Source organism: Phyllobates terribilis, unplaced genomic scaffold (genome assembly GCF_046119375.1).
Source record: "Phyllobates terribilis strain yellow unplaced genomic scaffold, ASM4611937v1 Scaffold_4100__1_contigs__length_65060, whole genome shotgun sequence".
NCBI classification, from domain to species: domain Eukaryota; kingdom Metazoa; phylum Chordata; class Amphibia; order Anura; family Dendrobatidae; genus Phyllobates; species Phyllobates terribilis.
In genome coordinates, this window is record NW_027366852.1 from 1 (window position 1) to 65,061 (window position 65,061).

Sequence of the window (65,061 nt, forward strand, 5' to 3'; positions counted from 1 at the left end):
TTCCCTCCTTCAATTCATATTCAATTGACTTGTTTGATGCGTGTTTTTTGTTTGCGGGTGAAGAGGAATCTGGCTGGAACTCTCTGTACGAGCGGCTGAAGAAGACCACAATGAGGTATAATTTCTGTTTTTTTGCCTCATTATGGGCGATCCTTAAGTAATTATATAGTTTCTGATTTTTCTGTTGACATAGGATGCTATCATATCACATCTCTTGCAAGTGGAGAAGTTGATGCCATTGCAACACAGTGTAGCAATGTCAGCACAGAAAATACAACACTGCAATTTAGACCAAAAACGCTGAGTCACTATCCTATTAGTGTGCCAACAGCAGTGCAATCAAGATCCAAGAAGAATACCATGAAGAAGTAGCCTTTGTCTAGTTTATTGATGCAAACATTAGGTATCATTTTGTGGCTTTGTATGTTGTCTTTGTTGCAACTTAAAGGTTGTCTTTGTGCAACCATTTTGAGAAATGCTGCAAACATTAGCAATGTGTAATGTTCTAGGTTGCAGGATCTATGTTGTGTTTGTGAAATGTTGCAGTGTGTAATGTTGGTGTAATGTTAGCATTGTGTAATGTTGCAATGTGTAATATAAGATGTGTGTTTCTGGTATTCAAATCTTGTGTTTGTGAAAGTATTTTGTCTATGTTGCATTTTTGCTGAACATTTGTGCATTTCCCCAAAGCTTCAAAGATGCTCTTTTTAGTCAAAAAGTGACCCACTTTCTACAAGCCCCTTCAATCACTTATGCATTCACCTACCGCATTGTGGACCATACATACACATGCATTTTTCACGGTTTTACTGCACAATTTCTCCACATACATGCACCATACATGCACAAATGATTTTTTCCAAGTACTTTTACTCCCATATATGCATTGCTCAACGACACATCTTCCTCCTCTTTTACAAATATATTTACTCCCTAACTCCATCATTAAAAGGACACATCTTCCTCCTCTTTTCCATCCATTTCACTCATTCATTTTTCTCCCTTTTTACCAACCCTCTCCCAAAATGCAGTCTGGTCAAAAGACAAGCCTTGTTTACCTGATTTCCAGCTCCTCGTCTTCATCCTCATCATCACTGCCAAACGAGGAGTACACCACAGATGATGAAAGCCCCACCACACAAGCTCCTAATATCAACATCATTGAGCTTGACAAACAACCAAATCCTAAGCGAGCTCTACAAAGAGCTGAAAACTGCATCACAATGCCAGAAATCAGCTTTGTTACATCCATGAAGAGAAGTTTTGTCCTCGATGACTGTCGCTTGGTATTGTCTTGTTATTTCACATGTTATTTCATTCTACATGTTTGTCTACTAACTTGTGTCTCCCATGCAGCCTCTTCCACTTGAACATTGTGAGCAGTTTCTCCACAACTTCAAGAATCAAACGGTTATGCTCTTGTGTGGCAATCAACAATGGGCTTGTCTTCTCAAATTCAGCAACAACCAGTACAGGTTGGGAAGTGGTTGGAGAGATTTTGTTAAAGACACATGATTGGTCAAGCATGATGCAGTGATGTTTCAAAGAGACGATGGACATGGTGGAGGTTCCTCATACAAAGTTCGCATCTTCAAAGCTTGATGGACGGAAGAAGTACCAATCTGTTGCTTTTTATGTGTGTTTTTAGGAGTGGGCTTTTTTTGTGTTTTTATGATTGTTGAATCAACATGTTTGAACTCTTTTGGTTGTGTTATGAATCAACATGTTTTAATTACGGAAACCTTATTTTATTGCTTGTATGAATTAATTAAAGCACATACTAATTTGCTGAGAAAATATTTTATTAGACCACATACTAATCACCAACAAAGTAACACAAATCGATGGAAAATTTGCTGAGAAATACTAATTTATTAGACCACACAAATTCCATTACAATAGGTCGTCATTACAAAAGCATAAACCTGAAAATCAGAGAACTAAAGCATGATCAATATAACACCTAAGCCAACAGAATCTTCACCGCCACAATAACAAAAACAAAACCAACAACAATAACTATGTCTATCCGATGCCCACTGGATTTTCTTGCAAGCTCCAACTCCTTAGCACTCAAAGATTCTTCAAGTTTGATCACAATCTCCTCCAACTCCTTCTTCTACTTCACCAATTTGTATATGACATTAGCTGGTTGTGGCTCAAACGGATCATCAACCCAAGCAAAAAAATTGCATCCTTTGTTTGACCTGAAGTTAGCACATCCAAAGAATCTCCTTCCATAGTTTGGAGTAGTGTGTGCAATACTCATTTTTGCCTTAACTTTACAAAAACACATAATTGCCACATTACTGTTATATGAATTAGAGGATCCTGATCTAGACGACATCACCTTCTTCAATCAATTTGTCCATAAATCATTGATTCAGAGCATAACTAAAAAGCACATACTGAATTACATGAATAAACTGAAAGCACATATTGAATTACATGTCCATAAATCTGTCCATAAATCATTGATCTTATTCCATAGGCAGAAATTACATGAACAAACTGAAAAGCACATAGTGAATTCCAAAAATTCATCAAAAATTCACAACAATCTCATTTAAACACCACATCCCGCAAACTGTTAATCCCTCAAGCACATCCACATAAACCACAAAATAAAGCTTCATCATACCAAAATTATACTAACCAAGCAAAAACCTGGGAGAAAACTACCTCAAACCCCCACATATACCTCTTGTTCCAGCCGCTCTTACCGAGAGTTCCAGCCAGATTCCTCTTCACCTGCAAACAAAAAACACGCATCAAACAAGTCAGTTGAAGATGGATTGAGGGAGGGAAATTGATCGAAGGAGAAGATTAAAGAAAACCCCTAAAAAATGCTTACCAATTGACGCTGAATTGGAGCTGAATCGAAGGAATTTGTTGAAGAGCCCTAAAAATCGAAATCGAAATGGAAAACTATTGGAGCTGGGGGTGTTTTTAACGGGTTGCATGAAATTACAACCTGATAAGAAATATAATAACAAAAAAATATATAAGAGGTGGTTTAAAATAATTGATAATATACATGGTAGTTTTTTTTTAAAAAGTCATTATAATGTTAAAACTATTAACACACATGTGCATTCTGCTATTTGTTTTGGCTTGGCCGGGAACGGCAACTCCCAATTGTCATCCGTGTCCCCGCGAGTTTCTCTTGGCCGAAGAAACAATGGCGGGGTTTCTATCATCTCATGGATTTTCTCTTTTCTGCCATCATTTCTCAACACACCCTCTCTGCAGACGAAGCGAAGGAGAGGGAGAAACAGAAAGAAGACATACGTTTTCTTTCTTTTCTTTCCTTCCTTCCTTCTCGTCATATTCTTCTGGGTTCAACTACAACGCCCGCCCTGCTGTGCTCATCCCCTGCATCACCCTTCCGGATTATGACCCTCCAGTCCTGGTGAGCATGATCCATCTAAAATCGTCTTTTTTCTGTTACAATTTATGAAATCACTGTGCTAATCCTGAAATTTCACTATTACAGAAAGCAAAATCATTTTTGTTTTTTTTTTGTGTGTTTTGCAGATGATTAATTTGTGAAGGTTTGTTGCTAGAGGGTGATTTTACGGTCACTATTCATTGTAGGGTCATTTTGGACTTTGAGTTGTAGGTACACTTGTAAAGATAGGAGGTCATTCAATTGTAAAGTTTGATGAGGTGCGGTTCCGTGGAGGAATCCATGGAAGCGGCAGCGAAAATTTTCGTTTCAGTTAGAATTCGGCCTTTAAATGAAAAGGAGACTGCAAGGAATGAGGAAGTTGAATGGGAATGCAGTAATGACAAAAACATCATGCACAAGAACAATGCATTTAGTCCTGATAGATCAATGTATCCTTCTTCCTACTCATTTGGTAAGAAATCATCATTTGCCATGATTGAACTGAAAATGTTGAGTTGAGGTCTTTTTGACAATTTGACTGCAACTTGAACTGGATTTGGTATCAGATAAGGTCTTTGGGCCTAATTGCTCAACCAGGCAGGTTTATCAGGAAGGAGCTAAAGAAATTGCCCTTTCAGTTGTTGGTGGTGTTAACTGTAAGTGTGTATATCATCACTGCTACAGATATCATATTCCGGTTAATACCAAGTATAGAAAATCACTATGAAATTAAAATGAGTGAAGAGCAGTTTATTCTTTTTGAACCATTTATGAAGGATTTTGGAGTTTTATTCCTGATCATGTTCTTGACAGCAAGTGTTTTTGCATATGGACAAACAAGTAGTGGAAAGACATACACCATGACAGGAATCATGGAGTATGCAATGGCTGATATTTTTGACCATGTACATAAGGTAAAGACTGCAGAGGCTGTTCTTCGTATCTTCCTTCACTAAAATGGCTGGAATATAGTGGGTTTGCTGAATTTTACTGTACAAAGATTTATGCATTCCTTGCAGCATACTGAAAGAGAGTTTGTTATGAGGTTTTCTGCTATGGAGATCTATAATGAATCGGTGAGAGATCTACTTTCTGTGGATGCCACTCCTCTGAGGCTTCTTGATGATCCTGAGGTAATGTCTTAATTTCGTAATCAACAACAATCTTAAGGTTTTTGTTTACCCTGATATTAATGTTTGCCTTTTCGGTTTAATTTTCAGAGGGGAACGGTTGTTGATAAACTCACGGAAGAGGTTGTAAAGGACTGGAATCATCTAGCTAAGCTTCTTTCTGTATGTAAAGGTAAGAACTTTATTGTGATCAGATGAGACGCAAGCTTGCGTAACTTTTTTGAAGTAAGTTCGAATAAATTTTCCAGCCCAACGGCAGATTGCGGAGACATTACAGAATGAATCTAGCTCCAGATCTCATCAAATTATAAAACTAGTAAGACTTTTCCTTACCAAAGTACTCAGTATTCTACTCTCTGAAGCAATAATTTTAGAGATATTCAAGAATCTAGGCCTTTTTAACAAATCCATAGTAAGAGGAAGTTTCTGCTGAAATTAGACCTTAAAATGCGAAAACTTCGCAGCCGAACCTTGCTATCCAAATCATGAACAATGAGTATTGAATTGTGAACCTAGAGTATGAATTTGTGAACCTAGTACAAAGACAAAGTGATGCATTGGATATTTTGTAAATAACTCAAAATTTCCTTTCCCTTTTTTTAGTAGGTTCACAAATTTATAGTCTATATTCATGATTTGATACGCTATGTTCATTATTTGAATAGCGAGGTTCGGGTGTAATTTTTTTCGCATTTTAACCTAATTCTCCATGGTAACACTAATAAAGGCAATAAAAAAGGTACATATCTTCTTGTCTGATGATTTGAATCTGCTCTTAGACAGTTGAAAGCCATGCACGTGAGGTATCTGGCAAGGATAGATTGAATGCCCTTTTTGCCTCTGTGGTAAGAATCTTATTAATATGAAACAACCTGGATGGTACACTATACAAATTTTAATATTCAGACCCTTTCGGCTGTAGAATTTCATTGATCTTGGAGGAAGTGAGCGTGCGTCACACGGCTGCAGCTTGAAGGAAGCTTTGCATATTAACCACAGCCTAATAACCTTCGAAGCCGTTATTTATAAGCTAAGGTGTTAAATACTTTTATTTTGCTTGTGTTGAAGTATATCCTATTCGTGCGAATTCATCGATTACAATGCATAAATTATTTGCTCTGCATGATCTTGTTTATCTTTGTGCAGCAAACGAAGAAATGAGGTTATTCCGTACAGAGAATCTAAGCTTACACGCATACTGCAACCTTTTTTAGGCAGCAACAGTAGAACAGCAATCATTTGCACCATAATCCCTGCACGAAGCTATACCGAGCAGTCAAGAAACACCCTACTTTTTGCTACGTCTGCTAAACAAGTCAAAACTAGTGCAAAAATTAATGTCCAGCTCCCTGAGAAAGCATCAGCAAAACTTGAAAATGAGCTTACAAATGCAGAATCTGCTCTCAGGACTGATTCTGTTACCCCTGAGAAAGAGAAAGAGCTTCTGATACACAAGGTACGTACATATCAGAACGAGAGGAGTTTATTGAAATACCGTGCATTTAGGAAGAGAGAATTTGTAATTGCATTATAAAGATAATTTAACATTATTTTGAAAAAATATAAAACTCGACTTTGGAATTTCTGTATAAAAAGCCTACCTAAGAGCATCCACAATGGTGATCTTCTGAAGATCTTAACATATAAAATAAAAGGAGAAGTGTTTTTTTGTAGAAAAAATCAGATAAGAATTTATCTTTATTTCATTTAGTCTAGTAAAAAGAATAGAAAAAGTTTTTAAGAAAATCTAGGTTGTTAGAACAATTCTTAATTTCTTATGGTATGTGGAAGAAAGAAAAAACAATAAAAATAGTACAAGAATTTAAGAGAGAAGATCAGCATTGTGGATGCTCTAACAATGTCTGTGAGAAACGGGACTTAATTTAAATATCATGCATAAAGCCAAACATGCTATTTTATGTAACTAACTTATAGATCAAACAGACCCTCAGTTGTTTCAAAATGGATAATAAGTATACTTATTTATCCGATTTCTCGTTCTTTTAATGCTGTAGTTAGAGAGACAAATTATGGAACTCACGTTACAGCGAGATCTCGCCCTTTCACGTATTAAAGATGGGCAAATGGAGGCAGAGGGGGAAAAATCGTCAGTCCAAGTAATCAACAGATGACCGTTATAATCCTTTTTCCATCACATTTTTTTTTTTATGTAATTTGTATTGATGTATATCAACAGGAACCTGGAAATCTTCCTTACCCTAAATTGCTTGTCAGACGACAATCATGGGCAAGTAGTCAAACTAATTCACAGGGGTCTCCTGCTGCAAAACTTCATTCTGTTAGTTCTGATCCTGCTCCACTAAGAACAACATCTCATTGCTGTTGCTGTGGCGAAAACTCCGCATCCTCTGACTTTGAGTTCTCATATGATGAGTCACCGCGTTTATTCATCCGAAGCCTTGTGGATCAAGAAAACGAAGAATTCGGTATTGAAGAAAATAGGCCATTAAAGGCTGCTGATGAAAACTCTGGTAAGAGTATGATAAAGGAAGCCACTGAAGTTCCATCCACAAAGGAAAATGCTGTCATTTTGGTGTGTATTTTTGGGCATTCAATCTATGTATGATGAGTAGAGCAGCTGCTCAAGGAATCTGTTTTTTATTTTGACAGTACAAGAACTCAATGAAGAAAATGAAGCATTTTGGGGTGCAGTATGATTTGATTGGCCAACAACGGCCATCAGATTTCGATAGGCTTCGGAGGGACGTTATCAGCCTTTGGGACTCTTGTAATGTTTCATTGCTGTACAGAACTTCGTTCTTCCTGCTGTTTGCTGGAGACGCGGAAGACGCCATCTACATGGAGGTGGAACGTCGAAGACTGTCGTTTGTGAAGGACGCTTTTGCTTGGGGTAAGGAGACTGTCTTGGATGGCCAGATCATCTCCCCCAGTTTGAGGTACAGTCTGTGTTATTCAGTTGATTAATTAGATAAGATTAAGATCATGATGGTGTGAAAAGCGAATAGACTTTGACTCTGAACCTTACTATATTATATGTGAACCTGGACTACTTTGTGCACGTAGAGTTATCATTACCGTGAAAACCGTTGCACCATTGCAATATACCTCATGTAGCAGTTTAGTTTTACGAATTAGTACTCTATGTTTGCATATAAAATAGTAAAGTTCACACTTATTGTAAGGTATACTTTTACTAGAAACTTCCTCTAGGACTATGATCGGGTAAAAATATATCTAAGATCGGGTAAAAATATATCTTGTGAACAGGCCTTAACTGTGAATATTACTGTTGTATTAGGTCTGAAAACCATTACAATATACGTAATGCAGCAGTTTAGGTCACAAATTGGTATTATACATTCGCATATAAAATAGTAAATTTCACACACTTGAAGTTTGTTTATATTTCATATTGTAAAGTAAGTTTTTACTGGAAACTTCCTCTAGGATATCTTACGGTATGAAATGCCACTTTAACTGCGAACATTACTATGAACATAGACTGATCACTGCAGGTGTAAACCGCTGCATTAGGTCTAAAAGTAGTTGCAATATACCTAATGCATCTGTTTAGGGTCACAAAATTAGTATATGTTCGCATACAAAATAATAAGTTGACACTTAATAAAATTTGCTCATATTTCGTACCATAAGGTATATTTTTACCGGAAACTCTGGGTGGGTGTACAGCAATAAACATATGCAGCAGGAGAGGCAGATGCTGAGCAAGCTGATGAAGAGCAGGATCTCGAAAGACGAAAGGGAGATTCTGTACATAAAATGGGGAATCGATCTGGACTCGAAGAAGAGAAGATCGCAGCTGATAGGCCACGTTTGGACGAAGCCTAAAGACATGGATCACGTTCAGGAGAGCGCGGCGGTTGTCTCTATGCTGATCAGATTCGATAAAAGCCGAGTTCGGAAGGAGATGTTCGGGATCAACCTCATGCCCGCCCTTAAGGGGATCGCCTCCCACGACTGGTTGCACACCGCCTCCGTTCGTTTCTCACCCTAACTCAGTAAGGCTTCTGGGGGATTATAGGGGTTTTGGTAGTATTGCTATTAGGAAGCTCACTCATTGCTAAGTTCATTTTATTAACTTTCTTGAAAGCTTATACTCCCTCTTATCTTTTACTAAGAAAGTGTTATTACTTAAGCTTATCATTCTTCTTTCTTGAATGAGGAAGAAGAATGCTATATTTTGTTGATTTACTAGAGACTTTGAATACTAACATGGAAAGATGAGAGCTTGAAAAAGAGAAAAATCCGAAAGTCATGTAGATTGGCTTTTGAAACGCTCTCTTATGTTCAAAAGTCTTCCTCCTCCGCGTGACTCTTCTTCCTGTTTGTGGGAGGGGCGTTTGCTCCTCCCCGCCGTCGTTTCCATGAACCTCCCCCCAGATCTTGAGAAAATCAAAGTCCTAGAAACCTATAATCCCCCTAATTGCCTTAATTAGAACCTTTTAGCCCCTAATTTTCCCTCCCCCTTTCCATAATCCTAGACATGCAAAACCCTAGATCCGCTTTGGTTCCATCAATGACATCCACTGGGGTTCCTCCAAGGTGGACTCCTTAGATCGGTGTTGGAAGCTTTGCTGGCGTGGCAAGTGGCCTTTGGTGCTTTCCCGTCGATTGATCTTCCTTCGTCCCGCTCCTCTCCAGGTCAGTTTTCGTAATCCGATGACTCGTACTCGATTATTATCTCTGTTGAGTTGTAAGCCTAGGGTTCGGTCTCGATTTATGGGTGGAAACCCAGATTTTTGCTCATGGAACCTATTAGCCCTGGTTTCTGGGTTTTCCCCTCTTAATCTGAATCATCGAGCCACCCTAATCTTGCCTTCTGTTTTATTCGGCGATAGCCAAATGTTCTCCGGCGAAAGCCAAATGACTCCACCAACTCAAAGTAACACATTAACTAATCTCAATTTCTTCTTTAATCTCTATGATAACTCAGCATTTAATTTCAAGCTTAATAAATTTAATCATTACCTTCTTAAATGGGATTGTATTTCCGTTAGCTATTGGCTTTGCAGAATATCATATCATGACTTGCCTAAGACCTTTCATGTGATCATACCCAGTAAGATTTCCCAGTTTAACATTCTAAAACACATAAACAAACATATAAAAACTATCAACATTCTCTACATAATAGTAAGGACGAGTTTTTGTTACAAAATAAACACTACAAATAATTCAAAAATATATTCTCAAAATTCCTACTCCCTCCGTCCCCTTTTAAAGATCTCATGTAAAAACACAACACTATTCATAGTTTATGGTTCTCATCCCGATTACTCTCAATGTATAAGAAATAACGTAGTCATATGTGGTATAGTTTTATTCGTCTCAATAAGCATTTTAATAATATTAAAATCTTATAATTTTTGGAGTTGTATTATTAGAGATATTAACGATAAAAACACGTCTCGGCGAGTGTATCGGGTTGAAATGAGACCTTTATTTAGGGACAGAGGGAGTATAAGCTAAACTCTCAAGATTTGAATCACACTAAATTCTCTAAGTTTCCCTCTACTAGCTTAGCCCTCTTGATCTCTATATATAGAACCCCTCTAAGATCATCTAGTTCACTCATTCATCCCATCAAACACATTCCACTTCCACTGCAAACCACCCATTCTGGCAACTTCCAAGCACAAGTTTCCCTCATGCCTGAACTCATCTATGCAGAAGCGGTCATGAATTTCAATCTACGAACCACCCTCGCTCCACCCTACAATTGACCCCATGAATCTAGCTGAACCCACTGAACCACTTCCCAACATTATCTCCTCCTCTGATGAACCACTTCCCCAAATTCCTCCCATCTTCAACACCACCTAACTGAGCAGGACCTTGAACTTTTCTCGTCTGAAGATCCTTCCTTTCCCACATAGTTGTCATCGCAACTAGCCCTAGTAACCGATCAAATGGTTCCCATCCCCAATCATCCGTACCACAACCCTTATGAACTCCCAGAAGTCAAGAAAAGATGAATCACTTGCAGCAATTATTGCTCCTCACTCGAATGGTGGACTCTGAACCCTCAATTTTTGCTGCTACAACCATTACGAAGCTCAAAGACACTTGGAAAGGCATCAAAGGAGACGTGAAGGTGGACGAGCTTGGGAACAATTGGCTGCTCTTCTCTTTTGCAAACAAAGAAGCCCGCGATTTTGTGTGGGAGAACCGCCCTTATCACGTGCAAAGTAAGCTTATGCTCGTCATCCCCTACTCTCATGACTTTCATCCTATTTCTTCCCACATAACGGTTGTACACATATGGGTTCGTCTCCTTCTCCTTCCCTTTGAACTCCAGAATGACAAGGCTCTAGAGCTCATATTAAATGGTAATAAGGCTGGTTCTTTCATCAGAAATGAAGAAAGCTACAACATAAAAAACAAAAGAAAATTTGTGAGATTATGTGCTAATATGTACATATTGTAGGTATCAAAGGTCAACTTCTCAACTTCAAAATGTGGTATGAGGGCTATTTCCCGGGTTGTGGTTGTTGTGGGAAGGTGGATCACCTTTTCGATGTCTGTTTTCTCAACAACCTGCCGGCGATCATCCACGCCTTCAAACCTCATGAAACTGAAGAACAGGCTGAATAAAGTAAGAAAACTGTCGATTTCTTCATTGGCCCATTATTACAAAGACTTTGCCCTAATATGCAAGTTCAGCACAGGCCCAAAGGCCCAAACTTCATAACCAAAAATGCGTCATCCTTTAGCCCAAAAACTGAAGCTTCATCCCTTGATCCCTCTGAAGTGGCTCGGTCTAAATCTAAGGGGAAATCTATCCTTGTGGTTGATCCTGCTCCTGTCACAACAGCCCAAGTCCCACAACCCACTAACCATATAACCTACCAGCTCTCTACCTATCCAATGCAGAACTACGACCCTGCTTTGTTCGGGCGTCAGTAGTTTACACATGTACCCCAAGTCCCAGTAATGATGAACCCGCTCTTCCGCCCTCAGAACATGCATTTCCCTGTGTCGCAGTCTCGCCCGGGGGTTCGTTTTCAGCATCAACCGTTCTATTACCACCCGCAGTTTCATATGGCTCCTCCGGTCTCTCCGGTGGCTCAACTGGTGGCATTGGGGCAGCCATCCGAACCGGCTGGTTCACCCAAAATCTCTGACAATTCAAACAATTCCATTGTGCAGAAAATTCATAACATTAATATTGCGGATAAAGAGAAACCATCCAGATCCGAGGGCGATTCGAAGAGAAAGGATTTCGACGATGACGCCACCACCCAGTAACAGAGTAATAAAAAGCCTCAAAAGAGCAGGGCCCGGAACAAATCCCAACCAGATCAGTGATGTTGAGCTGCGCAGTTGATTATGGTCTTGTCCTCTTCTCTACGCTTAAATTTTCAGTCATTTTCACTTCCAATGAAACAAACCTTGACACAACACTAGACAAGTTCAGTTTCTTCTTGAGCAGTTATTATGTTATTAGAACTGAATATCAATGTATTTTTTCTGTTAATTTTGAATGGAAAGTTGGCATTGTTTTCTGCTATTTTCTTTGGCTGCTCTTTTTGGTTTGGGTTGTGCCTTTGTGGGTTCTATGTCAAACCCATGAGCTCGGTTATCTTCTTGTCAGTCTTGCCGGTGTCTCTTTTGTTTCCAGGGGTGGCGCTGGTGCCCTTTTCTAGTATTTTTATGTTGTTTTTCTTTGCAGTGGTGGCGTTGTGGCCCTATTGTAGTGTTTTATTTATGCATTAATTTCCTGTTATGACACAAACCTTGACAATAAAGTATACAATCTAACTTTTTGATTGAATTATAACCGGGACTGTGGTGGTTCGTCGGATTGTGGTGGTTCGTCTTAGCTTTCCTCAGTCAATTTCCTTTTTTTTGGGTTGCTGAGATCTTTTCACTAGCTTCTCATCCTGTCAAATATGAATTGATAATCAGAGAATTAGGGACTCTTGCTGAGTTCCTTTGGCATTGGCTATATTCATGTTTTCTATTGCTTTGGACTTGTAGTAGGTCCTTGTCAATGTTTTCATAAATCTTGCCTATTGGAATTCTCGAAATATTCATAGATCAAACTTTATAACAGAAATTAATTTTCTCCAAAAAACTAACCACTTTGATATTCTTTGTATTGCAAAAACAAAAGCGGACTCCATGCCTCCGCAATCCAAAATTAAAAGAATGGGATTTGACTCGCTTTTTTGATGTTCGGCGGTCTCCACTAGGGGTGGCCTCTGGATCCTTCACAAGAAAGATTTCAATACAAAAACATTCAAACTTTTATTAGTAATCTGTTATATGCCAAAGACGAAAGAATTCTACTTATCTTTATTTACGTCCCGTCGAAAGAAGAAGAAAAGGATAATTTTTGGAACAACATAGAAAGAAACATCATCTGTTTGAACCTCCTATGTATCTTAATTGGTGACTTAAATGATATAATCTCCCCGTAGGATAAATTGGGTGGAGTTGACCCTTCCCTAGAAGGTTCCTTCGACTCAACAACTTAATAAATAATTTAGGTCTCATTGACTCAAAATTCTCGGGATTTCCCTTTACATTGCGCAAAAACAATACTCAAAGCAATAACATTCTAGAAAGAATAGATCGAGTGCTCATTCATAACTCCTTACACAACATCATTTCAAGTTCAATCACTAAGCACTTCCCATTCACTGCTTCTGATCATTGTCTCATACCAAAAACTAGTTTCCAAAGTCTGAAGATACAAAATGAATGGTTCATACATGTTCAAATCTTCAAACAAACTTAAAACCCTTAAACTATATTCAAAGGATTGGGGTAGAAAAAATACTAATCACAATTTTGAACAACTTAAAAAAACTGAAACCCAATTCGAGGGGTTATATGAAAACCTTCTTCACAACCCTCATAATGTCCGCTATAAAACCCTTCTTGAGAATCACTACAGGAAATTTAACCGTCTTCTCTCCTACCAGACCAAGTTATTGAAAAATAAGGCAAAGATTAATTATTTCAATCAGGCCGACAACAACACTAGCTATTACCACTCTATAGCTAAATCCGCTCATTTCATCAAGCTATTATGAGATTCCAATCTTCTGGCGGTGATTTCCTCTCTTCTCAAGGTGAAATTTCGAACCGTATCATGAAGGAAATGTTGAAACATTTTACTAATGGGTACCTCCGTCCACCTTCAAATCAAGAATTGAGTATAATCCCGACTATCATTTCGGATTTGACAACTTCTGTTTACTTAAGGCCCCAAACATAGAAGAAATAAAGAATGCAGTGTTTGAACAACCACCAGACAAAACACCGGGCCCAGATAGCTTCCCGATAGACTTCTATAAAAGATTTGACACATTCTTCGACCGTACCTTTTTGAGGTTGTCAAAGAATTTTTCCATTCCAAGAGAATTCTCTCCCACTGGAACCATGCTTTCATTGTTTTAATACCTAAAATCGAAAATCCTACCAATATCAATCATATTTGCCCCACTAGTCTTTGTAATTCTTCCTACAAAATACTATCGAAACTGCTGCTAAACAGAATAGAACCACTTATGACAAAACTCATTTCTAAATTTCAAAGTGCATTAGTAAAAGGAAGACTAATTCATGATAACATCCTTGCAGCTCATGAAATATTCCACTCTTTCTAACAACAACTTTAAAACAACAAAATGGATGGTGATTAAAATAGACACGGAAAAAGCTTATGATAAACTAGATTGGAATTTCCTCATTTCAGTGCTTCGTGCCTTTTGTTTCTCCCAAGACTGGATCACTATCATTCAACAACTCATATCTACCTCCAGACTATTTGTACTTACAAACAATCAGCCAGGCCCTGAATTCTCTCCCACCTGTGGAATCAGACAAGGTGACTCTATTGCCCCATTTCTGTTTATCCTCGCAATGGACTTTTTTGCTAGATCACTACATCTCCGTTTCTTAGCTTTGCGGACGACACCCTTATCTTTGATGATGCAAATTCCACAAATATAAATTATATAAACTCATTCCTCCAGAATTTCTCGAACATTAGTGGTCTAAAAATTAACTATAGCAAAAGCTCTATTCAATTCTCAAAAAATGTGTCAAAATGATCTACTAAAAACTTGGCTAGTATAATGAATATCCTTATTACCACCAAACTAGAAAAGTACCTGGGAATCCCTATCGTTAATGGGAGGATCAACAAACAAAATTTTGAGTCTTATAAGAACAACTTAACGAAACAATTATCCTGCTGGAAGGTCAACTCCCTTTCTCAAATAGGAAGGGCAGTCCTGATCAAATCTAATTTATCTACTAAAATGAACCATGTAATGCAATGCTTTCTGTTACAAAAAAGGCCTCTACGAAGAATTTGATGAAATCCATAAACGATTTTTTGGAATAACTACAACATGAACTTTCATCCTTTTGTCTCTTGGGACAAGATCTGTAAACCAAAAAGTGAAGGAGGGTTGGATATCTAATTGTCCTTTGAACACAACAAAGCTCTTCAAATGAAACTTTTGTGGCGTATCCTCTCGAATCCTGACTCCTTATGGTGCTCGATTATTTATGAAAAATACATTAAAACTAACCGGCTTGAGGATATTCAGAAATCTCACAAATTTTCTTGGCAATTCAGTAGACTCCTATCAATCTAATCGGAATTTTTTCCAATGTTCTGTAGTCTGCTGGAGATGGTCTTCGCATCTCTTTCTGGAATGACCACTGGATTCCCCACATTGACATCAAGGAACACTTTACTCCTGCCCTAGCTCATATCAAATAGTTGGTTTCATTAATAACTCTAGATAGTGGGACATTGTGTCTCTCAGACATTTTCTTCCTGAAAATATTGTATCAAGTATTGCAAAAATTTATACCCCTTACACTCCGGTTGCTAACTCAGTAATCTGGTATCCCAATCAATCAGGAATATTCTCCTCAAAATTAGCTTTCAACTCAGTACGCATGCGCACTAACATAAATTTCGATGATATATTGTGGCAACCGGATATTCCACCAAAATAAAACCGTTCCTCTGGAAAGCTTTTTCGGATAACCTCCCAACTACTTACCATCTTAACCATTTTTTCCATAAGGTACCTTACACCTGCCCGTTATGCAACCAAACAAACGAAAACACTACCCACCTATTTTTCCAGTGCAATTTCACAATCACCACATTCAATATCTTAGCAGATCAACTTGGAACTCATTATACTATCCCAACTGAAAACGACTTTCTTCAGGCACTATATATCTTTCAGACGACTAATACGAATTGTAATGTTTCACTCTTCTTGTGGTGTAACATCTGGTTTTCCTGTAACAACTTTGTGTTTCGCAATGAAGAGTGTAAATATCTGACAACCCATGAAAAAATAAAAGCGAGAGCACTCTCTCAGTTGAAAATGTGGACGCCTAGAAAACAAAACACGAGTAAAAACAGAGTAGTACGAACTTGTGCATCCTCCCAGCCTAGGTCTGATGGATCTTCCCGTGGTAAGGGATGGTCCCCCCCTCCTATTGATTGGATTAAGCTCAACTTTGATGGAGCATTTTTCTCTTCCGGCAGCACTATTGGATACATCATTAGAAATCCACAGGGAAACATCATCTCTGCTCACCAAAATAATATTAATGTTTCGTCCCCTCTCCAAGCTGAAGCCCTTGCTGCCCTGGCTGGCGTAAGGGAGGCCCAAGTCTTGGGGTTTCAGAAGGTTGTTGTTGAAGGAGATAACGCTACAGTCATTCAATCCTTGCACCGAACATGGAAGGTCCCTTGGAATATCACTCATATAGTCAAAGACATTAAAGAGAACCTTTTGAGTTTTCGGGAGTTTAAGATCTCCCTCATCTACAGAGAAGTCAATGCAGCTGCAAACTTCATAGCCAAAAGTTCTTGGAATGATGAAGATATCAATGTAATCATAAAGTTATAGAAAAGTAGATTTGATTCTACTAGATTCCTGACATTACACTTAAAGCTGAGAAGGGTGCTGGATTTTGTTAAGATCATCCGTTTTGATGATTTAAGAATTCCGGTTTAGGAAGTCCTTTGTATCATTTGTTAAACATATATATAGATTGATCCGGAAATTGGGTGATCCAAACTCGATCCGGATAGTTAGTTTTACATGTATTTTGTGATCATCGCTACCATAAAGGTTATTACATATTTTATATAAAAATGATATAATATTACTATTTTATTATTGAAAATTTATTTTTCCTTGAAAAAAGTTTTAAAATCATTAAAAAGAACAATCTTGATCAGTATTGTCAACCCGAGTCCGACACGACCTAAAGTTTTATCGACCCAGTTGACCTGAATCTGGACAACTGGAACTCGAAGCTGACCCACTCGATCAATTTGCTACGTCTAGAACCAAAATTAAACATGATAAAATGAAAAGTAATAAAGATCAACTATGAGAATTTTATACAACATTGAAGACCAAGTTTAGAGGATCAAGAAATTCAAGGACCAAAGAAATGAAGATTTAAAGACCGGAGAGATTAGAAGACCAAGATCAACAAGAATTGAAGACGAAGTTGTTGATTTGCTGAAGATGTGGGTAGCGCCTGTGGCCACCTAGGAGCACCCGCTGCCCTGAAGAGTTGACAATAATAAAGTCATATTAAAGGCAATGACCACTTGCTCTAATAGCAGCACTCACCACCCAAGTTGAATCCCATTTCGATATATTCTGAACTTGTATTCTATCTTTATTTGTTTTAATTGTTTCAATTAGTTTTGTTTTATATTTTTAACAGTTAATTAATTTAGGATTTTTAGGTTACTTCGAGTTGGAGAAAACATTATTGAGAACATCTTTCTCTGGCTCCTCTCTAGACCTAGTTGCATTTGAGATTTCCATGAAGAATTAATCCTACTTTGTTTAGTTAGGCTAGTGAAGCTTTCATTTAATTGAGTTGTGAGATTCTTATTCTTTATCTATTCCTTGGATTTTATCTTCTCTTGTGCTAATTAAATATGATTGATTGTTATAGTTTCTAGTTTGATGAACTAGTTATTGTCGCTTATCCATCTATTGCTAGGTTTAATTCTTGTTGGTTGAGCATATCTATTCTGTAGTGGCGATTGCATCTTACTAGTATATGGTTGTCCTAGTCTATTCTAGAAGAGAATCGATTTATAAACTAACAAACTATCTAGTTGTTTTATGCTAGTTTATATCCTACTAAATTCCCACGCTTAATGTTGCTATTGAACTGAATCAGTGATAGTTTCATGGTTATTTAGTTATCTAGTTTTAATAGTATCCGGTTGTGCTATTAGTTAATATAGAACAAGAATAGGAACTTCCACTGCATGAAAGATATAGAATAATTATCTAAGATCGACTTTCCATTTAAAAGCGGATACTCATCTAGCTAAGTCACCTCTAATCATAAGACATTCTTAATCCTTCGTTTTTAGTTAATTGTATGTCAGATAGAAACAAACGAACAAAAACCTCTTGTTACTTTGACTGACACAATTGCATTGCACAAGATATCTTTACCTTCTTCCGGATCTCGACCCTTACTTCCTAGGATTTCTTGTTAATTGTTTTAGTTCGTTAGGACATTTGCATAACGTGAATGACTAGCGACGCTTTTCAAACATTATAAGATTATATCGTGTTTATATTAGAAAGTGGTCGCTCACCTTCACCTTCTTCTTGCTTCCGAGCTCATGCTCGTTCTTTTTTATGCATGTATGTTTCAAGAATTTGGCATACTGAGGCATAGATTTGAGTAGATTAAATAGAGGGACGTTTACCTCGACGTCTCGGAACATCTCAATTATGTCCTTCTCTTGCACCAGTGGTTTGGTGCGCTTTAGTGAAGACGATAATAGTGCAACGGGTTTATACTCGGCCAGATTGCTCCTAAGCCTGAAAAGTTATTATATAAACTGCTCCTAAGCCTGAAAAGTTATTGTAAGGCCAATCTGGAATGAGTATAAACTCGTCACACCATTCCCGTCTACACTAAAAAGTGCACCAAACCACTGGATCAAGAGAAGGACATAGTTGAGATGTTTCGAGGTGTCGAGGAAAACGTCCCTCTCTCTAATCTACTCAAATTTATGCTCTGACATGCCAAATTGTTGAAACATAAACAAAGAAGGAGCATGAGCTCGGAAGCAAGAATAAGGTGAAGGTGAGCGAGCAGAATTCTACTATCTTTCAGAAACAATTATCGAAGAAGTGCTAATAACCGGGTTTCTTCTCCTTCTTATTATTATAGGAAATATTATGTTCGATAAAGCCATGCTTAATTTGAGTGCTTCGATTAATGTGATACTGTCTTATTTGTATGAATCGTTGAAGCTAAGACTTGTGTATAACACTAATATAGTTATTCAATTAGCTATTAGGTAATGTGTGTCCTTTAGGGATGCTTGATGATGTTCTAGTTAGGGTCGGTGATATTACCCTAACTCCTAATTTCTTCGTGCTACAAATGGAACATGATATGAATGCATCCACCATTTTGTTAAGGGGAGCTTTTGTAAAAAACACAAATTCTAAGGTAGATGTTATCACATGCTCTTTTTTTTAATATAAGAAAAAATTAGATGGCCTAAAAGGGCAGACAACCTAGAGCATCCTTTCGGATGAGAGCAACGAGCTCTAGGTCGTCCTTCTACCTCGAACCCCCACCCGGAAGTTCCAGCTTGGCCACTCGATCAACCACCTGGTTATCATCCCTGAATACATGAGAGAAACGAAAAGCAGGATAAATCATCAAATTCAAACAAATGTCATTAACAGATTGATTAATCTCTCAAGGGCAGCGCCAAATGCCATTCAGAACGTTTATAAGGCATAAGTTGTCTCCCTCAATTTTCACAATAGACAAATTCAGTTCTTTAACACGCTTTGAAGCAAGCCGAACAGCTAAAGCTTCAACTTGCAAAACCGAAAGGTTAACCCCGGATTCTTTTTCCATTTAAATGATCGCCCCAGTATAATCTCTCATAACATATCCCCATCCCGCATTCCCATTCTTGTCAACTGCCCCATCAAAATTAATTTTAATAATATCTCTATTTGGCTTACGCCACTTACCTTTCTTATTTCTTCCTTTCTTGTATTTCCTCTTATTTCCGGAACTAGAAAACAGCCTTTCAGTCCCATCCTTGTTTACTAATTTAGTTTTCTTCCAATTTAGTCTCAAAATGTTGATGAATTCTTTTAGATTTTTAATTTTTGTATCATCAGTGGAAAATGCGTTGATTTCTAAACATCCAAACAACCCACCATACCGTCGCAAGGGTCACCCCTTGCTCCACATAAAGTTTCCCAAAAATATTTCCTATGATTTCTTTGAGTGATAGATTTGTCATTTATATATCCCGAATTTCCCGTAAGATCGATTTATCTTGGTAAAAAATATGCAATTTTGTGAATGGGCATTCAAAGAACAAATGGACGGCATCTTCCGAGGAATGCTTACAATTTACACAATTTCATGGTAATATTATATTTTTTTTCAACAAATTCCTTTTAGTAGGAAGGCCTTTATCACAGCCTCTTTGACAATGGAGTTTGATGGCCAAACGATGAATTATGATATCTATTATCAGTAGATGCATATGTTTTATGATTAAATGTACTTGAACAATTAGTATATAATCTTCCTAGTCATATTTGTATCATTTACTATATATGTGTAAGGTTTTCTTACTATTTGTGCATGTAAATTTTAATATATGTGAAATTTTGAGATGTTGTCCTTAGAAAAGTAATGCAAAATTTCTATAGTTTTGTTGCACTTACACATTTCAAATCATTGCACATTTTAAGCAAAAAATTTTACACATTTAAGAACAAGGTAGAAATTGTGTTTAAAAAATACATACAATATGTGCAATTTCTAGCACATTCAAGTATAAAACGCTCAAAATAAAAAATGTTGCAATACATGTCGTGGGAATGAAAAAAATCCACCCGAAAAATATTTTTTTGGGTAAAATAAAAAATGTGTATTCAAAGTCAACATTGATCAATTGCGGTCAACACCTGGTCAACGTCGGTCAACGAACGATCAATGATCTGATCAATATTGTTGACTTAGTCGACCCATGTAGAAAATGCGATTTAATCATATCCCTTTAAGAAAACCCAAAGCCTAGGATTCTCTCATTTCTCACAGCATTATTTGTTTCTCACATGAAACTTTTCCTAACCGTAAATGTGGTTTTGATATTTTCCAAAATTCATGGTTTCAGATGAAAAACATATATGTTCATGTTTAATTTTATGCCTTTTCAGTTCGCCAAAGTTGCTACATGTTGTTGTTGGTGCTAGTGTTGGTACTTTTATTGAATGTTGTTGTTGGTACTTTTATGTGTAAATATATATTCAGGAAAAAATGCTTAAATTTTTGAAATTATAAAAATGTTTAAATTACCCTTAATAATACCCATCTAAATTAATCCCTTCTTCCTCCACCCTTTCTCATTGTGTTCTTGACAGATCAAAACTAGACCCTGACGATCACCTTCAACACCAGCAAAGGGCTGAGGCCACATGAGAAGAGTCAACATTGACGATTAAATCCAAATCTGGCCTTCTTCAACCATCTTCTTCTCCATGAGTGAGTCCGAATCTGGCCTGCTCTTCTCCATCAGTGGCGTCGACTATTAAATCCAGAGACAATGTCGATGATTACATCTAGATCTAGCCTGCTCATATCCAGTCCGAATCTGATCGGTGATGGTCGGAGTGTCCGAATCTGATCAAGGATGTGAGGAAGATGGTCGGGGGTTTGAAAATGGGGCATGCCATTGCCACTCGGATGTGAGGACGACGGTGGTTGGTGTTGGTGAAGACGAAGAAACTCCTTGGAGGTGAGGACAATGGAAATATTTGGAGGTTAGGATCACAATGGTGGTGCGTAAATACATGTTCCGTAAACAATGCTTACATTTTTTAAAAGTATAACAAAATATCCAAATTACCCTTAATAATGCCCATCTAAACCTATCCCCTTCTTGCTCCACCCCCTTCTCGTTGTCTTCCTGGCAGATTAAATCCAGACCACCGACAAGCACCTTTAACACCGAGAATTCACCAGTGTTAAAGGTGAATTTAACCTCCTCCTTCTCCATTGGTGAGTCCGAATCTCGCTTGCTCTTCTCCATCAGTGACGTAGATGATTAAATTCATATCTAGCTTGCTTAGATCCAGTCTGAATCTGGTCAGGGAGTCTGAATCTCATCGAGAATGTGGAAGACGACCGGGGTTTCAAAATAGGACACATCATTGCAAATCGGAGATGAGGATGATGGTGGTGATGTTGGTGAAGACGACGAAACTCTCCAGAGGTGAGAATACATGGTTGAAGATGAAGAGGGTGGGGAAGAACATAACCATCGGGGAGAGAGAATTGTGAGATTAGGTGGAAATGTGGGGAATTTCTGCAAATAAGTACTTTCTGTTATGTATTATTAAAATTACCTAATGCAATTATTTGGCTTGCAAGAAGTAGATTAAAACATTTAGAAGATCATGTTCAAAGTTTGAAAATGAAGATGTATAATTAAGGTAAATAGTGTGTGAATTATTCACCTTCTTAACTCTTCTTCACTTTACATTTAAGATGATGTAAATTAGTCAATAATTAGGTGATCTTCTCCATTGAAATTTTCACACACAAAAACAAGAGCAAGAATACCTCTTTAAGATTCTTGATCTCTCTTCCTCTTTCTTAATCCTTAAAAGTTATTTTTGGTCTCTTTATCAAGATTAATTCATCTTGTCTTAATCATTACAAAATCAAGATTAAGGCACTTTGTCTTAGTCATTTCACAACATGTTATTAGCACGATGAGTCTCTAATCACCACTTATCAAGAATCATCAAGGTATAAAACTCTACTCCTTTATTAATACAACCATAATTATACAAGAGCTATTACAAAATCGATTTGAGAAGTATGCTCTATAGTTGCTCACATACGAGATCTTCTACATTAGAAACTCGATTTTCTTCTTAGATCTAAAATGACTTTACCAAAAATAGAAACATATTGTTAGATCTATAACAATTACAAACAAGATTCTAGATTTACTTCCCTCTTTTGGCTTCTCATCTTAAGCTCTCCTCAAATTCTTCCTTGATCTTAAAATGGAGTTTTTGAAACCAAAATGATGAGTATGGTAGTGATAATCAGGATTATAACAAGACAAATGAAAAGCTCGACTAAAAATCAATTATTATTATTATCTCTAAACCAATTAAAAATCTCATCGGAATCCATGGAAATGTTTTTTAAAAAAATGGAAGGGGGGATGAAAATGGAGTTGAGCAGGAAGAAGATAAGGACAGATGAAATGTGGATAGGGGCGTAAATTTAAAGGGGTAAAAGGGAATAGTCGATATCAAAGTTTCTCGCCATAAGTATATTTGCATAACTTCCTTGCATTATCCTTATACTGTATGACTACTATTCTTCTCACCTCTCTTTGATTACATGTTATACATATCAAAATGTTAAAATTAATCACATGGTAGATTTGTAGCTTATATACCTAGAGTGACATGAAAGGGTATTATAACATGACCTTGTCAATTATTTTTCTGGCCATATGATGAATTAATCACCACATATATAGTATTCACAATACTAATTAATATTCTTTGATTTCATAATTTGTAGAAAATGGCAAAAATCACGCAATGAGAATTTGAAATTCTTGACTTGGCTGGTCAAAGGCACCTAAGTTACATGGACTTGAGCAAACCATTGTGAATAAAAATAAAACTACACCACAAGAAAAGGCTAAAGCTCTTGTATTTCTCCACCACCACATATATGAAAGTCTTAAGACTGAATATTTGTTTCATGAGGATCCCTTGCAATTGTGGGAGAATTTAAAAGAATGATATGGACATCAAAAGGATGTCCTACTCCCACAAGCAAGACATTAGTGGAGCAATTTAAGGTTTCAGGACTTTAAATCTATAGGTGAATATAGTAGTGCTATGTATAAAATCACTACTATGTTGAGACTATGTGGTGAACAAAAAACCCAAGAAGAAATATTGGAGAAAACATATTCCACCATGAGTCTGTATAACATGTTGCTACAAGAACAATATAGACAACAAAATTTTGAAACATACTCTGACTTGTTAAGAGTATTGTTGGTGGCTGAAAAGAATAATGAGCTATTGATGGTAAATCATAATATGAGGCCTACTGGCTCAATGGCTCCTCCAGAGGCTAACACTGTTGACAACGAGATTCCAATATGGGAATGCCAACACATATGGTCAACAACAACGACACAGATGTGGTCGTGATCGTGACGTAGTGGTCTTGGTGGATAAGGTGGTTGTGGCGGTCGTGGAGGCCATGGTGGTCGTGGTGGTCATGGAGGTCATGGTGTTCATGGTCAAGGTCACTATAAATACCACAATTACCACAACTTTATGGGGATTGGTAAGCAAAAGGTCCAGATGGGTCATAAAGGACCCTCCCATAAGGAAAATCTACTTGCCATAAATGTGGCACGACTAGTCATTGGGTTAGATAATGTAATGTGGCTCCACATCTGGTAAAATTGTACCAAGATGAAAAGAAAAAGGGAAAGTCAATGAAGACCAACTTCATTGAAAGTGCGGGTGTAAGTAATACACACCTGGCCAGCCAAGATGATGGTCAATTTCTCGACTTTGAGCATATTGATGATTTTGTCGTGTGAAATATTAAAATATCTATGTAATTTCAAAAAAAAAAATCTTCACACTGTATTTTTTTTTTCACTTATGTATTTTTCTTCAAGCTTTGTATTATTGGTGATTGATGTGTAATATATATGAAGTTCTTTCTTATTACTACTTGACAACTCTTTCTATATCTATCTTAGAAAGGATGAACTCATCCAAAGTGATACTTGGAAGGAAGGAGCAATGTCTTCTAGACTGCGCAACGACGCACACCATCTTGACAAACAAAGAGTACTTTACTCACTTGAAAGCCTATGAAGGCAATGTCACCACAATACCAGGTGCATCTACACTCATAGAAGGCTTTGGAAGATCTATTGTTATACTCCCAAGAGGAACAAAATTTATTATAAAGGACGCATTATCTCAAAGAAACTTATTGAGTTTCAAGGATGTGCGTCATAATGGGTTTCATATGGAAACCGTGAATGAAAATGGAAAAGAATACATGTGCATCATAAGATATGAATCTGGTCTAAAGTAGATCCTTGAAAGGATGCCAGGACATACCTCCGGATTATATTATACATATATTTATCCGTGTGAGGTCAATGCAACAATAAATAAGAGGTCATTTGACCAAACTGCTTTCACCTTGTGGCATGACCGTTTGGGTCATCCAGGGTCAGCAATGATGCATAAAATCATAAAGAACTCACTTGGACACCCATTAAAGGACATTATGCTCCTATCGTCCAATGACTCTAATTGCAGTGCTTACTCACTCGGAAAACTTATTATAAGACCTTCCAAAAACAAAATAGCAAGTGAGACACCTGCATTTTTGGAAAGAATCCAAGGAGATATGTGTGGACCAATTACTCCACCATGTGGACCATTTCGATATTTTATGGTGCTAATTGATGCATCCACACGTTGGTCACATGTAACTCTATTATCAAGAAGAAATGTTGCATCTGCTAAGCTACTTGCTCAAATAATCCGACTGAGGGAACAGTTCCCGGATTATACAATAAAGAAAATTCGGCTTGATAATGCAGGCGAATTCACATCTCAAACTTTGAATGACTATTGTATGTCCATTGGAATTGATATAAAGCATCCAGTAGCTCATGTTCACACACAGAATGGTCTGGCCGAATCCTTGATAAAGAGATTACAACTAATCGCTAGACCATTACTAATAAAATCGAGATTACCAGTGTTAGCATGTGGACATGCCATATTACATGCAACAGTTTTGGTTCGATTGAGACCATGTGCAAACCATGAATATTCCCCACTACAATTAGTATTTGCAAGGAGCCAAATATTTCGCATGTAAAGGTATTTGGATGTGTTGTTTATGTTTTCATTGCCCCACCTTTGTGTACAAAGATGGGTGTGCAAAGAAGATTGGGAATTTATGTTGGTTTCGAATCTCCTTCAATCATTAAATATCTTGAACCAACAACCGGTGATTTATTTATAGCAAGGTTTGTTGATTGTCATATTGACGAAAGTATATTCCCTAAGTTAGGGGGAGAAAATAATGGTGTGAATGCACATGGAAAAGAGATTACATGGAATGCAGTAGCATTATCTCAGCTTGATCCGAGAACAAAAGTGTGTGAACAAGAAATACGACGGATCATACACTTGCAAAATGTTGCAAATCAGTTACCATATGCATTTGTCGAATCAAAGAAGGTGACTAAGTCACATATACCTGCAGCAAATGCACCTGAAAGAATTGAAATACCAACTGGACAGGAAGAGGCATCGATTGCAAATGAGTCTACAACAGGCAGGAAGCGTGGTAGACCACCGGGTTCAAAAGATTTGAAACCAAGGAAGTCAAAGAACCCAAAGGGTATAGTAAGAAATGTCACAATAGCTTCTGAGAAAGATGATAAAGTCAAAGAGATTGAAAATGAAAAAATCTCACAAGAAAATGACATCCTAGATACTGATCGAAATATTGACAACTCTGAGATTTTCATAAACTATGTATACACAGGTATACAATGGAATAGGAAAGATGTCATTATTGATTATACATTTTTCTACTCAGTATCTATAGACATTGTGTCCGAAGATGAGGATATTGAGCCAAAATCGATCGATGAATGTCGTCAAAGGAAAGATTGGCCAAACTGGAAAGAGGTCATACAGTCAGAACCAAAATCGCTTGAAAAGCAAGAAGTTTTTGGCCCCGTGGTCCATACACCAAAGGGTATAAAGCCCGTGGGTTACAAATGGGTTTTCGTGAGAAAACGGAATGAGAAAAATGAAGTTGTCAGGTATAAGGCAAGGCTTGTAGCCCAAGGTTTCTCTCAAATTCCTAGAGTTGACTATGATGAAACATACTCTTCTGTGGTTGATGCAACAACATTGAGGTTTCTCATTGGCATGACTATATTTGATAAATTACATATGCGTCTTATGAATGTCGTGACTGCATACTTATATGGGTCACTTAATACAGATATCTATATGAGAGTTCTAGAAGGAATAAAACTGTCTGATAACTCTACCTCGCGGATTATTCTCTATAAAACTAAGGAGGTCATTGTATGAATTAAAACAATCTGGAAGGATGTGGTACAACAACCTTAGCGAATATCTTGTGAAGGAAGGGTATAAGAATGATGCCATATGCCCATGTGTTTTCATCAAGCGATCCAAAAATGGATTTGCCATCATAGCAGTCTATGTTGATGACTTGAACATTGTTGGAACTTCTCATGAAATTCAAAAGACTGCAAAATATTTGATGAAAGAGTTCAAGATGAAAGATCTCGGTAAACCTAAGCTTTGTCTTGGTTTACAAATTGAGCATTTGGACGATGGAATATTTTTCCATCAATCTAATTACGGTGAGAAAATCTTGAGAAGATTTAATATGGATAAGGCACATCTCTTGAGCTCTTCCATGGATGTTCGATCCTTTAATGTTGATAAGGATCAGTTTTTCCCTAGAGAAGAAGATGAAGAAGTTCTCGGTCTTGAAGTACCATATCTAAGTGCTATCGGTGCTTTAATGTATTTAACCAACAATACAAGACCAGATATTGCTTTTGTAGTAAATTTATTCTCTAGATTTAGTTCCACTCCTATAAGGGGACATTGGAATGGGATCAAACACATATTTTGCTATCTTTGAGGCACACATAATTTGGGATTGTTTTACCGTATCCAAAGAAATGTCATCATTGTTGGATATGCAGGTGCAGGTTACTTATCTGACCCACATAAGGCCAAATCACAAAATGGTTATGTGTTCATATGGAGGCACATCCATATAATGGAGATCGAATAAGAAAACAGTGACAGCAACATCATCAAATCAAGCGGAGCTGATTGTATTATATGAGGTAGGGAGAGATTGTGTGCATTACGAGCAATGATTACATTCATCCAGAAAGAATGTGGGATGAGGCCCATCACTAGTGGGCCAATGGTCCTATATGAATACAACTCAGCATGTGTTGCTGAGATGAAGAAAGGATACATAAAGGAAGATCGTACAAAACATATTTTATCCAAATTCTTCTCTACCCATGAGTTGGATGAAGATGGCGAAATCAACATCCAATAGATCCGATCAAGTGATAATTTGGCTGACATGTTCACGAAGTCATTAAATCCAAAGAATTTTATGGAACTAGTATCAAGGTTTGGAATGTGCAGACTCAGAGACACTCGTTGATCTCAGAGGGAGCATCATACGCGTTGCACTCTTTTTCCCTTCGGTTAAGCTTTTATCCCACGGGGTTTTGCTTGACAAGGTTTTTAATGAGGCGGCATCAAGGCGTATAATGGGATCCATGGTTGCACTCTTTTTTTTTCCCCTTTTATCAGGTTTTTATCCTTTTGAGTTTTTTCTGACAAGGTTTTTAACGACACAACATACTTTCATCTCACATCAGTTTGAAGGTGAATATTCAAGGGGGGTGTTATGTATTGTTAAAATTACCTAATGTATTTATTTGTCTTGCAAGAAGTAGATTAAAACATCTACAAGATCATGTTCAGAATTTGAAAATGAAGGTGTATTATTAAGGTAAATAGTGTGTGAATTATCCACCTTCTTAACTCTTCTTCACTTTATATTTAAGATGACATAAATTAGTCAAGAATTAGGTGATCTTCTTAGCCTATAAATAGAGGCATTCTCCATTATAAATTTCACATACAAAAACAAGAGCAAGAATACCTCTTTAAGATTCTTGAGCTATCTTCCTCTTTCTTAATACTCAAAGTTATTTTTGATCTATTTATCAAGATTAAGTCATCTTATCTTAATCATTATAAAATCAAGATTAAGGCACTTTATCTTAGTCATTTCACAACACTTAGTCATTTCACAACACTTTCATTTTTCAAAAGTACCTATGGAATGTTTTTTGTTTTTTTGGAAATGAGTACTTTCAATATTTCTAAAAAAATTTAGAGCAAACGAACCAAACACATCAAATGATTACTTCTTTTTTTTGGAGGGAAAAAACTCAGAAATACTTCTTTGGACGAACCGAATATACCTTTTTATATTCGAATTGCTCATATTAATAAACGGTTGCTCATACGACTCTTTGTCTCCAAAAGTTGGCAAGTATGGGGAAGTATATACTATTAGGAAAATCTGGTATCAACTCACAATGATTTAATATATGATCATGTCCCCTATGCAATAATACAACTAATTCATACTTGATAGCCAAAAAATTTTGGCTTCTAAGTGTAGGATATTAATAATCTTAACACTCGCACACCTCCAGTACAGAGAAAGTGTGAAGTATTATTGAGCATGTATGTTACATTGTTCGGCGGGTGGAAAGAATGATAGTGATGGTGGTGGGACGAGACTATCGTTATAAGGTTTGAGCCACTGATCGGCTTCAATGAAATTAGAGATGTTGAGAAAAGGCGCAACTTGTGCGTCGTTAAGCGTCTGCTCGTAGGCCACTCTATTTGCTGCCATGGCTCCTGCTCCAGTGCACATATATTCTCCGTAGAATATGTTCCTGCGTGCAGTATTACGAGTTTAATGTATATTACTCGATCGATCGAGTACGTAGAAATGAATATACATGTACTTACTGGTCCCTTGTAGGATCGTTGAAGTCGTTCCATCCCTCTGAAGCAACGATATCGGTCATGGAAGTGTAGGCAAAGAGGACACGGGAAAAGGGCCTCCAGGCTCGGCCCAGCCACACTCTCCCGGTTCCTCCTATGGAGCACCTGTTGAACACATAACCTGTGTTGTCGTCGCTTGAGCTTCTCCCATGTGCAGTCACCACCCCATTTATCACCTTTGCTCCTGCCGGCACTTCCTTCGCTATTGATACCATTTCGCAGTTCTATGTATCATATATGAATCAGAAATGATCCAAGTAGTTATGTACTACTGGGACAATATTCACATCAAAAGTTGGGATATAAAAAGCCTAGCTATTGATATCATTTTCCAGTTCACAATATAATGTGTGCATCATAATCGATCCAAGTATTTATGTTCTATTGGAATAGTATCCTATATCGGAAGTTGGAATATAAAAACCTTGATATTGATATCATTTTGTAGTTGTGCGTAGTTCTGCGTGTCATGTATGCATCAGAAATGATCCAAGTAATTAGGTTCTATTAGAATAGTATCCCACATCAGAAATTGAGATATAAAAAATCCAGTATGTAAGTCCATGAATAACTACTCTTATTGCCAATTGATTTAAAATGAAATCACATTAAACTTATATGTTAAGTACACACCTCGTAGTAAGATCTTGCATCCCCGAAAATGAAGTCTATGGAGCCTTGTATAAAGCAATCCCTAAAGTAATGTCGTCCTCTGTCGTCATGAAGGGTATCTTGTGCCCCAAAGAACCCGCAACCCCAGAACGCGGCTGCGTCTCCTCCTACTCGGATAGCCACTGCTTGGGCCCCCACGTCTCCCGGGTTTGGAATTGGTGCCACATTCTGCACAAATTCATTTTTAATGTCTATTTATCCACATATAATTATGACGTCATTAGTTTTGTTCATTTTGACTATTTACCATGAAGCTTATGTTCTTGGCAACGAAATTGGAGGAGAAAACTTGGAGGGATGCGCAGTAGAAAGTTCCATGGGAAGAGTTGGCTGTGTCATTCCATACAATTGATGTTGACAAATATCCTTGTCCTTGCAATGTGATGTTTGGCTTGTTTCTACCAATTGTCACTTTCTCACTTCATCCACATTCCCAAGAAATAAAAACACATTAGAGCTCAAACGTTATCTCATCTATTTTAATAATACATGCTCCAATGGTGTATGTGTGTTTTTGGGTGGCGCAGGCAACATATTCCGCAAATCAAATGCAGAATATGTATTTTAATAGTAAATACTTTCCGTATTTGATTTGCATTAAACTTTACCTGCGTCTACAGGCTAAAGCACATGCGCCTCGAAATCTCCTTAATAAACTACAATTGTACAAATTTATTGAGATTATTATTGTTGATATTTAGCTCTTTCCTATGTTAGTTTAGTTGATATTATAGATAAGTAAGCAAACATCAGGGGAAGAGATTTAAGATCAATGACATGAACACATTGTTTCCAACCTAATTAGCACACACGTTTTTGAAGTGGGAAACTCTCCGAGACCGTCAGCTATTTGGAAACGGTCAACAATTCGGAAATAGAAAAACGCCCCAGAAACGGATTAGAAAGCCAACTATAAAGCCTTAATTCTATTTTTCCTTCTCTGCGACCAGCCTCCACCTCTTCCAAATGACTTCGGCAGTTTCAATACCTTTCTTTGTTTCTCCTTCCGACAAGTTTTTTCCATTAATAGGCTTTTTTTACGTGATTAGATTTATACGTATATGATAATGCCAAAATAGTAACAAAGAGTTTTAAAATGATATATAAGGTATACTAGTGTTTCTTCGCTGTTCTACTTTACTATTTTCTATATTCCAGTTTTACCGTTTCTGTTTCCCGTTTTCGTTTCCATCCTACTTAGTTGAATATGCATTAAAGTTAGCCTTTGGAAAGATATAAAGAAGTAGCTATCTTACTAGTAGACACCGGAGTTGATCCAGATGACGGTCCTCTTGGGGCTAAGGACGGGAACGGCGTCGATGGCAGCCTGAACTGACGTGAAGTTGCAACACCCGTTCCGGTCAACACATAGGAACGATGTCGTGTTGGTGTCCGGTGGCGGAATTCCTAGAGGGAACTCATCGCACATGTTCACATTGGCTTTGTTCGTACCACCGTGATGATGATGATGCCCATGCCCATGATGATGCTCACGATGATGATGTCCATGATGCCTCCCCGCCATACATGTTTCTCTTGATGGTTGCTCGATGGCGATTGATGATGAATTTATGATGGCCATAGATGAAAATAATATCAAACTCGCGAGATATGAACAAGTGCCAATGTTAAGGATGTCCATTTTGAATGTGGTTGCCTAAAAAGATGGAGATGTATATTATTTATACATTTTTATCTACATAGCTGCTTGGTATGATATATATGAAGACTGGCCCTTGAAGTGCAAGCATTAATTTGGTGACATGGCTTGGAACCCACTCTAATTTTCCATAGCCGACCTGTGTGTGCTTGCAAGAAAGAATTAAATAAACCTTGCTTAAAGGTGGAAGACAACTATTGGGTTGGGATAACGATATTTTGTACGTATGCGTCCAAAGTAAGTCAGTCTTTGAAACACTTTATTTTTGAAGTTTGGATTTTGCTATTGGAAGCGTGTCACTGTATCAAAGACAAAATGGTGGTTCTCATATAAAACCGAGGAGCTGTTCGGTTCATCAAGTGAAGTGGAGGCCACCGTCTAGAGAGTGGAACAAGATTAATATGAATGGGTCGGTGCGTGAGGGTAGGGCTTCGGTTGCGGATATTTTTAGGAATGCCGATGGTAATTGGGTGCGAAGCTATATTCATAACGTTCGCTCATGCTCGGTTCCCATGAGTCCATGACAGAGTTGTGGGGGATTGTTATTGGGCACTTCCTCGCTTGGAACCTTAGTTTTAGGAGGGTTTGCATAGAAACAGACTCGCTCTTAGTGACTTAGTTACTAGACAAACCTTTGGATCATTGCCACCCACTATTCAATCTGGTTGCTCACGCAACAGACTTTATTAGTAGGGATTGGCAATGGCAACTCCGCCATGTATTCCAAGAGGCCAACAAAGTCGCTGACTCCTTGAATTCTCTTGCATTTTATTTTCCACTTGGTGTTTCTGTTTTGGAATCGGCCCCAGAGTGTGTTATGTGTCTGATTGATACGGACTTGAGGGAACGGGTTACACCCCGTTTAATTTTATTATAACCCACTTTTCTTTTTAATTAATATGTACCGAAGGTCCGGACGTCTTTCTACCCAAAAAAGAAAAATAAAACCCTAGTTAGTTAGGGCAAATAAACGCGTTACTCCATAAATATGCAATCTTGTCAATCAATGCAGCAGCATAATCTTCCCTTCATGGCGTCGTCTTACATTCCCGGCGACTTATTGATCCTCATCCTAAGGCTACTCACCGTCAAAACCCTATTAAAACTAAAACGTGTCTGCAAATCCTGGAAAAACCTCATCGATTCAACCTCCTTCATACTCCATCATCTAGTCCAAACCCAAACCCAAACCCCCGCCATTCTCGTACACCAAGAACTCGCTAACTTCAGTTACATCCTCATAGATCCGAAGAATCACAGATTTTACAACACCATAACCGGCCCACACGGTATAAGATTTCCTCCAAACCCTACTGTTCCTTTCAATCTCCGGCCAATTAGCACTATTCACGGCGTTGTTTGTCTCTACGACTTTCACAATAAACTCCTCCTCTTATGGAACCCCTCCATCCACCGCCACGTCACCATTCCTCTCCCTGTAATCTGTCTCAATTTTGATCAACGAGGCCATTACTGCGGTTTCTGGATAGACCCATTTACCAAACAGTTTAAAGTTGTCATATTTTGCTTCAAAAGAAAGACATTTGCTTTGTATGTTTCCAAGAAGAAAGAATGGGTCCAATTTGCAATGAGCCCAGATGTGTACGCAAATTACTGTCAATCACCACAGGTGTTGATAGACAAAATTGCTTACTGGACTGCTACTAGCATAACGCGCCGTGTGTTCATAGTTTTCTATGATTTTGGTAAAGATGAATCTGGGAAGATTGATAAGTTGCCGAAAGTTAAGAACAAGAACATGCATGGGGGACTGAATGCGTATGTTTCTAAGTGGTGCGGTTTACTCGCAGTGGTGTATACCTACAAGTCTGATCTCTTTCTTTTTAGTGATTGTGAATGTGATGTATGGGTGTTGATGCTGAATGGATCATGGAGTAATGTGTCTAGTTTTAGACTGATTGAATGCGTGTCAAGAGTTTTTTGTGTTTTCGAGCTTGAAGATCAGAAAGAGTGGGTTTTAGCGTCAAATTGGTATGGAGAATTGCTGGTGTATGATCGTGAAGATAGAAAGTGCAGTCGGTTGGTCTCTTCGGAGAAGAAGTATGATTGGTCTGGTTGTACTAGTTTTGTTGGTGTGTTTCCTTTAGCTTATGACTTTGTGGAAAGTCTTGTTATACCTGATCACACGTGGTAATTGAATAGACTATCTTTTTAATCTATCTTATTTGTTTTAGCTAAAAATTAGCATATATCCCGTGCCATGTACGAGAATATTTTAATATATAAATTATAAATAATATGTTTTATAAAATATTTTATCATAGATGTAATATTTGATTAAGTTGTTAGATTTGATGAGATGATAAATAATTATTAGATAAAATAGTGATACACGGTGAATAGTACTACTATAATCCAAATAATATATAAAAATGACCCACTCTAAAAATTTAAACAAAAATTTAATTTATGAATAAAATATTTTATTTTTCTGAAAGTTTTTTTTAAAAATATTCTAAAAAAATTGTTTAATTTTTATACAATATAAAATATAAATTATGGTAGTTTTAAATCTTATGGAAGAAATGTAGTTTATAATATTATTCATTATATATTAAAATATATGTCTGTATATGTTTGATATAGTTATTAGGTGAAAATAATCTAAATTTATAAAAGAATTTTTTACATTTTAATTATTAAGTTATTTTTTTGAAGAATCATTTAAATTTAGTAATTAAATAGATTAAGATAAAATTATCTTTGAAATGTATTCCTATAAATGTGGGAGTTTATGTATAAATATTACTCTAATAAGAGATTTTCGGAATAATTTGTGTTATTAAATAGAAAATCGGTTAAGAATAATATCTGATTAATAAAAAATTATATATAAAATGCTAGCTTTAATATATAGGTGATGGAAAAAAGAAAAAATTAAATTAATAAAAATGAGAGATAATAGTGTGGCAAATAGTTGATGAACACATAATCAGCTATATGACCAAAACTCTTGAGAAGACTTTAAATAGGTTTATTTTAATATATAGTATATACATATGATAATGTCTAATATGAAAAGAGTACATTAATATAAAATATTTTATTTTACTGAAAGTGTTTTTAAAAAAGGTTGTCAGAAAAATAGATCCAATAATAAATTCAATAAGAAAATTATACCTGATAAATAATTGGCTAAATTAAGGAGAAATTGGTAAATTTAATATATATATGTTGTATTTATTTTATTAGATTTTATTGATCTCATAAATAAATATACTGTAATAAGAAATTCTAGGAACAATAGATGTTCTTAAATAGAAAATTTGTTAAGAATAAGACTTGATAAGATTTGAATAATAAAAAATAAATATCAAATTGTAGCTTATATATATATAGGTGATGGAAAAAAAATATTAAAATATTAATAAAGAACACATAAGTAATGATGGGGTCTAAACTCTTAAAAAAGTTTGAAATATTTTGGTTTAATATATATATTAAGAAGATTAAGATAGTGTATATTGATAAAGTTTTCATTAACACTTTTCTATTTATTTTTTTAATTAGATGATGATATTTTTTTTAATATTATACTATTATAAAATAAGAGAGATTATAGGAAATATCGTATTATAATAAAATTTTAAAAAATAAGATAAACTTCTTTTATAAATTATATGATATACATGAGACATATTTTTATAAACTAAATTTTTTATAAGATGAAAAATAAGTTTTATAAATTTATATCGTATTAGTTTATTAGGTATAATAAACTACAATAAAAATAAGATGAAAAATTATTTATAAATTATATGATATATATGAGATGTATTTTAATACAAAATATCTATAAATTTTATGTATAGAATAGATGTATTTTTATAATAAAATAATACAAAATAGTGCATATTGATAAAGTTTTCAATAACATCTTTTTACATTTTCCTTAGTTAGAATATGATATTTTAATTTTTTATATTGTACTATCATAGGATAAGAGAGATTATAGCAGATAAATTTTACGATAAAATAAAATAAAAATAAGATAAAATTCTTTTATAAATTATATGATATACATGAGACATATTTATATAATAAAATAACATAAAATAGTGCATATTGACACAATTTCCATTACACTTTTCTACTTTTTTTCAATTACAAGATAACTTTTAGTTGTTTTATATTGTACTATTATAAGATAAGAGAAAGTTTAGGAGATGTAGTTTTGAAATAAAATTTTATAAAAATAATATTATATTGTATTATCATATGATAAAGAGGATTCTAGAAGATATAATTTTACAATGAAAAAACTTTTTATAAATTTTATGATATACATGAGATGTATTTTTGTAATAAAATAATATAAATGGTGCAAATTAATATAATTTTCATTAACACTTTTTATGTTTTTTAATTAGAAGATGATCTCTTAATTACTTTATACTGTAATATCATAAGATAAGAGAGATTTAAGAGATGTAGTTTTAAAATAAACTGAACTAAAATAGAATCTTATAAAAAATAATATCATATTATATTATTATAAGGTAAGAGAGATATTAGGAGATATAATTTAATATTATATTGTATTATCATAAGATAAGATAGATTTTAGGAGATATGATTTTATAATAAAATGAAATAAAATATTCTAAACTTTTACATGGTCGTGCTATGCATAGAAAATAATATTTATATATTAAAATAATATTTATTTATAAATCACTATTATTTTAATATATTAAATAATTCTTATTAATATGTTAAATAAAATTATTTTTGTTTATAATCCTAGTGCATATCATTTATATTTTATATATTTTATTTATATCTCCTATTTAAAATCATTTTTATATTCTAGTGTATTATAGAATGGTGCATACTTGTTGATGATAGCCAAAATTATTTATTATAAGATATCATAAATAGTTTATTATAAAATATTATTTAATATTTATTTTTATTTATAAAAAATCAAAATTATATCTACTATTTTATAATATTATTTTTATAATATTATTTTATAGAATTATTTATAAAAATAATTCTTCTACAATTGGATATATATATTTTGTATATTAAAATAAAATTTCATAAAATCTATAAATACAATAAATAAACTAAAAATAAACAAGAGATATGATTTTATACACATACGTGAGATTTTATAAAATCTCTTATTAAATAGAAAATCGGTTAAGAATAAGATTTAATAAGATTTGATTAGTATATAAATAATATATATCCAATTATAGCTTTAATATATGCAAATGATAAAGAAAGGAAAAAATAAAATATTAATAAAGAGGAGAGAGAATAGTGTGGAAAATAGGAGATTGACACATAAGCAATTGTGGGGTCTAAACTCTTGAGAAGGCTTGAAATATTTTAGCTTTAATATATATTAAGATTAGAGGTAGTTGGGTCCATTATTTATAAATTACTAGTCGATCACCCTTGCCAAGCACGGGATTGGACTTATCAAATGCTAAAATAATTAGTAAAAAAATCAATATACGTAACTCTTATTGATAAAAGGATTATGATTAGATAAAAACATATCTTGCGTTGCGACTGAAAAAACCACTGCAATAGGCCTAAAATCCGGTGCAATAGACCTAATGAAGTAGGGTTGGTTCACGAATTAGCACTATAGTTTCATATATAAGATATTACGTTCGCACTATTAAAGTCTTTTTGCATTTCGTACCATAAGGTACATGCTTACTAAAAACTTCCTTGATAAATCTCTCTCTTTTTTTTGTAGACTAGGGGTCATATATCTATAAGTAACTGGTACAATTTTTGTGTGGGGTTGTATTATGTGGTTAGCTTTATGTAATACAAGTGAGGAAAGTTTGAAGAATGAGCCTATGTTACTCTCAGGAAGAGCACAAACATAATTAGATTCAATCAAGAATATTATTAGCTAATTTGATGTCTAAAACCTCTTTCAACATTAGTTGATCTCTGTCGCAAAAGGCTTTGAATTTGCAGAGTTTTGAACGTGTTTAGAAGTTTATAATCTTACATACTTAATACTAATTCATTCCTTGTTATACCAAGCTAGCCATATTAGCAAATATTTGTTTCTTACTATCGAGAATAAAGTTACAGCTACTGCAGCTAGAAGAATGGAAGCTAAGAGTGCAGTAGTCAGAAAATTTGTTCTGAATTTGCAAGGAACAACCCCTATATCGATAATTATTTAGAACCACCCAAATTTCATCATTTTCTTACCAGGAGCGACCCTTGGACGGATTCCGTCTAATTTACAGTTAAAAATGGTGAAATGTTTAAAATAGCCTTGTTAATTTCCAAAAAAAAATGCGCAAATATCCTTCTTCTTCCTCATTCTCTCAACCTTTCTTCAACGTAGCCCTGATTCCTCACTGCCTCCATACGAATCTCTCTCCACCTCCTACTCTTATTTCTTCTCTCGTCTTCCCTTCTTCACAACATGACTCTATTTAATCTTCTTCTTTCTTCACTCAATATGGGCGACAGAGGAGCTCGTGATTGGGTCCCTGTGAGACGTGATTCTCAATTGAACGGCGAGCTCCACCAACGTGTCTTCATCTTCTTCGGAAGAGGAATTGATGGCTCTGAAGAGATAATTGAGGCTCTTGAAATCAATCCAAGCCTAGATCTCAAACTCGACGTTGACCCGGAGATCGCTGGTGGGAGGAGGTGCGAAGGTGAAGGAAGGAGCGGAAGCCGCCGCCGCGGAGAGGAGAACGCTGCATCTAATTAGGCATCTAGAAACCGCAGACAAAATGAAGAAAGAATAAACAAAGACACGTAGTCTAAACTCATTTATACAATAATCATAATAAATTGTATAGCGGGTGTTGATATAGAGAAGGGAAAAGCCGAAAATATATGCTGTAAATGTTTGGATACATAATGATGATCATCCCAAAACCCAAACCAAAGCAAAAAATAACAAACTTATATAATTTTTTCTTCTTTCTATGCATATCTTCTCCTTCAAAGTTCAAAGATAAGATTAAGTTGATGATTTAACTCTAACAATCAAGTCCCATCCTTAAAGTTAACTAGGTATGAACCTCATCCTCCTCTTTAGGAACTATGAAATGTCCAAGGCTATACACTATATATATAAAGGAACAAAATTATTCCGTCTAAAATATATATTTAATGATTAAGAAAGTATTAATTGTACCCTTCATCAAAATTAGAAGTCAGATTCTGAAAACCAATGGAACATAAAGCATGTGTTGATTTCTTTCCATATTTACAGGCCACAACATCATCACCTACAATGACAAATAATTTACAACGTAGAAAACTATATGAAATTTACATCAAGGAAAATATGTTGGTTCATACGTAAAGAAGGTTTTCAAATCTCGATATCTATGATAGGAATCCATTAAATAATATGGTCAATAACGTGAGTTTTTGTTCAAAGATAAAAAAGTTAAATTTATATCAACTATGAGCTCCAAATATAACATCAAATTCCTAAATAAACATATCATATATTAAACTCTCTAATAAAGCAGAAGTAAGAACTTTGAAGAATTCATGATAACTTCTAATAATATTGGTTGTACAAAATCATTAATAACAAATCAAAAGTCATAATAACACCCATTGAAACAGTCAAATTACATATAGAGGGAGAGATAGGAACAAACCGACAGAGAAAGGGTGACGACGGATTATAGTTGATATGATTGGAATCAAGCTTTATACATATCAAAATTTAATGAACAATGAGGACACCTATAACAAGGAGGTGTCTAACCAGCAGAACATGCACAATCCAGTTGGACGTGTGAAGTCAGTACAATAGGCAACTATGTTCATAAAGTAATTATAAATTAAATTATATAATTAACACATGGAAATGAAAACGAACACGTCAAAATTTCATGCATGAGAAAAATTGTCACAAAATAATGAAAGAATCAATTTGACCTAAAAACAAGATTAAACAGGCCGGCGACAGAATCAAAGAAACTAAAAATCGCAACTCGTCTTGTAGAATAGTACGAGTAATCAAAATTAGAATACACAATATATAACAATAGAGAGATTGGTATGAGAAGAAGGTAATAGAAATAAACATATCGAACCAGACCTCGTATATGTCATATTGGTAGACCTCGTAGAAAAGTTTCAAACACAAACCTCTTGAGAATGGAGAATGACTTTCCCTTGAGAATATGACTCGAACTTGCAGTAAATCTTAACAAATGGTCATACTAATGTCTGGGATCGGAAAGACAAAATGGTATTTTAATCGACACCTCATAGAGAGATGAGTATTTTAAAACGTTTCGTGAATAAATTAATATTTAAGATGGACTCAGACGAGTAGTAAATATTTTATATTGTTAAAGGATAATCGATTTGGTTTAACAATTTTCTAAACAAGTTTTTACGAATTATAAACCTAAAAAGCGGTTCAATTAAGAACCATTCTTTCATCATCATAATTAACCTTTTGAAAATAAACATACTCTACCCATACAGTAAACAAATGTATAATATTGAATTGGATTGTTTGCAACAATGATAATTATTGTTTATTTGGTGCGTAAATAAGTACAACAATAATGGTAAATTTGTACTCCCTCCGTCCCATATTATTCTTCCCATTTCTTTTCGGTTCATTTTTCGTGCCACGTTTTGTGTCTTAAATATCTCTAATTATATGTCATTAAAAATTGTAAAATTTATATGTAGTTAAAGTACTCGTCAAGACGAATAAAATAAGATAATACATGACTATGTTTTTCCATATATATTGAGAGAAACCGAGAAGATTTCCTATGAATGTGAATAGTGCACTAAAATGAAATGGGAAGAACATTGTGGGACGGAGGGAGTAAAGAGAAAACGGGTACTGTAGCTAAGGATGCTCAGACTTTTACAGTGTACGGAAGCAGTGTGATATAGAACAAAGAATAAAATAAAGAAGTGGAAAAAAATTGTACTGGAGCATTGTAGATAAGCTCTTCACGCTTTTATAGATAGGTAGATAAGAATATTCATTAGATTATTTTCTAAAATTATATTTATTATATATATAGAATGGTTTATTATAGCTTATGTTATACATATCATTAACAATAAATACATGATATAATATCTAATAGGCGGTCAATAATATTATAAATATCGTAGGTATCTAGGCTTTAAAATTTTAGATGGAGAGCTATACAATCAAAGTAAATGGAAATTTATAACAAAATTACTCAATATGATATTATTATTTTTAATATCAGATAATCCTCAATTAAAACATACCTTACCCTTGTTCATTCTTGATTAAAACGTAAAGTAAATATCAATCAAAGTTATCTAACGTTAATCCATCAAAATTTGACGTATTTTTGTTAATTATCAATGTTAATCCATCAAAGTCATAGGCGAGAGGAGAGAAGAAAAGGAAATAATTTATACATTAAGATCTGATATTATTGTTAATTAATGTCTTTTATTATTTATTATTTTAGTCATAGAAGTGAACATGTTTTAATTATCAAACAATTATTCAAGTAATAATGAAATGAAATAATCTAAGTGACCGAGTCTTATTTTTAATGATGAAATCAAATATCTGAGTAATTAAATCTTATTTTTAAATTACAAAATCAATATAGAGAATCTATCTTTGAAGTATAAATCTAAAACTACCTTAAAAATAAAGATAAAAAATAATTAAATAACTGAAATATCTATCTTACTAATAACAAAATAATAATAAGACTTATTTTTAATAAAGTGGTGACAAATGTGGCTTATTTTTTATGAGATAATAGATGATATAGCTTGTTTAAAAACTCGACATATAGGCAAAATTAATGCTAGATTGACATGTATGATGTTTTAGTTTGGAGGAGATAGTAGGATGAATGATATTGCTTTAGTATGTAAATAGATATATTTGTATGGAATATAAGTAAAAAAATATAATTAATCTTAACACAAAAATTTGATGACAAATCTTCTATGATACGTATGAAAGAATCAAACCAAACAACACAAAAATTCAGAAAAAAATATGACTTCCAAAAATCTAAATATATTAACAGGCTTCCATGATACGTATAAAAGAATCAACCCATATAAAAACATTAAAACAAAAAAAATAAAAAAATCTTAGCACAATCATCTTCCATAATACGTCGGAATATTTCATCTTCCATATTTAATTCATATAACATAAAAATAAAGATTGAGTTTCCGAGAGGGGAACCTATCATGGGGAGCTGTTTGTATGATGAGGCCTGGTGTATGAGGAACATGTGGCTCAAATGGAAGGACGGAGTTTGCAGATACCAGTTCGGACGGGGTTATCAGATTGAGTTTTTGAGAGAGGAACCCGTGGAATTTGGCACTTGGTCTGAAATGTATATTCCTCCTGACATCGTCCCCGCGAGTCAGCACTTCCCGATCCCCGCCCCAGCTCATGCACGCACTTCTTCCCCCGCGTCTACCTTCGTTCCCGCGCCCGAGCAGACACATACATATTCCGACGCCGACGCAAGTGGCTCTGGTTCCCAGAGCTACTCAGATGAGCAGTTATGGCGGACTCAGATAGCACAACAGATGAGCCAGATGTATCAGCAGATGGGGGTTATGCTGACTACACAGAAGGAGATCCGCCAGGAGCGGCGGGAATTTCGAGCCAACATGTTGAGCATGCGTGAGGAGATGCAGCGCGATCAGGAGTTCCAGCGCCAACAATGGGTGATGCAGGATCAGCGGTGGGAGTACGCCAGAGAAAACTTCTACAACTCTTCTCCTCCTCCTGACGACGACGAGTTATTGGGGTGTCTTCTTCCTCTTCCCTTTTTCTATTGTGTCCTCTTTTGCTGCATTGAGGACAATGCGCGGTTCAAGTGTGGGGAGAGGAGTTGACTTGTTTGGGTGATAACTTTTGCTGATGTTTTGTTGTTTTCAGTCGTTCAAGTACTTTTGCTGATGCTTTGTTATTTTGAGTCTATCGAGTCTATATCAGGATATTTCTTTGATTTTTTATTTTATTATTAAAAAAATAGGGAAAAAATCAGAAAAACCCGGGAGAGTAAGAAGTGAATGGATCGGAAATGGGGACTCCAATAAAACAAATAAATAAACAAAAGAACCAGGCAAGTAAAAACGGAAAAAAGGAAAAGTGGGTGCCTGAAAAGAAAAGAAAATATAGTTCCTACCACTTTAGAGAATTCTGGTAAAAACCTGAAAGGGCACCAGGATTACATGATTTGTGATTATTTGACTACTTGGTTAAATTGATTGCATTATTTATTGGCGTTGGAGACATAAGAAGGGAGTTGAAGGATTGTTTCGGGTTTTAGGATTCACCAAGGAGGGATAAGAAGTTAGTAATTGGCCTTTTATTCTTCTATTTTGAGCTTATTGACATCCATACTTCACATGCTCATCTTTTGCTATTTCATGAGATTTGTTACACATTATTGGTGGTTGTATTAGATTCTAGGATTAGATTTATATTCTTGGAGTTTGATGCATATTGTTGTGGTTGTGCTATGCGGGTTTCTTGATTGGGATTGGTGGTTGTGATGTATGGTTTGATGATATTGATTAGTGGTTTAGGACATTAATTGAAGAGGAGGTATAAGAAGTGTGTAAGCGAGTGGGTGACTCGATTTTTATCTTCATTATTATGCATATACCCTTACCCTTAGAGGAGATTAGGAGTCCACTTGTGCTTATTGCGCATCACTTGGTTCGATTTGATTATTATCATGGAGTGGTGACATATGAAGTGGAGACATAAGGAGGGATTTGGGTAGGTCATCATGGAGAGATAAGGAGATAGATTGGAGTTAGGATAGTGCTCGTTTACATTTGGTGTTCGGAGTATAGTCGCTATCTCTACGCTTACTGCAGACCTTTGTGCTTATAGGAGGAGTGAGTTTTATTTTGCTTACTGGAGGACGAGCAAGGTCTAAGTGTGGGGAAGTTTGATCGGACCTTGTTATATGGGGTTAACTAGCGACTATCAGACTAGGTTTAGTGGTATTTAGGTGCTTAACAAGTGGTATGCCCGGAATCCGGTTTGGAGTTCATTTATGGATTAGTGGGATGCTCGTAAGCGTTTTTAGTGGTTTTATTATGGAGATCCCGCTTGTGCTCACTTTTTGTGCATTCGGGATGGAGCTAGATGAAGTATGCCGCGCCTACACCCCAGGAGAAGCTGAGAGACAAAGTCGAGCTGCCTCGACGCTTGCAAAAGCCAGAAGTTCGTCTCAGGTGCAGAAGTCACGACTGAGATGGAGGCTCACGACCGAGATTCAGCCTCAGACAAGGTAGTCACGATCAAGACTAAGCCGCATATGAGATGTCACGATCGTGACCAATGAAGAGCGGATGAACTGGACCAATATCACGATCGTGACCACTGTTTCACGGTCGTGACGTGGATACGGATTGCCCAGATTTGAAGATTTTATTTTGATATTTTATTAGTTATTTCCACATATTTTCATTTGTTTACATTTATTTTAATTTCTTTTTATTAGAGATTATATAAGGTTTAGAAAATTAGGTTTTAGCATTGATTCTTTTACGTAGAAATTCAGTAGTAGCCAGAGAAAGCTTCACATTTGTTCCATCGTTCGCTCATCTCCCCTGGTTCGTTTTCCCATCATCATTCATTGTTATTCATTGCTTTCTATGGCTATTTCTATCTAAATTCATCATAGTTCACTTCTAAGGTTGAAGCCATTGTTCTAGGTTAGTTGTGAGAATTCAAACACTTATGTTCTAATTTTAAATTTAGGATTGTTTCATAATCTCTTGTGCTTCATATTATCATTGATTGATCTTAATTTTATCTAGGTTGCAAACTAGGTTGGTTATTATCCGTCATATTGCTATGCTAGATAACTCGATTTTAAAAGTCTTGTCTTTAGGTAGCGAGCATGATTTGCATAGACTATTTGCGAGTGCTTATTGTGTAGAGATTGTGAACTTGTGTCGAGTATCGGCGATTTGCCAATGGTATTGCACAAGCCTACTTATCTTTGATCTTCATGTTGTTGTGCTTTTGAATCTTGGGATTTCCATGGTTATTGCATAATAAGGGTTTCTAGGACTATTTGGACTAATTGCTTATTACAAACAAAGAGTAGGACAACCGGATTAAACAATCTAGAATATAAGTTATTAGGATTCGATGATCAACATTCTATTTGAATAATGCGCTGATGCTAGAGGAGTGAGCTTTTTACCCATAATTGTTTACAAACCAATCATCATATTCCTTTCGTACTTATTGAATTTCTTAGTTATGAAAATCAAATAAAAAAACCAATTGGTTACTACATGGTTGCATAATTGGAAATAAACTGTCTTTCTAGCTCTCTTGGGATTCGACCCCTACTTCCCACTTTACTAGGGAATTGAGTTGGGTATATTTGATAGACATAACGACTTTAGTCTCATCAAGGATCTTGTCAACTGGGTTGCTCACCGTCGCGACTCGCACCTGATAAAGGCTATGGTCCATGCTCACGAAATGGTTTGTAGCCTGGGGGAGGGTGGCGTGGCGAGTCTCCTAGATACCCTCGCTGAGTGGTGCATGGATGACAGGTTCAAGGTGTCCAAATCTTACGAATCCCTCCGCCCTAGAAGACTCGTGGTGAAGTGGGCTAAGGTTGTGTGGACGGCGCACTCTATGCCCAAGCACTCCTTCACCCTCTGGCTCGCTTCGCTCAGGAAGCTCTCTACGTACGACAGGCTTTCCTTCCTCAGAGTCGACCCTACTTGTCGGTTGTGCGGTTCTGCCTTGGAGAGCCATGGTCATCTGTTCTTTGAGTGTTCCTTCTCCTCCACTGTTTGGCAGGCCGTATGCAACAAGTTCCGCCTCCCGAGCACGTTGTCCGCTCTTCAGAGATGCCTCTGTTGGGTGCGCCGCAATGCCCCTGTGGATGTCTGCTCTTCCAGGGCCCAAATGTATGCCCTTGTTGTAACGGTCTACCTTATCTGTCATGACAGGAACGCGCTAATATTCTACGACAACCCCATTCCTGTTGAGGTCGTCACTCGCCTGGTTATTATGCACGTTTACCGATTGCTTCATGACATATTTTCTTATATGTCGGTTAGGGCACTCTAGGGGGTGAAGGGGTACTCTTTCCTTTGTGTTGGGTTTTTTTCCCTTTGGGGTTTTACCACATGGAGGTTTTGATGAGGCCCGGGGTATTCTTCCCTGCTCGGATAGCTGCTCCCCCTCCATGCTTACTGGTTTCTCGGATTTCACTTGTTTCTCTCTGATCTTGGCATAGTATGGAAGGTTTGCATGTCTGTCCATGTATGCCCTCCTTTGTCTATTTGACTCTCTTGTGTGTTTGTTTTCCCGTTTTGCTTCCTCTTTTTGAGGACATATTATTAATCGAATTAGTTTTAAACAAAAAAAAAGATCAGTAGCCTCGTCATGAGATTCCTCGTATTTAGCGTCGATGCTAGGGATTTTTTCCTCCGCTACTTTTTTACTCTTTTGAAACCCTAACTTCACCAGCCGCCTCCTTCACTCTATGGAGCCCATACCTGCAGTTAGAGAAGACCGAGTGAGATCTTTGACGAGAAGCACCACCTCTATCTGTCCGTGGACATTGTTATTGCAATTTCAGCAAAAAAAATCATGTGTTCTTATCAGAGATCTTGGTCGCAAAATTGATCCAGATCGAGAAGGTACAACGACATATGGAGATGTGGCTACTTATGGAAAGAGTGTCATCAGGAGTGCCATATCAAGAGGCATCCAAACTCCGGAGAAAAGCATCAATCGGGATCTAATTCCATTCACATATTTGTGCTCTCAATAGTCGATCTACGTGGTAGGATCTGATTTCAATTCCTTCAATTGTTTATTATTCAGAGAATGCACCGCGGGTGACTTATGACCTCTCCCACTTTCTTTCCTTAGTTTTCCTCTGCCCTTCCTCTGGCAGGGTGGTATCTCCCACTGTCATCCTTCTATTTCCACCCCCGCGCCAAAACCTCTGCCCCCTCCCTAGGCCATCATCTTGCCTCTTCATCTTCTCCCTCTTCTTCTCTTCCCCCACGCCCTCCTACTTCCAAACTCCTTCCATCCCCCTCTGTTAACCCTCAAACTCCCCCCCCCCATGTTTCCCATTTTATTTCGACTATTCCCTTGGTGGTAACAACAAACTACTTTTCAAAGATTAACTTCACTCCTACTGAGGCCAGAGGTAATGAACTTCGGAAGTGGTATTTACAACTTCACTCTCATAGGTTTGAGCCTACAACTTGTATGAATCATTGCAACCATATTTCTATTTTTTTTTCATATCCATAGGTTTGAGACCAGTCGTGATATTATACTCACCAAAACTAGAATCGCTAAGCTGAAGAAGGAATCGCATCCAGGTGACATGCCTTATCAACAATTAATCAAGCATCATGGTTAAAGGTCTTACCTTAATACATTCTTTTCAGTGCATTCTTGTGTCATTTAACTTCTCACATACTCTATTCAATATACTCATTGCTTCATTTCTTGTCGTATTCAGCCAACAAAGATCATATCCAAAGACGTGTTGAAAATAGCTATGTGCATTCTAGATTTAACTGTGGATCGTTTGCGCTTGACATTGACTTATGATTACCTACTGAGCTATTACGTATATATAGATAATTCATTAGGACAAATTTGGCCATAAATAAGTGAAATTAAAGGATTCAAAAATCTCAAATCTATAAATTCTTGGAAAAGACGAGTAATAAACCTCAAGCAAGAACTTTATTAGTTTCACTCCACATTCATTTCCATATAATGATGTTAATTATTATCCTAAATATTTAAAAACAACCTAACAACAGAATCATAATAGCCCACTGAAACTCTGAACTTGAACTGTTGATTCTGTTGGATTACAAAGTACTTTATTATCTCTCTCTATTCATATAGACTTCATCATGACTGTTGATTAGACCAAAGTCATTATGTCTATCAAAGATACCCAACTAAAGAATCCACTAGTAAAGTGGTAAGTAGGGGTCGAATCCCAAGAGAGCCAGAACGATAATTTATTTCCAATTATGAAACAAAGTATTAACAATTGGGGGTTTATGTTTGTTTCTAAATAACTAAGCAATTAAACAAGTATGAAAGCAATATGTTGGTTGGTTTGTAGACAATTATGGGTAAAAATCTCACTCCTCTAGCATCTACGCATTATTTAATTGGAATGTTGGTCATCGAATTCTAATTACTTATATTCTGAATTGGTTAATCCGGTTGTCCTACTCTTTGTTCGTAAATAGCAACTAGTCCAAATAGTCCTAGAAACCCTTATTATGCAATAACCAAGGAAATCCCAAGATTCAAAAGCACAACAACATGAAGATCAAAGATAAGTAGGCCTATGCAATACCATTGGAAAACCGCCGATACTCGACACAAGTTTATAATCTCTACATAATAAGCACTCGCAAATAGTCTATGCAAATCATGCTCGCTGCCTAAAGACAAGACTTTTCAAACCGAAATATCTAGCCTAGCAATATGAAGGATAATAATCAACCTAGTTTGCAACCTAGATAAAATCAAGATCAAACAATGATACTAATAAGCACAAGAGATTATAAAACAATCCTGAAATTAAACTTAGAACATAAGCGTTAGAATTCTCACAACAAACCTAGAACAATGGCTTCAACCTAAAGAGTGAACTATGATGAACTTAGCCAGACATAGCCATCGAAAGCAATGAATAATAATGAATGATGATGGGAAAACGAACCAGGGGAGATGAGTGAAGATGGAACAAAGGTGGAAGCATTCTCTGGCTGCTACTGAATTTTACGTAAATGAAAGAATGAATGAATGAAAAATAAAATATCTAACCTAATTTTCTAAGCCTTATATAGTCTCTAATAAAAGGGAATAAAAATAAATAAAAACAAATCAAAAGATGTGGAAATAACTAATAAAATCTCGGAATAAATCTTCAATTCTGGGTCGTCCGTGTCCGCGTCACGACCGTGACACAGGGGTCATGATCGTGATCTTGGTCTAGTTCTCCGTTCTGCATTGGTCACGATCATGACAGAGCCTCTCGGTCGTGACACCTCAACTGTGGCTAAGTCATGGTCGTGACATCTCTGTCTCGGTCGTGATAAATTCTCCTGAGGCTGAATCTCGGTCGTGATCCTCCATCTCGGTCGTGACTTCTTCTCCTGAGATGGACTTCTAGCTTCTGCAAGCGCCGAGACAGCTCGGCTTCGCCTCTCGGCTTCTCCTGGGGTGTAGGCGTGGCATACTTCATCTAGCTCCATTCCGAATGCACTAAAAGTGAGCACAAGCGGGATCTCCATAATAAAACCACTAAAAACCGCTTACGAGCATCCCGCTAATCCATACATGAACTCCAAACCGTATTCCGGGCATAACACTCTTTAAGCACCTAAACACCACTAAACCTAGTCTAATAGTCGCTAGTTAACACCATATAACAAGCTCCAATCAAACTTCCCCACACTTAAACCTTTCTCGTCCTCGAGTAAGCAAAATAAAACTCACTCCTCCTATAAGCACAAAGGTCTGCAGTAAGCGTAGAGATAGCGACTATACTCCGAACACCAAATGTAAACGAGCACTATCCTAACTCCAATCTATCTCCTTATCTCTCCATGATGACCTACCCAAATCCCTCCTTATGTCTCCACTTCATATGTCACCACTCCATGATAATAATCAAATCGAACCAAGTGATGCGCAATAAAGCACAAGTGGACTCCTAGTCTCCTCTAAGGGTAAGGGTACATGTATAATGATAATGAAGATAAAAATCGAGTCTCTCACTCGCTTATACACTTCTTATACCTCCTCTTCAACTAATGTCCTAAACCACTAATCAATGTCATCAAACCATATATCACAACCACAAATCCTAATCAAGAAATCTGCATAGCAGAACCACAACAATATGCATCCAACTCCAAGAAATAGAAATCTAATCCTAGAATATAATACAACCACCAATGATGTGTAACAAATCTTATGAAATAGTGAAAGGGTGAGCATGCGAAGTATGGATGTCAATAAGCTCAAAAATAGAAGAATAAAAGGCTAATTACTAACTTCTTATCCCTCCTAGGTTAATCCTAAAACCCGAGACAATCCTTCAACTCCCTTCTTATGTCTCCAACTCCAATAAATGATGCAATCAATCTAACCAAGTGGTCAAACAATCACAAGCCATGTAATCCCGGCGCCCTTTTGGGTTTTCACCAAAATTCTCTAAAGTGGTAGGAACTATTTTTCTTCTTCTTTTTCTTTCTTTCTTTTCATGCACCCACCTTTCCTTTTTATCCATTTTTACTTGGTTGGTTATTTTGTTCTTTTTATTTATTATATTTTTTTGGAGCCCCCTTTTTCGATCCATTCACTTCTTACTCTCCTGGGTTTTTCTGATTTTTTTTCTTTTTCTTTTTAATAATAATAAACTAACAGTTCAAAGAAATATCCTGGTACAGACTCGATAGATAGAATACAACAAAACACATCAGCATAGTAGACTCAAGACCATAAAAACATCAGCAGAATAGCATAACACCAGAAACGTCAGCCGAAAGCACCTAAACAAGTCAACTCCTCTCCCCACACTTGAATCGCGCATTGTCCTCAATGCAGCAAAAGAGGACACCATAAAAAGGGAAGAGGAAGAAGACAAGTGGAATGTTGGGGTGTTATCTCTGTCGTGAAGAGCATGGGGATGATGGTCGACAGTATCACGATCGTGACACAGTGTCACGATCGTGACACGGGTAGCTGAGGTAGGTGATCGTCGTTTTTCCTCCTCCAATGACTTCCAGATGCTGGTTTCGCGATTTTCCTGTAAAAGAAAACAAAAACAAAACAGAATAATGGGATAAAAGTCAGCAGTACTCCCTCGGGTTGCCTCCCGATCAGCGCCTTAGTTATTGTCGTGGCACAACGTAGTCTAGCTTCTCAATTGACCGTCACGGGCTCCTCAAGAGCCATCTCTTCAATTACCTAGTTGGAGAAACTTTCATGATAAGGTTTTAACCTTTGACCGTTCACTTTGAAAATGTTATGGTTTCTCTGGTCGAAAAGCTCCACCGCCCCATGAGGAAAGATGCGGGCTATCACATAGGGCCCGCTCCATCTAGAACGCAGCTTTTCTGGGAAGAGTTGAAGGCGTGAGTTGAGTAGGACCTTGTCCCCCTCATTGAAAGCCTTGCGCAGTATGTGATTGTCATGCCACGCTTTGGTCTTCCCTTTGTATATCGTCACGTTCTCGTACGCTTCTCGGCGTATCTCTTCCAGCTCATGCAGTTTCCAGTGCTCACGGGCTTCATTTATCTCCATATTACATTTCTGAACCGCCCACCATGCTTTATGCTCGAGCTCCACTGGCAGATGACATCCTTTTCTGAACACTAGATGGTATGGGGACATCTCGATGGGTGTTTTGAATGCGGTGTGATAGGCCCATAATGCGTCATCAAGGCGGAGACTCCAATCTTTCCTATTTGGAGCAACTGTTTTTTCCAGCACCCCCTTGATTTTTCGATTGGAAACTTCGGCTTGACCATTGCTCTGCGGGTGGTACGTTGTAGAGATTTGCTGAGTTACTCCATATTTCTTTAGTAGAGCGTTGACCGTCTTATTACAGAAGTGGGTACCCTGATCGTTGATAATGGCCCTGGGAATTCCAATCTAGCAAAAAAAATCTCCTTAAGGAAACCTGCAACTACTTTTGAATCATCAGTTCTGGTGGCTTTTGCTTCCACCCATTTGGAAACATAGTCCACCGCAAGCAATATATATAGATTCCCAAAAGAGTTAGGAAAAGGTCCCATAAAGTCTATGCCCCAAACATCGAAGATCTCATAAAAGACCAACGGTGTTTGTGGAATTTCATTCCTTCGGGATATTTTCCCTACCCGATGGCACCTATCACAAGTTTGACAAAAAGCATATGCATCTCGAAAGATGTGTGGACAAAAGGAATCAGTGTCAAGTACCTTTCTAGCAGTTTTATTAGGCCCGAAGTGCCCCCCACATGCATAAGAGTGACAAAAAGAAAGGACAGATTGTACCTCGTTATCCGGGAGGCATCACTGGATTACCTTATCCACGCAATGCTTCCACAAGTAAGGATCGTCCCATACATAATATTTCGCTTCACTCTTGATTTTGTCGCGTTGAGCCTTCATGTAGTTAGGAGGAAACTCCTCGCAAACTAGGTAGTTCACAATGTGTGCGTACCATGGCTTGAGGGAGCGGAGAGCAAGCATTTGAGCTTCGGAGGCATACATAAGTGATTCTGGGGTCAGGTCACGGTCATGATGGTGTGTCACGGTCGTGACATCTGGATCGGACTTCTCTGAGGGCGATTCACGATCATGATAAAAATCGTGACAATTTGTCACGGTCGTGACATGTTGTCTCGACCAAGACATCGGTCCAGTTTTCACAACTTTCGTTTGATTCATCTCAGAGGCCGCCATCTCGGTCGTGAGGGGGTATCTCGGTCATGACACGTGTAATTTCTGGGCACAAGAAATTTCAATTCGGCACAAGGACTCGTCCAGAAAGTCGCCCAGCCTCGGTCTTGCCTCTTCACCACCATCATGAACAATGCGGATGAGATGGTCCGTCATGGAGTTCTCGGAACCCTTTTTGTCCTGAATCTCCACATTGAACTCACTCAACAATAAAACCCACCGGATGAGTCTAGGATTTTACTCCTTCTTCGTCATGAGGTAACGAATAGCTGCGTGATCGGTGTGGATGATCACCTTAACACTAAGTAAATATTATCTGAATTTGTCCAGGACGTAGACTACAGCTAGCAACTCTTTTTTGGTAGTGGAGTAGTTCTTCTGGGTGTCGCTCAGGGTCATTGAGGCGTAGTATATAACATGCATTTCTCGTCCAACCTTCTAGCGAAGAACGGATCCTACGACATAGTCACTAGCGTCGCACATGATCTCGAACGGTAGGGACCAATCCTGCACTTTGATGATAGGAGTAGCAGTGATGTGTGATTTAAAGTGTTGAATGCAAGCTTACACTCGTCGGTGAAAAAAAAATCCACCTCCTTCTTCAACAACTCACATAGTGGTGTCGCGATCTTGGAGAAGTCTTTTATAAACCTGCGATAGAAACCTGCATGGCCTAGAAAAGAACGAACTTTGCGTACATTAGTAGGATAAGGTAAAGACTGAATTACATCAATGTTCTCCTTATCGACCTCAATCCCCTTAGAGGATACAATATGACCCAACACAATGCCGTTATTGACCATAAAATGACACGTTTCAGAATTCAAGACCAAGTTGGTTTCGACACATCTTTGTAGCACAAGTGTCAAGTTATGCAAACACGCATCAAACGAATCACCATGAACTGTAAAATCATCATGAATACCTCAATAAAATTCTCAACGTACTCGGAGGAGATGCTCACCATACATCGTTGGAATGTACTGAGTGCGTTGCATAGTCCGAACGGCATTCTGCGGTATGCAAAGGTGCCAAAAGGACATGTGAAGGTGGTCTTCTCCTGGTTTTCTGGTGCTATGGCCACCTGGAAGTAACCCGAGTATCCATCAAGAAAACAATAATATGCGCGACCTGCAAGACGTTCTAGCATTTGGTCAATAAAAGGGAGAGAGAAGTGATCCTTACGGGTTACCGCATTCAGCTTGCGGTAGTCGATGCAGACACGCCATCCATTCTGTGTTCTTTGCGGCACCATTTCACCAGCCTCATTCTCCACTACAGTGATCCCTCCCTTCTTCTTAACGACCTGAGTCGGGATGACCCACCGACTGACAGAAATTGGATAGATCATGTCAGCTGACAACAACTTCAGCACCTCTTTCTTCACCACATCCATCATGGGAGGATGCATGCAGGTGGAGGGGCTTATCCCTTTGATGTCAGCAATGGACCACCCTAACGTTGTGATGTTGCTCTTCAAGACATGCACCAGCTTGTCTTCCTGTTCCTTTGCAAGAGCACTTGAGATGATGATTGGAAAAGTGTTTCCTTGGCCAAGGAACGCATACTTTAGGTGCAAAGGTATCTCTTGTAGCTCAATGGTGGATGCTTGCACAATAGAAGGGAGCGGTTTCTCGCTCGAAAATGTAAGTAACACGGGCCCACCGACCAAAAGGGTACCTGGAGCATCAAACTCAGCCAGGACCTCATGCACATCAGGGGATAATGTCATACCATGCTCTTTAGAGCTCACTATGCTATTTTCTACGAAAGATTTAAGTGAATCAATCTCACACACATCGAAAATTTCCTGCACAATAGGGTCAATCACATCAATAGAGAAAACAGAGTTATCATTCATAGGATGTTCCATAGCCTCAAATATGTTAAAGCTAACTATATCTCTGTCAAACTCAAGTGTTAGTGACCCACTTGCTAGATCTATTTTAGTATTAGCTGTCTTCATGAAGGGCCTACCCAGAAGGATAGGCGCAACTTGCTTGTCATGCTCCATATCTAGCACATAAAAGTCAGCTGAAAATATCAAATTATCAACCATTACCAACACATCTTTGACTATCCTTTTCGGGTAAACCGTTGACCTGTCAGCAAGCTGAATCACAATCCCTGTTTCAGTCAGGGGTCCTAGCCCTAGCATCTTATATAATGAATAAGTCATGACATTAATAGAAACACCCAGATCTAGCATGGCCTTATTAATCCTCTTCTCACCGATAATACAGGGAATACTAACCATACCTGGGTCCAAGCACTTCTTTGCTATCTTTTGCTGGATTGCCGCAGAAACTCTCTCGCTGACCTGCACCTTTTGTTTCCCTTTCAGCTTCTGGTTCCTCTTGATGGTGCAGAGCTCCTTCAATAACTTAGCATAACGAGGAATACTTTTAACGAGGTCAATCAAAGGGATGTTTACCTCACACTTACTAAACGTTTCGAAGAGTTCCTTTTCATTCGCAGGTCCGCGTGTGTCCTTCAAGGCTTCTGGGAATGGTGCAGGTGGTTTCTCGGAGTATAACGGAGGAAAGTTGGGCCTCACATAGTTTTCTTGCCGTATCTTGAAGTCACCTCTGTCCTCATAGTCGTCGCCAGCACCTACTGGGGCGGAGTCACGGTCATGATCACTAGGTTTCGGTCGTGACATTGAAGACTCAGGCTCGTCGTGTGCAGAAGGAGGACGTGACAATTGGTCACGGTCGTGATTAGCTAAAATGGGGATTAGTCTCGATCGTGACATACTGTCACGGTCGTGACCCTCTTCGTTGATTTTTTCGGAAACCAAATCACCGCCTTCTCGGTCGTGATCAACTTGTCTCGATCGTGACGTTTCCTCTGAGGCAAAATCTCCATCGTGACACCCCTGTCTCAGTCGTGACAACTGTTCAAACTCTTTCCGCAACATCTCTTCTTCTACCTTTTCTTCGAGTTTTCGTCCACTTCTCAAATGCATAGCGCTAATCTTCTCTCTCGGATTCCTCTCGGTTTGAGAGGAAAGATTCCTCGAGTTTTGTTGCGTGAGGTTAGAGACAGCTTAGGCCAATTGCCCAAATTGTTTCTCGAGACTCTTGATGCTTGATTTGGTTGTTTGGACATGAGTGGTGAAGTGCTGGGTCAAAGATCTGAGCATTTCCTCCATAGATGGCTCTTGGGGTTTCGATTGATATGGAGCGTGGTAGTGGTTGTTTTGGTATTGATTTGGGTAGTAGCCTTGATTTTGTCCACCAACTGGATCATTCCTCCTAAAGCCAGGATTATCGTTACCTCGTTGATTATAATTGTTATTTTGGTCGTAGTGAGGCCTAGGAGGTCCGAAACCTCCCACCGCGTGAACTTCAGCAACCGTCGGATCCTGGAGTTGCGGGCACATATCAGTAGGGTGGCTCTCATCTGCGCATATGCCACATAGTCGTGCTGGCTTCTGGTTTCCGATGGCCATCCCCTTTATCAAACTATTTAGTTCAGCAAATTCACTCTTCTATTCAGCCTCTCCGGAGCTTACAACACTAGCTCCTCTCTTTGTATAGGTCCTGCCAAAACTCCTAGTCCCTTCAGCTATTTTGTTTATTCGGGCTCTAGCTTCAGCAGGAGTCAAATTCATCACACTACCGTTAAAGGCAGCGTCTACTAGCCTTCTCTCATGATCAAGTAACCCATTGTGTAGGTGGGTCACCAAGTCTTTCTCCTCGAACCCATGGAATGGGTAGCTAGCGCATAATCTCGCGAACCTCTCGACGTAGTCTTATAGTGACTCGTCATCATATTGCTCCACCATAACAATCGCTCTTTTCAAAGCAACAACCTTCTTGGAAGGGAAATACTTACTAAGGAAGGCTTTGTGTAGCTTCTCCCAAGTGTCGATACTCCCTGTGGGTAGAAAATAGTACCATTGTCGCGCACTATCTTTCAATGTAAGACTGAAAGCTCTCATCTTTATCTTCTCATCGGTGACGTTACTCGGCTTACTACAGCTGCAGATATCGTGAAACTCACTCAAATGCATAATCGGGTCTTCCCCAACCAAGCCATGGAATTTTGGTAGCAGATTGATGAAACCAGTCTTGAGCTCGAACGTGACACCAGCATTTAGGGCAGGCAGCATTACTCCTAGGTGTTGTTGCATCAGGTCTGGGTCCGTAATTTGTCGCAGCATTTGATTTCCAGCCATGTTGTCAATCACCAAGTCGTGAATCCCTTGCCATAAAGCCTACAGAAACGTCCGCTTTATCTCTGGATCGTAAACAAATAAATATGGATCAGTAGCGCGAGTGTGGGCCATAAGATAGGTCCACACTAAAGTAGTAACACAAATAGAAATAAATTATAAGAGTTGGCTCCCCGGCAACAACGCCAAAATTTGATGACATTGTTAGTTGTATGAACTAGCCCCTTAGTTCATATAACTGATAATGCCTTAGTTTTAATGATAACAAACTACCTTATGATCTAATATGTGTATTCAGTGAGATATCGCAGGAAACCGATAGGCCTTTGAGTTACTTAGGAAGCCAAAGCGTGGAAACAACGAGCTTAAGAGAAGAGACAAGAGCGAGTTCAGCGAGAAGACTAGCGCTCAAGGCGCTTAACTAGGAGCAAGGGAACCAAAGGAAACTGAAGAGGACCGAACATTGAGAGTGAAGGATCGAGCTGCACAAAGTAACACGCTATACAAGGGGGACGTGCTCAAGGGGATCGAAGACGTTCAAGGGGACCGAGCGCGTATTTATGGAAAGAAATCTTCCTTGAAGCTAAAGAAGGAAAGAGAACTAAAGAAGGAAAGAGTTGATTTGCCGAGAGATTTACCAGATTCGAGATCTTAACAGTTGAAGCTAGTTTGTCATTATATTGGATAGTTTAGATTTAATACTTTATTTATTATTAGTCACTTGCTTTTACCATAGTATAAGTAATTTAGTTTATTATCCACATACTAGGGTTGTCTAACTAGAGAGAAAGAGTTCATCTTGATTTAGAGCTTAGGCAATAGCTAGGAGAGTTGAGAGAAACTAAGAACTGTGTGTTCGCCTAGTTTTTGTAAGTCTCAAGAGAAATCAAATCAACCAGCGTTTTGGAATTGAAGTATTTACTTGTTCTTAGTCTTATATTCCGCACAAAAGATTTGATCTTTAGTTAGACTAAGTACTTCACGATCCACAATTGGTATCAGAGAAAGATCCAATTCCACTACGGCAATGAAGAACTCAGAGTTCAACCTCGGCATGTCCCTCAACAAACCTCACCAGCTTTGAGAAGGAGAACTTGATTGGTGGATGGGAGTTCACACGACTTTCATCCAAACCCAAGACTACCAATGCTGGAAAATCACTGAACTTGGTGACGAAGTGCTCCCAGAACTGAAGGATAGAAAGGATGCGCAACCAGAGCACTTCTCCAAGATGTTGAAGAATTCAAAAGCTCGACAACTAATTTTGTGTGGACTCTCTCGCACGGACATTGACAAGGTCATTGGCATTCCAACTGCCAAAGACATGTGGGAAGCTATCATCTCCATACACAGAGGAAGTGAATATTAGAAGGACACCAGAAAGTTCACGCTTCAAAGGGAGTTTCAATCCTTCAAACAACTCCCTGGGGGAAGTGTGTCGGCCTTCCAGTCGCGCTTCACCATTCTGGTCAGCAAGCTAACGGCCTCTGGTGTAACTATTCCAGCCCCTGAGCAGACACTGGCTGTCATCTACGCTATGAGCGATAAATTCAAGCTCACTCGGAGAATCACACTCATGTCGCCAGATTGCAAGAAGCTTTCAGTCGTAGACATATTTGGCAAGTTCTTCGACCAAGAGAACGATGATTCGCTAAAGGGGCTCAAGAGAAGAGAAGCCACTGGAACAGCGCTGAAGCTCACGAAGGTTCTTGAAAAAATGGACATCAATGACGGTGAAGAAGACGATGACGATGATACAGAAGTCTCCCTTATGACTAAGATGGTTAAGAAATGGTTCAAGAAGAGAGTTGGACCAGGTGAAGCATCATCTTCAGCCTAGCGCGATCTCAAGGAGTACATGCTATAACTGCCAAGAGAAGGGCCATCGCGCCACGACGTGCACTAACCCAAAGGTAGAGGCCACTGAGAAAAAGGCGCTTTTCTCAGCTTGGGGAGAAGAAGATGATGAAGTTGACCTTCACGAAGGATTCCAAGGCAAATGTCTCATGGCCAATGCAGAGGCTCTCACCTCTGAGGTAAAAACTCCAGACTCCTTTCCTAATCGCTTGAATATGCTTGAAAAGAAAGACCTTATTAATATGATTAAGGGGCTACTAGAGGATACTGAAGCCTTAGAATCTCAAGTCACTGAACATGAAGAGGAAGTTGTTGAACTACGTAGTGAATGTCTTGACCTATCCACTAGGTTAGCTGAGAAAGAAAAGGCCTTAGTAAAATCTAGGGAACTGAGCTTGATGACGAAATCCTGCGAGGGCTGCAAGGGTAAGAAACCTCAAGGGGATCGTTAAAGGACCTAGAACTCAAGGTAGAACGCGACTTAGGGCTAATTCTTACTAAGATCACCGAACTAACTAAATCTGTTAATGAGAAAACTGTGAATCAAACTGTCTTTGTAAAAGCTAGACCTGGATTAGGATATGACGTAGACTCCTCCAAGTGCTCGAGTGCTAGTGAAAAGCTCACTAGAGAATTAAGTGAAAAAGATGAAACCTTAGACAAGGCCCTTCAAGTATGTAGAAGCAAAAATGAATTCTTAGCGAAAAAGGTTAAGGCACTTGAACAACCAGTAGGGGATGACAATCACTGGTTTCATGGGGAAAGGGTTCATAAGATGTACGTGATCCAAGCCCAAGGGAATGCCACAAACACAATAGATCCTAAGATTAAGGATAGGAAACCCTTTAGACCTGGAAAGGGCAAATATGGTTATGTGAAGTACAACGAATAGTGCAGGTTCTGTGGTAACAATGGTCACACTATACACTCTTGCAAGAAGAAGCAAGCTCTAAGTAAAAGGCATACAAGTCACCCACTCGCGCTATATGAGAAGTGAGTAGCTTGAATGAAGCTTCTTACCTAGCGACTACCTCCTCATCTAAAGTCCAAAGGCTCGATCGTAGTACTTCTCCGTATACTAACCAGAACTAATCTACCCAGAAAAGCTGAGCTTCAATGAGTTCCAAAACTTTGATTGCTTATTTACAAGAAAACTTGAACAACGAGAGCAAATGGTACATAGACAGTGGCTGCTCATGTCACATGATTGGAGACAAAGAGAGATTAAGAAGTTTTCAAGTATATGATGGTGGAAGCGTATCATTTGGCGACAAGAGAGCTAGAGAAATCACTGGACACGGAAAGGTACATCTAAATGACAAGATAGAGATCCAGATGGTGAACTTTGTGGAGAGCCTTCGTTACAACCTCTTAAGCGTAGCTCAACTTTGTGATGAGGGACCAAACAAAGTGACCTTCACTACCTCGAAGTGCTTTGTGATAAATTCCATTGGGGAGATCATCCTAAGGGGGAAGCGAGTCAACAGCACTTACATCTTCGACTCCAGCTTCATCCCAAAAGGTCACCTTTGTCTCTCTACTATTGAAGATCAAAAATAATTATGGCATCAACGACTAGGGCACATAAATCTTCATCTTCTACATAAGTTGCGTGCAAAGGAGCTAGTTCGTGGTCTACCTCTTATCAAGATAGACAACTTGACACACTATGCAAAGCCAAGCAGAACGTCACAACAAAGAAGCCCCTTGAGCTTCTTCACATGGACCTCTGTGTCCCAATGCGCGTTCAAAGTCCTAGTGGAGCACACTATATATTTGTGATCATTGACGCCTACTCTAGGTTCACGTGGACCTTATTCCTGCGCTACAAGAATCAAGCCTCCTCGCGCTTCATAGAGTTGGTCGCCCTACTCGAGAATTATCTATCTCTGACGGTTCACTCTATAAGATCCGATCATGGAACTGAATTTGAGAATGGAGAGATGCTGAGCTACTGCGTTGAAAGAGGAATTGCTCACAACTTCTCAGCTCCTAGGACACCACAACAGAACGGAGTGGTTGAAAGGAAGAATCGAACGCTAGTAGAGATGGCGTGCACCATGCTTCTTCAAAGTGGTGTCACTCCCTCTCTATGGGCTGAAGCGGTGAACACTGCATGCTACATCACCAACAGAGCTCTTCTACACCCTTCTCTAGGCAAGACTCCCTATGAGCTAATCAAGGGATATCCTCTAAGCATATCTCATTTTAGGGTATTTGGATGCAAGTGCTACGTGTTGAACAATGGGAAAGATAATTTAGCCAAGTTTGATGCACGAAGTGATGAAGCCATCTTTCTTGGCTATGTCCCAGCAAGCAAAGCGTACAAGGTCTTCAACCAAAGAACAAGAACCTTCGAGGAGAGCATACCCATAGTGTTTGATGAAAGCGCTTTCCTCACTTCCTCAACAAACACTTCCGATCCATTCCCATAAGTCGCCTCCTTTGAAGCCCCTTCAGATATCAATCAAGCACCTCCTTAGAAAGCCTTAAACCCACTTGCCCCTCCGTATATAGCCTCAGTTCCCTCAGGCCCTGACTCATACAGTGATAACGAAGGGCCTTCTACCTCAGACATTGATCAGAACACAGAGCTTCCCACTAGATCTTTTCAACAACAAGGTGCTCATCCTCCAACGAACATGCTCATCCCAGTCCATTCTGTGATTCACACTCGCTCTCGTGTAGCTCGACTAGCTCCTTCAGAGACAATCATTGAAGCTCTTGATGAAGCAACTGAGGAAACTAGCCTTTGTGCCTTCAACGCCTCCGTCTCTCTCACTGAGCCTAAGAATATCAAAGAAGCCATCCTAGATCCAGATTGGGTGGCTTCCATGCAAGAAGAGCTTCATGAGTTCGAGCGAAACAAAGTCTGGAGCCTTGTTCCTAATTCCTCCAATCGCACCATCATAGGCACTTGTTGGGTCTTTCACAACAAGCTCGATGATTCAGGAGTTGTGGTCAGAAACAAAGCACGTCTGGTAGCACAAGGGTACAATCAACAATAAGGGATCGATTATGACGAGACCTACGCCCCAGTTGCCAGATTAGAGGCCATTCGACTTCTTATTGCCTTTACTTCGCACAAGGGCTTCAAGCTCTTTCAAATGGATGTGAAGACAGCTTTTCTCAATGGTGTGCTCAATGAAGAAGTGTACGTGAAGCAACCTCCAGGCTTTGAAGACTCGAATCACCCAGAGCACGTCTATTTCCTGGACAAGGACCTCTATAGGTTAAAGCAAGCACCAAGGGCATGGTATGAGTGTCTCTCTGAGTACCTCCTCGCCAACAACTACAAGAGGGGAACAATCGACAAGACGCTCTTCATCCAAGAACATAAAGGTGACATCCTAGTGGTTCAGGTATACGTTGATGATATTATTTTTGGTTCAACTAACATGTCGCTTGTAGAGAAATTCAAAGACGTGATGAGTAGCAAGTTCAACATGAGCATGATAGGGGAACTCAACTTCTTCCTTGGACTGCAAGTGGTGCAAAAGGCTGAAGGCATTCAAATTCATCAACAAAAGTATGTAAGGGAGATCATAAAGATGTTTGGAATGGACAATAGCAAGCCCCTTCACACTCCAGTATCCACAAACACTAAGTTAGACGCAAACCTTAACGGCTCCAAGGCGAATGAAACACTCTATAGAGGTATGGTAGGATCTTTAATGTACTTAACTGCCTCTAGGCCCGATATTGTTTTTGTAGTGAGCTTGTGTGCACGTTTCCAATCTGATCCAAGGGAGTCCCACATCGCCATCATCAAGCGTATCCTTCGTTATCTAAAAGGGACTGATAATCTTTGTTTATGGTACCCTAAGAACTGCGATTTTATCCTTGTTGGATACACAGATGCTGACTATGCAGGATATCTAGTTGATCGAAAGAGCACCTCAGGTATGGCACAATTTCTAGGCCCTTGTCTCATTTCATGGGTCTCTCGCAAACAGAACTCAGTAGATGTGTCCACTACCGAGGCTGAATACATAGTAGCCGCTTCTTGTTATGCTCAACTCCTATGGCTCAAGCAACAACTCACCGACTTTGGAATCTCTATGGGCTCGATTGAAATAAGGTGTGACAACACAAGCACGATCAACATCTCAAAGAATCATGTGCACCACTCTCAAACCAAGCACATTGACGTGCGTCATCACTTCCTTGGAGATAATGTGGAGAAGAAGCACATCGAGCTCACCCATTGTAGAACTGAGGATCAAATAGTAGACATTTTCACCAAGGAATCGTTCATCAAGCTAAGACTTCACTTGGGCTTGATCCCCTTTCATTAAGCATCTCCTTGCACGTAAGCCTTCTCCATTGATCTTGTGTAAATCCAATGCTCCTTTTAATCTTGGGAACCTAGGACTAGTACGTGCGTGAACCTAGCCTATACTCTTAGGGGTATTCGTCCTTCGCATGCTCTGCGTGATGCTAAATGATAAATGCTTAGTTAGGCCCTCTCTAGGATTTCACTATTGCTTGCTAAAACTTCATCCATTTGCATGCTATTCATTTTCAAGCCCTTATATATATGCACGATGATCGCTTCTTAACCTCATAATCAAGCCCCCCAGATATGATTCGTGCTTATAGGCTAATCCCTTAGCCTTGATCTTAATGTTACGTTTCCTATGACCATATAAGCCACAACTTGGAATATTCATTGAGATGACAAAAAGCCTACCCATATATGCTTAGCACTTCTTGTTTTTAAAAGAGCTTTTATGTCCCTTTGTGTGTGTGAGACTATTATGTGCTTAGGCGAGTTGAATTATCCTACTGAGAATGGGAAATGAGACACAGCGCATCCTAGTATGGGGACCGAGTAAGTAGAAGAGATCACAAGCGCAGTTATTGAACTACATGTCCTTGGGGGCCGAGTAACTTAGATTTTAGTGAAGTGCGGATAACTTAAGGAACTGAGTATAGGGACCGACAGAATTTTAGGGACCGAGCGTCTCAACGATCGACTATCTTCTAGGCACTCATTACTCGCCAGCCTACCAACGGTCACTTGCATCTGCGATAAACAAGGCGTCGTTCCAAATCTGAATTAAGGCCGTTGTGATTCGACTGTTCGACTCTCTCCATAAATAGCCCCTTCAACCAGATTTAACCCCCCCCCCCCTTCACCACCTCTACAACTATTCACTCTTTTTCAACTTTCTCTATCCCAAGCAATCAACACTCAAACCTGCACCTCTTCACCACTCTCCCTTTCTCTACTTCCTAACTTCTCCTCTCACAAACACAAACAATGGCCAACCCAATGAACATTGATCCCGCGAAATGGGCTGAGTTCCTCAAATTCTAGGAGTTTATGGAGAGCTTCAAAGCAGCCGCCCATGTTGCTCCCTCTACCTCCACAACTCCAGCTCCCCTTGACTCAGCACCACCAACACCCCTCTCTCCTATACTAGAGAAAGTTCCTAGTCCTCCTCCCTCACCCACCGCTCACTCCAAATCTTCCGTACCCATGGAGGAAGACACAACGACCCCTGTAATTCACCATGTCTCCTCCACCGACTCCACCGAGCACACTCCTTCCGCCTCCAGACATGAGGAATCCATCCATCACTAACCTGAAATCACATCTACCGCCCTCGCTCTCACTACTCCTCCCTCTCCACCACCTCAGACATCACTCAAACGAGCCTTATCCATCACGCCCTCTTCCACCATCCAAAAACGCCAAAAGACGATCGCCCTGCCTGAAAGCAGTGAGTCCCATCAGTCTCCCTCCTGCTCACATCAACTTCTCGACTCGAGTTGTCATCGAGCCTCTAATCATAGGCCAAGGCTTCTGGTCCAGCCTCAGCCCTGCAGAGTTCGATGTCATCGCCGTCGTCGCCGCCATCGCCTCCCTCGAGTGCACTCGCTGGTTAGAGCTCGAGGTGGAGCCTTTCGTCGTTGACTACAAAGAGGTGAGAAAGTTCTACAATGCTCTCGCCGTTATGACCCCTAGCCCAGGCCATCTCTATTTTGTGGCCCATATTCCTTGGGGAGACGAGCCCAAGACACTAAACGTTAAGCTGATGGCGAAGGTGCTCGATCTTCCAACGGGCGAAGGGTACGCGTCTCTTCCAAAGAAGAATTGGCCCTCTGGAAAGGGCGAGACGCTGGAACTGTTGGTGGGGAAGTTGCGTCCTAAGGAGATCAAGACGCACATGCTGATCTTTGGAACAAAGCTCATCCACTAGGTTATGCTGCGAAATATCATCCTGTGCCAAGAGAAGCGCGATACTGTCACCATAGCAGATGTGTGCCTACTGCGAGAGGTCATTGAAGGGAGTCTATAGACACGCCACAACTAATCCTCTCCCACATGCTGATGGTGAAGATGCATAAGAACCATGCGCTTCCCTACCCCCACATAGTCAAGAAACTCATGCTAGAGCTGGGGATGTACAGGCCTACCAGGGAAACGCCTTGTGAGAGTATAATCACTGAAACTGGGCTACGTCGGCTACTCAAGAATGCCATCTCGAAACCGCAGCCCTCCCAAATCTGAATCAAGACCTTGCAGAATGAAGAGCCCCTTGAAGGAATCTAAGCCCCTGCTACCGCCGAACATGAGCTCAGAAGAAATCCAGCGTCGTACCTTGGAAGTTGTACTTCAGACAAATCGGCACCTATCCGGCTTAAGCTCTTGATCGATTGGCATCTTCATCATGTCAAGGCACTCATGATCGGACCCGTGCAAGAGACTTGCGAGGATGACTACCAGGATGATTACCAATTGGAGTAGCTGTGGTCTCAGTTCCCTTAGGGCTCCTTAGAAATCCAAAGCTTCTCTATTATTCTTGTCATTTTTTGCTCTTTTTTGGCTGCTTCTCTATGTGCTCTCAAATTTTATAAATGAATTGCTAGTTTTTGGTTCACTTATCTGCTTG

The 65,061-nt window shown here is 38.2% G+C and overlaps 3 protein-coding genes across 3 annotated transcripts; 2 read left to right on the forward strand and 1 right to left on the reverse strand.

The window, feature by feature from the left end:
- Positions 1-3,691: 3,691 nt before the first annotated feature.
- On the forward strand, positions 3,692-6,653 carry LOC141248828 (uncharacterized). Its single transcript, XM_073669460.1, has 10 exons — positions 3,692-3,863; positions 3,958-4,047; positions 4,205-4,305; positions 4,411-4,524; positions 4,612-4,693; positions 4,770-4,837; positions 5,301-5,366; positions 5,444-5,556; positions 5,668-5,977; positions 6,537-6,653. The coding sequence occupies exons 1-10, from the start codon at positions 3,692-3,694 to the stop codon at positions 6,651-6,653; spliced, it is 1,233 nt and encodes a 410-aa protein (XP_073525561.1).
- A 21,655-nt stretch (positions 6,654-28,308) lies between these two features.
- Positions 28,309-31,509, reverse strand: LOC141248829 (uncharacterized). The gene is made up of 8 exons (XM_073669462.1): positions 31,241-31,509; positions 30,232-30,403; positions 29,946-30,152; positions 29,277-29,536; positions 28,995-29,200; positions 28,718-28,805; positions 28,393-28,449; positions 28,309-28,333 (listed from the first exon to the last, which is right to left on the reverse strand). Exons 1-8 carry the CDS (start codon positions 31,507-31,509, stop codon positions 28,309-28,311), a joined length of 1,284 nt encoding a protein of 427 aa, XP_073525563.1.
- Positions 31,510-32,632: 1,123 nt separating this feature from the next.
- Positions 32,633-33,799, forward strand: LOC141248830 (uncharacterized). Its single transcript, XM_073669463.1, has one exon. The coding sequence runs from the start codon at positions 32,633-32,635 to the stop codon at positions 33,797-33,799; it is 1,167 nt and encodes a 388-aa protein (XP_073525564.1).
- Positions 33,800-65,061: the final 31,262 nt, after the last annotated feature.

Bases quoted from the DNA above. Each gene is read 5' to 3' on its own strand.
- LOC141248829 (XM_073669462.1), bottom strand. From the start codon at position 31,509: ATGGCGGGGAGGCATCATGGACATCATCATCGTGAGCATCATCATGGG. The intron at 29,201-29,276 runs GTAAGTACATGT...TACTGCACGCAG, and splicing joins AACGATCCTACAAGGGACCA to GAACATATTCTACGGAGAAT. The intron at 28,806-28,994 runs GTAACATACATG...TTTTCCTAATAG, and splicing joins CTTTCCACCCGCCGAACAAT to TATATACTTCCCCATACTTG.
- LOC141248830 (XM_073669463.1), top strand. From the start codon at position 32,633: ATGCAATCTTGTCAATCAATGCAGCAGCATAATCTTCCCTTCATGGCG.
- LOC141248828 (XM_073669460.1), top strand. From the start codon at position 3,692: ATGGAAGCGGCAGCGAAAATTTTCGTTTCAGTTAGAATTCGGCCTTTA. The intron at 3,864-3,957 runs GTAAGAAATCAT...ATTTGGTATCAG, and splicing joins TCCTTCTTCCTACTCATTTG to ATAAGGTCTTTGGGCCTAAT. The intron at 5,557-5,667 runs GTGTTAAATACT...ATCTTTGTGCAG, and splicing joins GCCGTTATTTATAAGCTAAG to CAAACGAAGAAATGAGGTTA.